This window comes from Syzygium oleosum, unplaced genomic scaffold, assembly GCF_021117445.2.
Source record: "Syzygium oleosum isolate NSW1041296 unplaced genomic scaffold, Sole_v2.1 Sole_v2.46, whole genome shotgun sequence".
Taxonomy (NCBI): Eukaryota; Viridiplantae; Streptophyta; class Magnoliopsida; order Myrtales; family Myrtaceae; genus Syzygium; species Syzygium oleosum.
Genome location: NW_026607530.1, coordinates 423,843 through 495,931, shown reverse-complemented (window position 1 = coordinate 495,931; position 72,089 = coordinate 423,843). Strand labels below are relative to the sequence as shown.

General features: G+C 40.5%; 2 protein-coding genes across 2 annotated transcripts; both read right to left on the bottom strand.

Annotated features, from left to right (window-relative positions):
• Nucleotides 1-12,572: 12,572 nt before the first annotated feature.
• Nucleotides 12,573-50,497, bottom strand: LOC115665178 (receptor-like protein 15). Its single transcript, XM_056306599.1, has 6 exons — nt 50,245-50,497; nt 44,486-44,686; nt 44,252-44,370; nt 20,922-21,021; nt 15,067-15,168; nt 12,573-14,755 (listed from the first exon to the last, which is right to left on the bottom strand). The coding sequence occupies exons 1-6, from the start codon at nt 50,495-50,497 to the stop codon at nt 12,573-12,575; spliced, it is 2,958 nt and encodes a 985-aa protein (XP_056162574.1).
• An 8,494-nt stretch (nt 50,498-58,991) lies between these two features.
• LOC115665260 (receptor-like protein 13) lies at nt 58,992-61,233 on the bottom strand. The gene has a single exon (XM_030587134.2). It carries the CDS (start codon nt 61,203-61,205, stop codon nt 58,992-58,994), a length of 2,214 nt encoding a protein of 737 aa, XP_030442994.2. The 5' UTR covers nt 61,206-61,233.
• Between the last annotated feature and the right edge of the window lie 10,856 nt (nt 61,234-72,089).

Below are 72,089 nucleotides of genomic sequence, written 5' to 3'. Positions count from 1 at the left end.
TTTACCTTCGACAAAACGCTAGACTAATTACATTTTTTTTTCTCGTAAAGCACTTGGCCAATACTTCGAAAGTTGGTCAATGCAAGGATGGCTAGACCTGTCACGCCCCGAACCCTACGGCGCACGACCATCCCAACCGAGGTCGAAATTGGTGCGACGTCCCAGGAAGCGTTGCCGACCCAACCCAAATAGAGATCAAGACACATGCGGAAGCAATATAAACACCCGTACAATTAAACACCGTGACCAAGGATAGCATGAACAACAAACAACATAATAAATATACACTTGCATTAACATCAAGGAAACATATACAATATCCATTTACAGCATAAGCACCAAAAACCAAAAATTCGGGTCAACGGCCACTACTGACAAAAAGGGGTAAGTGGCCCGAGCGGTTAGTCTAAAGTCTAGCCTAAGGAAGGGCTCCGGTCAAAAAGGTACTGGCACGACCTAACTAAGGATACGGCTAAACCCTAAGGTACCCAGTCCAAGTCAGATCCCGAGGACTCGGAAGAACTGTCAGACAACTTGATCTCGGAGTCCATGGAATCCAACTCGGACTCGGCCTCCAAATCGCCCTCCTCTGGCTCGCTCTCCGGCTCAAGGTCTTGCTCCATCGGCTCCAGCTCGCTATCCGACTCCATAGGCTCCGGATCAGAATCCCAGTCCACTGGCTCCTCGTCCATCGGGTCAGGCTCGTCAACCTCCCAGATAACAGGCCGACGGGCAGAACTAGAACCCCCCTCGAACGTGTACTCGGGGCTCGTCAGGTCTCCATCGTCACACTGGGGATCTACATCACCTAGCCCGTTGAACGGGACATCAAAAGTCCTAAGGGGTCCGAAGGTCCCGGTGTAGTCCCTAAAGCACCAAGCTATATACTCGTTGGCCTGAAAGTGCTGCTCACCCACGTCGACCCACACTATGGTGAAATGCCTAATATACGTATCCCCGTTCCCTACGGGGTACTCGATCACATCTCGGTCTATCCGGGATGGGATCCCAAAACGGATGGGCACTTCGGACATCGTCGGGGCCGGGGGTCTGAAAATATGGGTTTTAACAACCGTGAGAACAAATCTCAGCGAGTAAAGCCCCTAAACCTAAACTAGGCTAACATGCACCTCTTGACAGGCAAACAATTACACGAACAAATCAAAATCATTTGACCTAGGCCCTCGGGCCCAGATCGAGCACACCAATGACCATGCAGGTTAGGCATATAATAATCACGATAATGGCACATACGCGAACATACATGGCCACACGTACGCCATGAACATGCTCATGCTCCTTGATGTCGGCAACACACACGGTTCACCGATACGCACATACTTGCACACTTGCCAATGCATTCTTGCATACATATGCCATCAATATGCCATGCTCATGATCCGGCTCAATAATGCACATTTGCACACTGTCAATTTCTCATTTAAAGTTCGACCCGCGTAAAATGCATCAGGTCTGACCCGCGTAAAACGCATCAGGTCTATCAATATCCAACACTTCCTGGCCCGCGTAAAACGTATCAGGCCCAGTGTCTCTAGCCCACGTAAAACGCATCAGGCGCAACACCGATCTCCATATACGAACTGAACCCACGTAAAACGCATCAGGTTGGCCGTCTTCAGGCAATCCGGGCATCGTCCGGCGTAAAACGCATCAGGACGGGTTCAATACTCCGCGTAACACGCATCAGGGCTTATAGTGATCACACGTACACACACCAATTTTATCTAAACCCCGCGTCAAACGCATCAGGGCGATTAGGTGATCACATGCTCATGTCAGGCACGCATACTCGCACAATTCTCGTATCAAGCCAATGCTCAACATGCGAAATGCGTGGTCATGCAATCCAGCACTCGGGCAATAACACGATGTACAATGAGCATCCAATTCCAATAATGGCACACAAACGAATCATGCCAAGTCATGCTCAAACAAATGCCACGACGTGCTCAAATAACACCTTAGCATGCTCGAAGAATCATTCGATCCAAATCAGCCACCACATGCCCAATTAACATATTAACATGCCCATTTTAAGCAATTCAATGCAATTTGGCTTCGGCACACAATCGGCACATAATTTATGCAATTAGCACAACACAAACTCGCAAACTCGAGGCCCGCCATTCTACTCCATACACGGCCACAATATGCACGCGACATGGCATCATGAAGTTGATAACAACCGAGCACAATTCAACCACCAATCGGTCAATCCAAGCACCTTCGACAATTGCGCGATTAAGCCCTAATTTATTCAAACTTAGTCCAATTTAATCCCAATATGGACAGCCACAAATCAGCGCATCTAGGTCTCCAATCCGCTTCCAAATCAACATAATAATTCACTAAAATCACCACAACACCAGCCGCTATTATCAGCCCAATAATTACCCCTAGAATTACACTAATTAACCACTAAAATGCCCTAAACCTATCTAGAAATGCTTAGTAGCCTAATTAGGGTTTATGGTTAATTACTCACTTAGGCTCCTAAGCTCCAAACAAAGCTGAACAGGTGGGGGAAACTGGCGGCTCGAGCTGGTCTCATGGCGGCGGACGGTGGCTCCCGCGGCTGCGGCGATCGGCGGTTCACGGCCAAGGGGCTGATCGGCGGCTGAGGAAGGAGAGAATGGGTGGTCGAGGGAGTGAGGGTGAATGGTGATGGTGCAAGGCAGGGCGAGGAGCGGCCCCGGCGTGGCGTGCGGCGGCGGTGCTCCTCCGGCGGCGGCGGCGGCGCTCATGCCAAACAAGGAAAATGGAGAGGGAGAGAGTTGGCGTGGGAGAGGGTGGAGAGGGGAGTGACCGGCTTGACGAGGAAGAAATGAAGGGAAGAGAGAGAGAATGAGAGAGTGTATAGGCTTGAGAGTGAGTGGGGTGGTTGACCATATTTCCAAAAATTCCCATCATGCCCTTATTCCAATGGCTAGGATTAAGTCTTGCTAAAATGTCTAGTGGTAGATTGGTCCACTAATTTTAACAATAATAGAGGCTGAACAAGACTAATCTAAATCCCAAAATTCGGAATTAATACCTAGGGCCTAGGGGCAAAACGGTAATTTTTCGGTCCTGGATCAAATTTTCAATTTTCGACTCTACCGATCCCAAATATCATTGGCCACACTTATACAACGTTGTCCTCGCAAAAATAGTCGCGTACGTCCACGAAATTCGACATCGAAGTCCGGACTTAATTCCACGATCGATTTTGCTCATATGCAATTTTAGCGTCTCTCACTAACGGGCGGCTGTTTAGGGGTTACGCGTATCGACTTAGAATTACTCGAGCCGTGACGATCTCGATCTCCCAGAGAACACGAGGATTTATCACTAGTTCCGGGGGTCGCGATCGTTCGGAATAAGTTCGGGATCGTTCGCCACGCGTACTCTCGATCGTGCGGAATCACCCGCAATCCGATCGTACGTCGTTAGCCAAACTAAATCCGTCACCTTCCTTGGACCGGCTCACATAGGCACAAAATATTCCCTCGTCGTTTCTCAGAATCGGACTCAATTCACTGTAACATTCCGAATTTTGGCCAAATTTGGGATTTATAAGACGTGTAATTCGTCAATGCGCTTATAATAGAATCTCACCCGGGAACTGATCACTCTCGGGTTCTTGTTTTTTTTTAAATAGAGATTTTGTTAGAATCGCACTCGATCGAATTTGGCCTTTATTTAGACCTCAAACTTGGCAGTCGATTTTCAAGAGTTTCGGGACGAATTTAATTGGACGGTGTCGATATTATTGTGGCCAGCGTCGGTATTGTCAGGAATATGTGAAAAGTGGATTTTTGATCGGGTGCGGATTTGGACTGGTAGACCTCCCTCGTAGTGTGTTTTGAGTTATTTTATTTTGGCCAATTGCCCTATAATATTAATTAGGATTTTTGAGAGCCGTTAGATCGTTTTTGGATTTGAAATCGAACTGTTGGATCGCGCTCGAGTGCACGTTGACTTTTTGATCTCTCTCTCCTATGCGCCGCGTCACCTCCCCCCCCCGCGCACGTCTGCTCCCTCCTCTTCCCCATGCAAACCTTCTCTCTCCCTTTCTTCTTTTCTCTTCTTCCTTGTTCCTTCCCGCCGTGTACAGTCTGCTTCGCCCCCGCTCCTGCTCGCCCGGCCGCCTGCCCGAACCGCCTGACCCGTGGCCCAGCGCCGCCGTCGCCCGGCCAGCTCGGCCACCGTCCGCCGGCCGCCGCCCCGACCGTCCTCTTCTCCTCCTTCGTGCGCGCAGACGAGAACTCGCCGCCGCTTGCCCCGTCGCGCCCGTGCCATTCAGCCAGCGCTGACCGTCGCCGCCGCCGTCGCCGCCTTGCAGCCACGCCGCCGCTGCCCGTCAACCGCCGCCCCCGACCGGCTGTCCTCTCCCCTCCCCCTGTTCGCACGAGCCGTGAGCTCGCCCCCGTGACCGCCGCATGCCCAGCCGTCCCTGTCGTTGCCGCTCGCCGGCCCGCTCCGCCGTCCAGCTCGCCGCCGTGCTGCCCCGTCGCCGCCGGTCCGCCACCTCCCTCGGCCCCAGCCTCTCTCTCTCTCTCTCTCTCTCTCTCCCCTCGCCCTCCACCCCAGGTGACCTTTCCCCCTCTTCAGCTCGCCGCCGCTCGCCGTCGTCCCAGTCGCGATCGCCGCCGCGCAGCGTCCACCGCAGCTGCCGCTGCCGCCGGCCACCGCCACGCGCCTAGCGCCCTTGCCAGGCCAGCCCGGCCAAGCCCGTGCCCGCGCCCGTGCCCGCGCCCGCGCCCGTTCCCCTTGCCCGCGCCCGCGCCCGTGCCCGCTCCCGTGCCCGCGCTCGCGCCCACGCCCGTGCCCGCGCCCGTGCCGTGCCGGCGCCCGTGCCCGTGCCCCTTGCCCGCTCACGTGCCCGCGCCCACGCCCGTGCCCGCGCCCGTCGCCGTGCCCAGCCATGATCGAGAATTTTGCCCGTGGCCGACTGCCGTGCCCGCGCGTGTGCCTAGTCCGCACTGTTCACCCGGGCCATTCTAGGCCCGAGCCGACTTTTCCCGGGCCAAACTTAGGTAAGTGACTTCCTAAACCCTACCTAGTATTTTGGGTACTTTATTGACTTGTCTCGGGTTTAGAACGGCTAGGGCGTGTTTTAATTTAATTATATTATGTTATAATTGTGCTATTTGAATTGGATTAAATATTATGCTTGATTTGGGTAATAATGCGTGGCCGACTTGAACGTCGGGTTTGTGGATTGAGGTGGCGAATTGTGAATTGGACTGAGTTGTGAACATGGGTTGTTTGATGTAATTGGCGTGAAATTGATTGAATTGAATGGCGTGTGCTTGCCTGTCGATTTTAAGCCCGGATCGATCGGAGGGCTACGGACTTGGGACGTGTTGACAGCGGTCCGTGTGAAGGCAAGAATGGCCGATGTGCCAATTGGATGCGGGCTTGAGACGTGTTGACGGTGGCCCGTTAAAGGTGTGTTGGACCGGAACGTGTTTACGTCGGTCATTGGAATTGCTCGAATAGTGTGGCTTGGGACGTGTTGACGGCGGCCACTGGAATTGATTGAATGGTATGGCTTGGGACGTGTTGACGGCGGCCATTGGAATTGATCGAATTGTGTGGCTTGTGTGCCTGTGAGACCGGACTTGAGACGTGTTGACGGTGGTCCGTGAGAGGAAAGTTGGTTGGACACGTGTGTGCGATGTGACTGATTGGATTGGCTAAATGTACGTGTGGTTGCTCGGTTGGATTGATTGAATGCGAGTGGGAATGTGTGTACCGAGTGATTGTTATATGGTGGCGAACTATTCTTGCATTATCATGTTTGGACTAATATGCAGGATTGGCCCGTGATTCGAGGCGAGGTAAGCTTGTCGTGTGAAACTGGTTGTGTTGTCTGGTGACTCGCATGTTAGACTTGTCTGGGTACGCATTAGCCTAGGTGGGGTATACGGTGTTGCTTATTGAGACTCGTTCTCACGGTTATTATATAACCATTTTCAGATCCCCGCCCTTGAGCATGGCGCCACCTAGGCGTTTTGGGGTCCCCATGCATATGGTGCATGAGGACAATGAGTACTCGGGTCTGAACCCGGGTGAGGCTTATATTAGGCATCGCACTTATGTTTGGGTAGATGTGGGACGAGATGAGCTGGAGCGCCACGTCTACTTGGCTTGGACCCATAGGGTAGGGTTGGTGAACTCAGGGCCAATCCGAGGTTTTGAAGGGTTGCGGCATGCCAATGCGGATGCGGTCAATTGGGAGCCCTGGGACAGGTTTGCTCCCGACGGCAAGGTGTCAGACCCCGATAGTCCGCCGGTGAACCCCGGTCTAGTACCGGCACCCGTTCCTGAGCCTTAGCCCGAGCCCGAGGAGGAGCCCGAGCCCGAAGAGGAGCCCGAGCCCGAGCCCGATGAGGAGTCCATGGCGGTTGAGCAGGGAGAGGAGGAGGAGAACCCGATCGAGATCGACTCGGACTCAGAGTCAGAAACCTCAGGGTCCGATTCGGATTGGGCACCGTAGGGGTGTTTAGGAGTAGGGCCAGGAACCCTTTTTGGTAGAGTCTCGTTTTGTACTGTCAGTAGTCTACCCAGCCACCTGTTCCTTTTTGATGACGAAGGTGGATTTAACCCTAGCGGCCTAATGTATGAATATTGTGAATTCAAGTTAATGCTATGTGTTTATTAAATTGCGTTTGTTCTATCCGTTTGTCATATTTTTATTGTCTGGGTTGTTTTATTTCGCTTCCGCTTGCGTAGTTCGTTTGGGTCGGCGACGCGTCTTGGGACGTCGCGTTCATTACGACCGTCGAAGGGGGTGTCGCGAGCCCGTTGGGGTTCGAGGCGTGACATTCACGGTTGAGTTCTTGGGTCCACATACCGTTTTTCCTACTTAGCCATTCCCTATTGGTCAGTATCCCGAGAATGATCAGTTCTGGGCGAGACTTACTAAAACGAAATGAGAAATACATATCCATTTCATTGATCACGAAAGTGGGCCGAATTCAGGACGTTACAGGACCCTTGTCCTTATGTGGATTTGAAAAATGGATTGGAATTTTCTAAACTATTGAGTAACTTTATCTGGAACTTTAAATATATATTTACCTCTTGATAATATTAGACAACCTAAATTCTTTGAAAATTAGAGCAATGTCTGGACCCTTGCCCTTACACGGATTTGAGAAAAAGATTGGAATTTTCTAAAGTCCAGAGTAACTTCATCTAGTAACGTTAACGATCAGGCCAAATGCTCCAGTCATTTGAGGAAATTGGTACAAAACACCATAAAATATTAGAACACACACATAAGTGGCTACATTAGGGTGCGCATGGAATGCATTCCGGAATAAAAATTCTGTTCCGGAATGCATTCCGGAACAGAATGGCGTTTGTTAAAAAATTTCCGAAATGCATTCTGGAGCAATTTTTGCATTCTGGAATAAAAATGCGTTTGTTAAAAATACTTGATTCCAGAATGCATTCTTGATTCCGGAATGCATTTTTGATTCCAGAATGAGTTTTTGGCAAGAAAAAGAGAAGCTACTTTTTATAGCTTTTTGATTCCGGAATGCATTCTCCTTATTTTCTCATAATTTTTTTTTCAAAAAATGCATAAAAATTGAAAAATTCTAGAAAAAATCATAAAAATTTCCAGAAAATAAAAAAAGTCAGATTTCGGGAAAATATGAAATTTGGTGAATTTTTTTTAAAAAAATAAAAAAAAATCAAAAATTTCAAAACTTCACAGAATAGCTTAAAATACCCGTGGCCACCCACTTTGAGTGAAATTTTAAATTTTTGAGGTGCAAAAAAAAAGAAAAATAATAATAAAATAAAAATTTTCAAAATTTCACAAAATGGCTTAAAATACATGTGGCCACCCACTTTGAGTGAAATTTAAATTTTTTGAGGTGCACAAAAAATAATAAAAAATTTCAAAACTTCACAGAAGGGCTTAGAATACCTGTGGCCACCCAATTTGAGTGAAATTTAAATTTTTTGAGGTGCCCAAAAAAAAAATTCAAAACTTCACAAAATGGCTTAGAATACATGTGGCCACCCAATTTGAGTGAAATTTAAATTTTTTTAGGTGCCCAAAAAAATTTTAAAAAATCAAAAATTTCAAAACTTTACAGAATGGCTTATAATACCTGTGGCCACCCACTTTGAGTAAAATTTAAATTTTTTTAGGTGCAAAAAAAATCAACAAATCAAAACAGATTTTTGTTCCAGAAATCAATTTCTGGAGTAGAATTAGTCAGGTTTTACCAAACAGATTTCTCCTTCAGAAATCAATTTCTGGCAAGAATTCCAGAAATCAATTTCTGGCAAGAATTTGATTTCTGGAGCAGAATGGTTACCATTCGCACCCTTAGCCTCGGGCATCCCCAAATTCAAGGTCGCTCCTGGCCAGGGACGTCACATCTAAGGTTGAGGCCTCACCCCACTAGCTACTTCGCCGGAGAGAGAGAGAGAGAGAGAGAGAGAGAGAGAGAGAGAGAGAGAGAGAGAGGGGGGGGGGTAGCGATCGTTGCCTAAACTATCGGGAGTAGTGGGTCGCGGGGTTCAAATAGAGTTTGCGGCGATGGCAGGGCTACGATAGCAAAGGAGGCCACTAGCAACGGTGACATAAACCGAGAAGAGAGAGATAGTTACGTGTGGTGTGGATCTATATTGTGCAATTTGTTTGAGATGCAAGGAGAGCCTAAACTCCCAGTAGGGGCCTATGCGCGCAATTGTTTGAATTGTAGGGACGACGGCTTTCACAGTTTCGTTTCTTATTTTAAGGTGTCGGTGTCCGCATGCCCAACTCCCCCAAGTTGGAGAATAGTTTTTCTTTCCTTACCTCAAAGAATACGCCACGTTTAACGTCCTAGAGTTTAGACGAAACCTTTTAAAGTCTTGCCGAGGACCAAAAGAAAGTGAAGAAGGCAAGAAGTGGAAAGGGAAAAAGAATAAAAAAAAAAAAGGAAGATAAGAAAGGACAAAAAAAAGGGAAAAGGAGAATAATTTAGACTGTCGAATGACATCTTAAGAGGAAAGTTTTAAAATAGATATTTACCTACTAATAATATTAGAGAATCTTAATTTTTTTAAAATTAGAAAATCTCAATTCTCCAACAGTGCAGGGTTTTTGTGTGCGGGGTTTTTGTGTTCGGCTACTCTTTGTAAATTGGGTTGAAAAGTTAAATCAATCCTTACTTTACCAAAAAAAAAAAAAAATCTCCAACAGTGGTTTCGCGACCATCTGGAGATGAACTTCAAGGAGGATTTATCATATTGCTAATCCTCTTGCGAGGTAGCATTAATGATTCGCACATGCTCTCTCAAATCCTACCAACCGTAACTCGGTCTCTCATTTATTATCAATCAAAAGAAATTATAGTTGTCACTAATTTACTTTAGGCCAATTAGGAGTCGAGTAAGACAAGAGAGGCCATCTTACTTCTACAAACTTGAGATTTCGGGTTCAGTAACTTGGTTATGCTAGTTTATTTAACATTGATGTTCCTAAAAAAATTACTAAAATTGATTCATGTAATATATAAAGAGGCCATTGTTAATTCACTGTAAGTGTACAATCATGTATCAAAAGAAGGTTGGAGCCATTCAAAATGAAAGTTTTTTTTTTTTGGGTGAGAGAGTTTTTATGTTGTGCATTAACTAATTACTTAATTATAAGTGTTGACTAATCAGAAATAAATAAAATGAAATCTCTAAATATCAAAGTGAAAATAACATGCTCTTATTTTATTGGGTTTTAGTGTTACTATCCTCACCCACGCATACCCGAACTGAAATCATCCCAAGATGATCGGAACTTCACCCCACAAGACATCAAATAAGATACGTGGAAATTGTCGGTGCCATTCAAAACTTGTATGCCGTATCAACTCTAGTTTGTGCAAGAGCACGTCTCTAGCAATTTGAAGAGTTCATCCGCTTGAGAAGAAAATTTGGCGTGGACCCGTGACAATGACTCTTCAGCTCATATTATTCAATATAGTCGGATAGAGAAGAGTATTGCTTATTGTTAAAATAAAAAGTAATCGAAGTTAGAGCATCGTTACTCTTGTTTCTCCTCTCTCGGACAATCCGTTAAACACTTTCTGAGCAGAATTAGTAAACCTCAATAGTGCGCGGAAAATCGAAGTGACCGCCTCGAACACCATTCGGTAGGCCCTCAGAATCCGTCACCCATATACATTGTTCAGCCTCGCCTTCGCCTTTCTTCAATGGAGCTAAATCTGGCACAATCTTCGGAATTCTGGACTATAAATTCCAAACACGGAGAAGTGAGCCGAAGCAGTCGCCATGACGGTTAGAGGCCCAGCAGTCGCCATGACGGTTACAGGCCCATGCTGCACGCAGATATGGCACTTCTGATTATCCGGAGTGGTCTTGATTGATCTAAGGGCCTCAAGGCCCTCAACCGGATCTTCAGAACAAAATCGCCAATGACAGCTCTTCGCCTTCTCCATCCGAGAACGATGAGAGATGAGGTGGATCTCACAAAAACGCAATCGATTCCCGCGTGCTGCTTCTTTGCATCTATTCCCCTCGCTCAGCTCCCTCAGCGCGCGCGCATAACGTTCGTTTGAATGTTCATAGAGCCAGAGACAGAGGGCCTCAATTCTTAATGGATTAGACTCGTAATAGAGGCCTGGTGCTTGATGGGCCACAGAGATCTGATGGGCTTGGTTGAGAACGAACTTAAATGGATGGGCTTGGTTCGACTTTTTGGCAAAACTTCTAGGCTACGTTTGATTGACCGGATAAAAGCCAAGATAGGATATGTTTTATCATATCCTGTGTTTGGTGGTAGTCCAGAATAGGATAAGGTCGGATATAAACCGAATATAGCCCGGATAAAAAAATCCGAGTTGAAGAGTGAGATAGACCCGGATAGGATTTCTAATACCTATTTTTCCGGAAATCCTACACTCCACTCGTTGTCATCTTCATCCCTACACCTTGTGCGCTTTCACCAAAACAATTTCTCGGCTTTTTTTCCTTCACTGACTCCTCCAAACCTGTGAATAGCAAAAAATAAAAATAAAAATTATCCTATCCGACTTTAAATCCGTAGTCCATCAAACAGTAGACATGATATGAAGAAATTCAAGGATTTCTTATCCTATCCTATCCAGTCCTATCCTGTTTAGAAATCCGAACGATCAAACGCAGCCCTAGGGTCAACACTAATGAGTAGCGCAAACAAGCCTTCAAAAGTGTTGCCAGAAAGAGATATATATTCTAGCGACTTGAGGTTATGGAAGAGCGAGGGGGACTTGCCCCATTGAAGTTGTTAGCTTGAAGATCAAGTACACGAAGTGAGGTCATCAAATGCCAAATGTACTTCTTTGGACGTAAAAGTCGGCGGTGAATATGTTTTTCCCCTCCAACAAAATTTCACGACTGTTTGGAGTTCTTTTTTTTGACGGAAATGATTGTTTGGAGTTTCAAAAGTGAGGTTATTTTATCATCGAAGGAGATAAGTTCACGGATACTTTTGTCCCTTCACAAAAAGTTCGCACTTTTGTCAAATTCTTTTGAAAAGTGAATGTATAAGTTAATTTTTGGCGTAAGTGCATTAAAAGTCATAAAACGTATTGCGAAAGTACAATTGAGTTCTAAAACCTTAAAAAAGTACAATTGAGTCATAAAATAGTCAAATTAGTCCAATCAAGTTTTTTCATTGATTATACTTTTTGAAAGTTTTATGACTCGGTTATACTTTCTTAACAAATTTTAGGATTTCATTACACTTTTTCAAAATTTTAGGACCTGATTGCACTTTCATGACAAGTTTTAGGACTTGATTGCACTTTTTTCAAAATCTTATGACTTAATTGTACTTTCGTGATAAGTTTTGAGACTTTCAGTACATTTATCTCTTAACTTTTTAATTTTTGCTTTTTTGTATTTGGCAGCATTAAACTACGTTTTCATTTTAATGTTTTCTTCTCCTCCCAATATAGCCATAACAGCTTGGGCTTCCAAGAGCCCCCTAACACGGCTACTTCCGCTACTACGCTCTCTCTCTCTCTCTCTCTCTCTCTCTCTCTCTCTCTCTCTCTCTCTCTCTCTCTCTCTCTCTCTCAGTGTGTGTAGGTTGAGACAACCTATGCGTGCGCACGGAGCACAAGATCTCCATCAATTTGCCGGCGCACATATATCTGTGGTCGTGTGAGGTTGGCGGCCTCCGTGCGAACGATTTGATGGAGTTGCGATCTCCATAGCCAACCGAGGGGTGCAGCAGTGAACACAAAGTGGGGCTCATTACGGCGGCCCTCCATTGCTTTTATGGTGGTGCGGTATAGCCGGCTGTGATAAAATTATGTAACATTTACTTGAATTTGTGAATCCGGATTCGTTTCTTTTGTGAACTAAACTATCCTTTCTCAGTTCACGACCAAGTCAACTCTCCTAATATTCAAATATGCATGACAAAGAATACAATAGGAGCACTCTGGGAGTCAAGTGTGTTCACAATGCATAAGGCTCAAACGCTTACAATCCTATCAAACAAGGTCATCTACTGTTTCCTCATATTTTTTCATTATCAAATGCTTATAAGACAATCTTTACTGAGGAAATGATGGGACCAGCTTATGAACAAACTTGAACAGCACATACTGATGGTATGAGTTTAGGTAGAGAAAGACCACCACCCCAAGGAATGCCACCACATACGATCCTGTGAAACTCCACAAGAAGGCATCACTCCAGGAGTCATCCTCCCAGCTACGATCCAAAGATGGCAGTGTCTTGGGGTCTTGATTTGAGCTATCACAGCTTGCTAATGGCGGTCCACAAAGAAGAGGGTTACCTTCATAACTTTCTTCACGAAAAGTTCCAAATTGATTTATTTGATCTGGTGTCCTGCCTGAAAAGTTGTTGTAAGCCACACTAAAATCTGATAGCATGCAGAGCTCTATCAATTGCGGAGGGATCGGACCGGTTAGGCTGTTGTAGGAAAGGTCCAAACTCTCAATATTCTTTAAATTCGAAAATGTATCTGGAATCAATCCCGTCAAATGGTTGTGAGACAGGTTCAAAACAAGAATTTCACTCAAGTAACCGATTTCTAAAGGGATAGACCCATTCAAATTATTGTTCGAGAGATCTATGCCAGACATCAAATAGAGGATGTTGCCCTCATAAGATTCCAGCCTACTCTTGGAGATGAACTTCACTTCTTCAAGTTCATCTGTCCAAACAACTCGAAAACCATTGCCATATTTTAGTGTCGTAGTGAATTTGCTCTTATACAAGTATGGCAGCCAATCGTCTACTATGACAAATGTAGTATCAAATGTGCTTCTAGGCATCCCATGATTTCCAAATGTCAACTCTTTCAAACAAGATGGAATTTTTCCAAAAAGATAATTATATGAGAGATCCACTATGGTCATGTCTTGCAGCTGACATATTTGTGGAGGGATTGAGCCTTCAAAATTGTTATCTTTGAGAAGAAGAACCCTCAAGTTTGACAGCAAACTAATCCAACTGGGAATCTCACCTGATAGTGCATTATTCCTTAGGTCCAATGTGACAATTGACGAAGCTCTGGAGAGGAACTCAGGAAAAGGCCCTGCAAGCCCTATGCCTTGCAGATGCAAGAACCTCATAGATGTAACATTAGCACAGGGGCTTATAGTTGGGCCTAGACTGTTACCTGAAAGGTCTAGGAAACTGAGATGACCTAATTTGCAAAAGCCCAATGGCAAAGGACTTCCTAGTGAGTTATTTGACAGCACAAGAGAATTTAAATCTTGAAAAGCACCAATCCAATCGGGGATCCCTCCCGACAGCAAATTGTTACTAACATCCAAAATCCTTAAGCCGGAGCTATTCAGTAGACCGGGTGATAAGTCCCCATTGAATTCATTGTTATCCAGATACAAACATTTCAGACTAGTCAAGTTGGTAATTCCCGGTAGGATTCGGCCGTGCAAGTTGTTGATTGACAATTTCAGTATGCTCAAGGATATACAGCCTGTGGTTAGTGCATCTGGCAGCTCTCCTCTAAAGCTATTAGTCGACAAATCTAAGGTTCTTAACATCTTCATGTTGCCCACTGAAGGAGGTATTCTACCTCTCATTAAGTTCCTTGACAGATTCAGATACTGCAAATTTGGAAGAGTGGAACCAATATGAGACGGAAGCACTCCTTCAATAAGATTGTCAGACACGTCAAGCCATCCCAGGTCAACAAGATTTGGATTAGATGGCAAATGGAAAGCACCAGAGAAGTAGTTGTGTGCAAGTTTCAATTCCATTAGATTCTTATTGTTCACTAACAGCCAATATGGAAAACCTCCGGTCAGTCCATCGTCCTGGAGTTCAACAACTCTCAGCTCATGCTGTTGTTTCAGAAAGCTAAGAATTACACCACTTGCATCTTGATTGATTGCTGAGTTTGATAAGCAAAATACCCTCATTTGGAAAGAGGGAGACCACATTTTGTATTCTGTAACAACTTCCAAGCGATTCTTGTTGCTGACGAGATCGAATACTTGAAGTTTAGAGTTGTTAGCAAGTGAAGCAAGTGAAAACGAGCCTTCAAAAGCATTGCCAGAAAGAGATATATATTCTGGTGACTTGAGGTTATGGAAGAGTGACGGTGGAATTGCCCCATTGAAGTTGTTAACTTGAAGATCAAGTACACGAAGTGAGGTCATATCGCATAGACATGGGGGAAGAGGACCCCCAAGGCAACTATGGCTAAGATCCAACTCTTCAAGGTTCCTTAATCCACATAAACCTGCTTTGGTATATATATCAGCCATAAGTTTCATTGCTAGTGAAACATTTTCATCAAAAAAAGATTTTCTTTGAGAAGGGTTGGCCCCCAATGTTTTAGATTAACCAGCAGAAGGCACGTACCACACAGGACTTGACAATTTATTTATTTGAAATCCCATTTCCATGTAGTGGTATGTAGAATTAGTTTTGAGTATGTAATAATATTGTAGCTTTATGCCGTTTATTATCTTCGTTTAGTAATAAATTGAGCCTCATTTCCTACATTGTAAGATATCCGCCAAGACCGATGCAATTTATTTCATGAAGTACCTTTGAGCAACTTCGAGGAATCTATTCTGATGTCTGTAGTGGCTGTAAAGGCATCATTTGACAAATTATTGAAGGAAACATCCAACACCTCCAGCTTCGAATCTGTCACGCACGAGAACTCAAAATTTAGAGCAAATGTAATAGAAAGACACAGGCATAACAAGACATCATGCTTTGCATGCACTACAAAAAAACAAGAGTTTTCCAACGAAATTTCCAACGAAAAATTCGGCAAAATTCGTTGGAAAACGAATTTCCAACGAAATTTGCGACGAAAAAAAATTCGTTGGTAATTAGTCGTCGCAAATTTTTCCAACAAAAAATTTAAATTTTCGTTGGTAATTTGCAACGAAATTTTTTCGTTGGAAAAATTTCGTTGGAAAATTCGTTGGAAAAATTCGTGGGAAACATTCGTTGGAAAGTTCGTTGGAAAATTCGTTGGTAATAATTCGTTGGAAAAAACGTGGCAAAATTCGTTGGTAATTTCCAACGAAATTAGCGACGAAAAAAAATTTGAATTTTCGTTGATAATTTCAGACGAAAATTAATTCGTGGCAAAATTCGTCGCTAAAAATCGTTGGAAAAATTCGTTGCAAAATATTCGTTGCAAAAATCGTCGGAAATCCGCAAAATTTTCCAACAAAAAAATACAATTCTCGTTGGTAATTTCCGACGAAAAACAAGTTCGTTGGAAATCCCGAATTTTTCCGACAAACAATTTTTTTTTTAATTTCCAACGAAAAAAAAATTCGTTGGAAATCGCGAATTTTTGCGATAAATAATTTTCGGTGATAATTTCCAACGAAAAAAAAAATTCGTTGGAAATCCCGCATTTTTCCGACAAACAATTTTCGTTGGTAATTTTCGACGAAAAAAAAATTCGTTGGAAATCCCTCCTATTTCCGACAAACAATTTTCGTTGTTAATTTCCAACCAAAAAAAAAATTCGTTGGAAATCCCCAATTTTTCCGACAAAAAAATTTCGTTGGTAATTTCTGACGAAAAAAAAATTCGTTGGAAATCCCTCATATTTCTGACAAGAAATTACAATTTTCGTTTTTAATTTCCAACGAAAAAAAATATTCGTTGGAAAACCCGAATTTTTCCGACAAACTATTTTCGTTGGTAATTTCTGACGAAAAAAAATTCGTTGGAAATCCCGAATATTTCCGACAAACAATTTTCGTTGTTAATTTCCCACGAAAAAAAAATTCGTTGGAAATCCCCAATTTTTCCGACAAAAAATTTTCGTTGGTAATTTCCGACGAAAAAAAAATTCGTTGGAAATCCCTCATATTTCCGACAAGAAAATTGCAATTTTCATTTTTAATTTCCAACGACATAAAAATTCGTTGGAAATCCCTCATATTTCCGACAAGAAATTACAATTTTCGATTTTAATTTCCAACGAAAAAAAAATTTCGTTGGAAATCCCGCATTTTTCCGACAAACAATTTTCGTTGGTAATTTCCGAAAAAAAAAAATTCGTTGGAAATCCCGAATATTTCCGATAAGAAATTACAATTTTCGTTTTTCATTTCCAACGAAAAAAAAATTCGTTGGAAATCGCGAATTTTCCGATAAGAAATTACAATTTTTGTTTTTAATTTCCAACGAAAAAAAAATTCGTTGGAAATCGCGAATTTTCCGACAAGAAATTACAATTTTCGTTTTTAATTTCCAACGAAAAAAAAATTCGTTGGAAATCCCGCATTTTTCCGACAAACAATTTTCGTTGGTAATTTCCGACGAAAAAAAAATTCGTTGGAAATCCCGAATATTTCCGATAAGAAATTACAATTTTCGTTTTTAATTTCCAACGAAAAAAAATTCGTTGGAAATCCCGAATTTTTCCGACAAACAATATTCGTTGGTAGTTTCCGACGAAAAAGAAATTCGTTGGAAATTTCGAATATTTCCCACACGAAATTACAATTTTCGTTTTGAATTTCCAACGAAAAACAAATTCGTTGGAAATCGCGAACTTTTCCGACAAACAATTTTCGTTGGTAATTTCCGACGAAAAAAAAATTCGTTGGAAATCGGGAATTTTTCTCACAAACAATTTTCGTGTTAATTTCCAACAAAAAAAAAATTCGTTGGAAATCTCGAATTTTTCCGACAAACAATTTTCGTTGGTAATTTCCGACAAAAACAAAATTCGTTGGAAATCCCGAATATTTCCCACAATAAATTACAATTTTCGTTGTTAATTTCCGACGGAAAAAAAATTCGTTGGAAATGTGGGATTTTTCCGACAAAAATTTTTCGTTGTTAATTTCCAACGAAAAAAAAATTCGTTGGAAATCGCAATTTTTTCCGACAAAAAATAGCAAGTCTCGTTGGTAATTTTCGACGAAAATTTAATTCGTTGGAAAAATAATACATAAATTCATCCTTATTCGTTGCAAAAAATCGTGGGAAATCCCTGAAATTTTCATCCAAAAAATTACAATTTTCGTTGGTAATTTCCAACGAAAACAACATTTGTGGGAAAATACGTTGCAAAATTTGACGCTAATTATTCGATGCAAAAATCGTTGGAAATTCGATTTTTTTCCATAAAAAAAATTCAATTTTCGTTGGTAATTTGCAACGAAAGCTATTCGTGACAAAATTCGTCGCTAAGTTTGCGACGAATTTTGTTTAGCGACAATTTCGATTTTAAATCTAATTATTATCAATATTAAATTTTTTTTGGTAAGAAAGCAATATTAATTTCTACAATGCATAAGTTGCAAAGTCTCATATGATGATATTCGATTTTCAATCTTATAATACGAAGAAGCAGCTAAGCACTAATGAACATCAGGTAATACATTCAAAACATTGAAAGAACGCGGGACAACCATAAAATATTGATAGCTTTGGTACTCGAGAATGAACTAGAAAGGACTAACAATAAAATTATCAGCATCATCATCATCACCATCACCATTCGCCGCATCATTTTGTGGCTCAGCATTATGCCATTCATCAATTGGATTAATATGAGGTAGAGGAGGAACCTCATTGCGATCGATGTCGAGATGTCGCATGACAATTTGCATTTGTTGTTGCATCACCCTTATTTGTTCGTCCTTCTGTCCAAGTAAATACTTCATTTCTTCGTCCCTTCCGTACAAGCAACCGCTTCGAGTTGGCTCAATTCTTGGGTTATATGCTCCTCATGTCTTGTCCTCCTTGAAACAGCTGCATTGGAGGATGAAGTTGCACCAACCTTCGATTTGTACATCCTTGACAAGGATCCCATCCCAAATATTTTTCCTCCTTTCATCCCACCCGCTGCCTCCACCCATAATGCCATATCACAACCGATGGCTCGGACACAGCACGACCATCACCACCATCACCACCACCATCACCACCATCACCACCACCACCACCACCATCACCACCAGCAGTGCTCATTAAAAGTTTATCATATTTTTCCTATATTAACATTATAGATGGAAATAAAATAAATTCATATATATTACCATAAATATTAAAAACATTCATGATTTTCATTCTAGTTTCCTTTAAGTCCGAACTATAACCTTACATACCTTAATAGCTTTTGCTCGAGCGCCAGTCCATGTCTTATCTTTTTTTTGGAATGTGCGTTCAAATGTAGCTGTAAAAGTGGGTTCCGTCCCCAATTCATCTGCCTACAAAATATAAACATAAATGACTAATCATTACATTAAATGCACTGACATGTATAAACAGACTTACCATTATTCTTTTATGCTCCCCGATGCTGATAGAGCCCCCAACATATGTGGCAGACGCAGACCCGTCACTAGAACTAGAAGCTCAATTCTTCTTGTTCTGTTCACACCTTAGCTTATACTTCTCAGTTTCTCAAGTTCTTGTAATTTCCGTCCAATTGTCAGTTGTAAAAAAGGTCGGCTTTTCATTTTTTCTCTTTGCTCTATTTATCACATATCGCATGTAATCACCGATTTTCTTCTTGAAAATTCTTTTAACCTCATCCTCTTCCATTTCATCCCACGTGAACTTACGCTACAATCAATAGAAAAACAACTGAAAATTATCCACCAGGGTCACATGTCACATATCCATTACAATGTACCAGACAATTCATGACAAAATTCATTATTGACCATCAGTATGCTACACCGAACTTAGTTTGTGAAGAAAGACAACACTAACCTTAAACTCATTCCACCACAAAGTCTTTACTTCTGCGGGGAGCGCTGCTAAAAGTAATAAACTGGCCCATCCAACAGTTATTGACTATTTTATTCAGTTCCCTCACAACATGCGTAGAATCCGTGAATCTGAAAACATGTTATAACAATACGGACAATGAGACAATGAAGCATATGGATAATTCGCAACATGAACAATTTTATTTACATCGATAATTTATATATACGTAAAAAAATGAAGTACTTACGAATCTCCACATGGGCATATAATGAATCGGGTATCTTCTTCATCATTCGAGTGTTGCACTGAAGAAGAAAGTGGAACCGAAGGAGATCGAATCGGAGATGGAACTGAAGTAAATTCAGTTCGCATGTCCCGAGGTTCTACCCTAATATGTTGTTGAGGGTCGAAGGATGGGCCAATGTGTTCGTGTTGTCCATGAACATGTTGTGGTTGAGGGTTACATAAAAGGGCAGGGGAAGAGGACAGGGTCGGGGACGAGGACGAGCCAGCGGAAGGGGCTAATCTTCTTTGCGAACCCGAACCACGCAGGAGACCTCCACGTTTAAACTGACAAGTAGGAAGGTTAGACAAATATATTTAAAAATATGAACATATATTAGGGACTGAAAATGACATTAGCCATTTTGCTTACCATTTTGTTTAATAGAGCAATAAATAAACTCGACAAAATGAAACAAACCGACTATCGCCTCTGATAAATAGCAATCTTTGGTCCACGTTGAAACAACCTATTAAAATTTGGACCACATCAGATTCCACGAAAAATAAAATGAAGCATATTAAATGTGCAGAACGAATTACAACAAGTATCAACTCTGATGCCACATTTATGCAAATTTATGCCCCAAATATGTTATTTCGCACAGCTCTAGTACATACCTAAAAAAAAGATCACAAATTACGTTCAATAAGTAAATTTGCCACAAATGCAACACATTAATTTGTTCCCTCTATAAGCATCGTTTTACCAAATTTTATATGTTAACACAAAAATCATTAAAAAAAACGACAACCGTGTCGAAATCATGGCCGCGAGCCCCCCTCTGGCAAGGTCGCCCGCCACCCCCCTCCGACGACCGCCCCCCGCACGGCCAGCTGGCCGGCGACCCCCCTCCGGGCAAGCCGGTCGGCGACCCCCCACGGCCTGGCCGGCAACCCCCCCACACGGCCAACCGCCGGCGAACCCCCTCACGGCCGGCGAACCCTCCCCCCCCGGCGCGCCGGGCATGGCCACCCCCTCCCCACCCCCCACGGCCACTGGCCAGCGAACCCCCCTCACGGCCACGGTGGCAGGCGACCCTCCTCCCCTACGCCCGGTGGCCGGCGAACCCCCCCTCACGGTCGCCACGCGGCGACCCCCCACGGCCACTCGGGCGTGAACCCCCCCTCACGGTCAGCTCGCGGCGACTCCCTCACCCGCGGCCAGCTCGCGGCTGACCCCCACCTGGCCCGGTCGCCCGCGACCCCCCACCCACGGCTGCTCGGCCACAATGATTACCCCCTCCGGCCCCCTCGGTGCGACCCACGGCCTCCAGGCCATACTCGGCGGCCACCCCCCACCAGCCAACTCCGCCGCGACCCCCTCCCCTGGCCATGTCCGCCGCGACCCCCGCCACCCCGTCACGGCCGCGTCACCATTTTATTCAAACAATATATAGTTTAGAGTTACCTACCAGGCTGGGCGGAGTCGACGACGACGTGGACGATGAAGGCGGCGACGGCGAGGAGGACGGCGACGAGGACGGCTCTGAGGAGATTCGTGGAGATATTGTTCTTGCAACAAAAGTGGAGTCTCAGCGAAAATAGACTAAGTGCAAAATTTCCAACGAATTTTAAATTCGTGGGAAATTTCCAACGAATGTAAAATTCGTGGGAAATTTCCCACGAATTTTTTCAATTCGTTGCAAATTTTCACGAATTTTTGGAAATTTCCCACTAATTTGAATTTCGTGGGAAATTTCCAAAAATTGTACCCGTTCGCGGGAAAATTGGTGGAAAATTTCCAACGAATTTGTAATTCGTTGGAAATTCGTACGATTTTAAATTATTTCGATGTAATTCGAGGCAAATTTCCAACGAATTTTAATTCGTTGGAAATGTCCCACGAAATTTCCAACGAAATTGAAGTTAGTGGGAAATTTCCGAAAATTTGAAATTCGTGAGAAAATTCGTGGGAAATTTCCCACGAATTTCAATTTTGTGGGAAATTTCCAACGACTTTGGACGTCGTTGGAAATTTCCTACGGTTTCTCCCACAAATTTCATATTCGTGGCAAAATATTTGCTTATATATTTTTTTGTGGGAAAATTATTTTGAGATTTCCAACGAATTGTAAATTCGTGGGGAATTTTTCCAACGAATTTATAATTCGTTGGAACGTTTTCCCACGAATTTATAATTCGTTGGAAATTTTTCCAACAAAATGGAAATTGGTTGGAAATCTTTCCAACGAAATCCAAATTTGTTGGAAATGTTTCCAACGAAATGGGATGTCGTTGGAAATTTTTCCAACGAAAAGCAAATTCGTTGGAAATTCCAACGAATTTCGATTTCGTTGGAAACGGTTCCAACGAATGAAAATTCGTTGGAAATTGTTCCAACGAATAAAAATTCGTTTGAAATGTTTCCAACGAAATTAAAATTCGTTGGAAATTTTTCCAACGAAATACAATGTCGTTGGAAAACATTTCCAACGAAATTCAATTTCGTTGGAAATGTTTTCCAACGAAATTGAATTTCGTTGGAAACATTTCCAACGAATTTGGATTTCGTTGGAAATTTTTCCAACGAAATGCAAAGTCGTTGGAAATGTTCCCAACGAAATGCAATGTCGTTGGAAAACATTTCCAACGACATTGCATTTCGTTGAGAACATTTCCAACGAATTTGCATTTCGTTGGAAATGTTCCCAACGAAATGCAATGTCGTTGGAAAACATTTCCAACGAATTTGCATTTCGTTGGAAATGTTTCCAACGACATTGCATTCCGTTGGAAATTTTTCCAACGAAATGCAAATGCGTTGGAAATTTTTCCAACGAAATGCAAATTCGTTGCAAAATTCTAATATTTTTCCCTACTATTTTAATTCTGTGGCGAAATCTAAGGCTAATTAGTCATGATTCTAATTATAACAACAACGACGACAACAACAATAACAAAAATTTATGAGAAAAAAAAACACATGTCGCAATAATAATAATAATTGCACATAAATAGTGAAAAGTAACAAAAATCATATTCTTCATCTTCATCTTCATCTTCACTTTCATCTGCAGCTTCGTCTTCGTCTTCATCTTCGTCTTCATCTACTTCATGCGCATCATCTTCATCATCTGTCTCATAATCAAGTTCTGTACCAACTTCAAAATTTGATTTGCGAATTTCAGTTTGATCCACATCGATCATCGCTCCACATGGATCTCGTAAAGTTGGAATGGTATATTCATCAGTTTCAATCGTGTGACGAACTTTCTCTTGTTGATATGCTATGTCCTTCCAGTGTTCCTCGATTTTTTTCCGTGCTTTGATTTTACATACAGCCCACCAATCGGCTTTGTCACGTTTCAAACTAGGATATGATGCATAATATACTTGAATTGCTTGTTGTGCTAAGACAAATGGTTCATATTTCATATATCTTTTCTTGTGATTTATTTCAACCAAATTAAACTTCGTATGCACATTCATTCCTTTGACGGGGTCGAACCGTATGCACTTAAATAACACAACCCGCAAAATTAATGGTCTATGGTACTCTATCTCTACGATTTCATCCAACAACCCATAAAAATCATCTTTCGAACTGCCACCATTGGATGACTAAACACACACACCACTATTCATTGTGGCTTTTCCCATTCCATATGTTCGAGTGTGAAAATTGTACCCGTTTATGAAATATGCTGGCCAAGTTCGTACTCTGGACTTTGGACCCCACGCCAGATGATATAGCAATCCTTGCTCTTTCGCATGATCATGATTACTGTGAACCTAAGGTCACATACGTAATGTCAATAATATATATTTTAATATATGATGTATAAAAAATTCGAATAACTTGCATTTCGTCCACATACAACTTACATATGTTGTGAACCATATTGCAAATTGTTCCTGGCACAAACGGTCAAACTCATTCGGTGGTAGTCCAAACATTGAATTTTAGAAAATCCTATTAACAAATACCATTTATATATTAGCAAATGTTTGACACACAATACATATACTTACAAATGTACACTTACTTGAAGTATGGCTCAACTTCTGGACAGTTCAGTAAAATATATGTATGGGCTGCCTGCTTTTCTTCACCTGTTAAGTGCCGAAACTTACTTGCGCCGCTTGGTCGACCCAAATAATTGAAAATAGAGAATGATTTGCAATTGGGATCAATGGGGCCCTCATCATTTCTTCCTGCTCTCCGCCTCTTGCACTGCACGTGCGGCTCAAAATAGTATGATGCCAATGTTGTCACTTCTTCCACAATATATGCATTACAAATTGAAGCTTCGACACATGCCTTATTCTTTACTTTTTTCTTCAAATGATATAAGAACCTAGTTGCAATACAAAAAAATTTATCGGAACATAATATACAATGAAGTAATTTAAAATTTATTTAACAAAAAACTTACCTCTCAAATGGATACATCCATCGAAATTGGACGAGACCTGCAACTTTGGCCTCATAAGGCAAGTGAACTAAGAGATGCTCCATTGAATCAAAGAACGATGGAGGAAATATCCTTTCTAAGTTGCAAAGAATAATTGGAATATCTCTCTCTAGTTTCTCCATGTGTGATGCTTTCAACGCTGTTGAGCAAATATCGTGCAGGAAATTACTTAACTCTGTAATGGCGCCCCAAACAAAGTTTGGTAAAAGTTCCTTGAAGGCTATTGGAATTAGTCTTTCCATAAATACGTGACAATCATGACTCTTCAGACCTATCAACTTGCATTCATTCAAATCAACGCATCTCCCTAGATTCGAAGCATATCCATCAGGAAATCGCACCGATTTCAACCATTGACAAACGACCCGTCTCTGCTCCTTGTCTAATGTATAAACTGCTTTTGGTTTTGGTCCCTTGCTGCTTGCATCCACATCTAGTGTTGGCCGATCGCAAATATCCCTCATATCTTTTCTTGCGTTCAAGTTGTCTTTTATTTTTCCAGTGACATCCATCACAGTATTTATGACATTATCGAAAACGTTCTTCTCTATGTGCATGACGTCAAGATTATGATGAATAAGATGGGCCTTCCAATATGGTAGATCCCAAAATATACTGCACTTAGTCCATTTATGTGTACTTCCGTACCCAATAGTTGTGCCGTGAGGGTTTTCAACAACCGTTGGAAACTCCTGCACTCGCTCCCAAATTTGATCACCGGTCAACCTCAATGGTGGATGTGTTCTTTCGATCCTATTCTTGATAAACTCTTTTTTATTCCTTCTGAATGTATGCTTTAGCGGCAAAAATTGCATATGACAGTCAAAATAGCTGGCCTTCTTACCGTGCTTTAATCTGAATGACTTCGATATCTCCATACATATCGGACATCCTAAGATCCCAGCTGTACTCCATCCAGATAACATTCCATAAGCTGGAAAGTCATTTATCGTCCAAAGAAGAGCAGCCTTCATTACAAATGTTTGATCGGTAGAAACGTCATACGTAGGGACACCTTCATTCCATAGCCGTTGTAACTCTTCAATCAATGGTTGCATATAAACATCTATCAACTTTTTCGGATTTTGCGGGCCAATCACGATCAATGTCAAAAACATATAAGATGTCTTCATGCATATACCGGATGGAAGATTGTACGGAGTTAAGATAACTGGCCAACATGAATAACTTTTTCCTGATTTCCCAAATGGGGCAAAACCATCAACACAGACCTAACTCCGATGTTTCGAGGCTCTATCGCAAACTCGGGATATGTTCTATCAAAATGTTTCCATGCCTCTCGCATCCGAAGGATGACACATTAGATCATCTTCTGTTTCATGATTTGCATGCCAAGTCATATGTTCAGCAGTGGCTTGAGACGCATAAAGCCTTTGCAACCTAGGGATTAAGGGCAAATAGAACATTTGTTTACATGGTCTACGCTTCTGATTACGACCTTGCCGCCTGTTAATCTTGTACCTAGGTTGGCTGCAGAATTTGCAAGATTCTGCATTTTCATCATCTCTCCAATATAACATACAATCCATACTACATACATCAATCCTTACAACTGGAAGACCTAAATTATCCACTAGCTTTTTCATATCGTAAAAGTCACTTGGCATGATGTTATCACGATGCATTGTTTCCCTCATTACTTCAACAAAAGAGTTGAAGCAATCCACAGACACATTATGCTCTGCCTTGATATTTAACAATCTTGCCGTCACTGATACCTTCGTGTGATTGTCACAACCTGCCCATAAAGGTTCATCTGCTGTTTTCAACTCTTCCCATAACCGATTAGATTGAAAAGTTCCATCACACACATTCTCATCAAAACCTGTAACTCCTGCCTCTTCCAATTGTAATACATGACTAGTTCCCACTTGTTCAAGTGTAGGAGTTAAACTAGTACCTGCATGATTCGATTCTGGAAAAAAATTATGGCCTGCTTCATCAAACACCATCCCCTGATATGGATTCAATTGGTCATAATAGCTACATTCTTCCCTAACAAACAATTGGTCGCTTCTTCGATATCCGTCATCAGATATAAATGGTTCACCATGGCAAGTCCAATTATAATAGTTCGGAATAAACCCAAATCTACAAAGATGTTCTCTAACTATGTCAATGTCTTGAAATTTTCCATTACTGCACTTTCTACATGGACACCTTAACTTATTTCCATCCATGAACTCATATTTATTACTAGCAAAGTCCAAAAATAGTTCCACCCCGATTCGAAACTCATCGGTCAATCCTTGACGTCCAGGTAGGTTTTTATTATACATCCAACCCCTGTCTCTTTGCATTGTGTCTGTATAAAAATAAAAAAATTCTCGTACAATATTAAAAATATCATATCTATTGTTTAATATTGTTAATTAAAACCATAAAATTCTAACAATTACAATTTTCTTTTTTACGAAATAATTACTTTCAACTTAAAAAAAATGAAAAAATTACCATGTCAAGAAAACTTACCAAGTATTTGACTGAAACCTTTATAGTAGAAAGTGGTCTATTTGATGAGAATTGCAACGTTCACTTGGATTGCGAGACTTTCAAATGGACACATACCTGAAATAAAAACAAATGACTTAAAATTAATTTTTTAATTATCTTTTATTTTTTTCTCTTTTTTTTCTTTTTCTTTTTTTTGTCCTTTCTTCTTGGTCGGTCGCCGGTCCGGCGACCGGCAAGCTCGCCTGGGCAAGTTCTGGGCGACCTCGAGCTCGCCGGCGGCGAGGCTGGCCCTGGCCGGAACCGGCGAGGGCCGAGCTTGCCATGGCCGGCGAGCTCGCCCAGGAACTCGCCCGGATCTCGGGTGAGCTCGAGCTCGCCGGCCATGGCGAGCTCGGCCGGCCTCGCCGGTGCCGGCGAGGACCCGGCCAAGCCGCGGGCGAGCTCGAGCTCGCCGGGCCATGGCGAGCCTCGGCCTCGCTGATGCCGGCCAGGGCCGCCAAGCCGCCGGCGAGCTTGAGGTCGCCCGGATCTCGCCGAGGTCTAGGCGAGCCGGAGCTCGCCGGCAATGGCGAGCTCGGCCCTCGCCGATCTGGCGAGGGCCGCCCAAGCCGCCGGCGAGCTCGAGGTCGCCCGGATCTCGCCGAGGTGCGGGCGAGCCGGGAGCTCGCCGGCCATGGCGAGCTCGGCCCTCGCCGGTGCCGGCGAGGGCCAGCCAAGCCGCCGCGAGCTCGGCCCTCGCCGGTGCACGGCGAGGCCGCCAAGCCGCCGGCGAGCTCGAGCTCGCCATCGCTGGCGAGGCCCAAATCTCGCCCACATCCGGGCGAGCTCGAGCTCGCCGGCCATGGCGAGATCGGCCCTCGCCGGTGCCGGCGAGGGCCGCCTCGTCGGCCGGGGGCCGAGCTCGCCATGGCCGGCGAGCTTGGCCGGCGAGGCTAGCCCGCCTGTGCGTCGACGAGGTTGACCGACGGCCATGGCCAGGCCACCGGACCTCGCCCCATGGCCGGTGATCGGCCAAAACAGTGAGGAAAGGAAAAAAAAATTTTGATAACACCAACAAATACAAATCCAGCGATGAATAATTTTGCGACGAACCGTTTTCGTCGCCAATTATTCATGAAATTAGCCACGACACTTACCGGCGAAAAAGCTTTACCGAGATTGATTTGCGCGTGCACCGATAAGTAATTCGAGAGAAATTAAAGAGAGAGACGGAGAGAGAACAGCGAGGGGATAAGAGGAATCAGTCGACAGAGAGAAATTAGGGGTCGGGACAGATATCAAAAACATCATTTTTCGTATTGCAAATTTGCCACGAATAAAATTCGTCGGAAATTTCCGACGAAAATTTTTTCGTCGCAAAAATTCGTTGGAAATTTGCGACAAAAAAATTTTCGTTGGAAATTTGCAACGAAATGTCCCACGAAAAATAAAATCGTCGGAAATTTCCGACGAAAAGTATTTCGTCGGAAAATTTCGTTGGAAAATTTCCGACGAAAAGTGCTTCGTCGGAAATTTGCGACGAAATATTTTTCGTCGGAAATTTGCGACGAAATATTTTTCGTCGGAAAATTTCGTCGGAAATTTCCGACGAAGAATTTTTCGTCGCAAATTTCCGACGTATTTATTTTTCGTTGCAAATTTCCAACGAAAATTTTTTCGTCGGAAATTTTCGTCGGAAAAACCCAGTTTTTTTGTAGTGATGTACCTTCAACGTGTTCGAGGGACGAATTTGAGGCCTTCTATGAAAATAGCCAATACAAGGATGGGAATCGTTTTAATGCATTGCCAGATAGATATAACTCCAGCAGTTTCTTCAGGCGCAGTGTGCCCTTGACATCTGATCAATGGAAATTTCTTGAATCAATCACATTAGTTGTTTGCCCATGTATCGCACGGGCACTAAGTTTATTTGTTTCTCAAGTCGTATTTTTAGGTTCAGTTCAATTTTGATTGGGGCAATATACATGTAAATGAAGACTATTGAATAATCTTTGCAGAATTCCTTTCTTTAAAAAGGGAAAAAAATCATTACTATAATAGAATCTTTCTTAATATCCATTTATTGTAAATTCAAAATTTTATAAATCCAATACTATCATTTTCAACAATCTTTTCTTCAACTTTAGATAAATTGGAAAGGGCGGAATATTTATTTTCTGAATAAAATTGTGCATGTTTGGTATGTTCAATTAATTTGTCAATGAAAAAGAACGGTAGCTTACTATTTTGTTCACATAAATTTTGCTTCTTCGTTTGAAACCCGTTGAAATAGTATGTTACAGTAAATGAGAAGAAATTAACTGGTTCGAGTCCTTTCTGGTTGATTATACCAAAGCACAACCCTTTAGAAAAAAGTCAATATAAAAAGAGAAATTACGAAAAAGAAATTGCATGACTTCCAAAACAACATTTTTTTTTTAAGTTTTATAGAAAATTTACTTCATTCAAGACACTTCTATTTGTCAATATTATACTATACATCATCATCTATCAGTCGTTCGATGGCACTAGTTGATAAAAAAAATGTACAATTGATTATTTTACCTTACAGTCAATCAGATTACCATACCTTACGAATATTCCTTCAAATTTTATGTTGTGTGCGTGTGTGCGTGTGTAGAGAGAGAGAGAGATCGACCTTTAAGATAATTCCCACTCAAATCCAACACTTGAAGCTCCTCGAGAGGAAGGAATAAGGAGGCGTGAATAGCCCAAGGCACTTCCAAGTTCCAATCTCGTTTGTGGTTCAGAAATAGTCGAGTCACCAGCAAAGTGGTATCGTCGCACCTAACACCATCCCAACTGCAGCAGTCGCCGTTGCCGTTGTGCCACGACGGGAGAGAAGACCCATTCGGGTAGTTGAAGGCGGCCTTGATCTTGAGCAGTGCATTCCTCTCTCTCTCCAAACACCCCATGCTCAACGCCACCCAAGTCCACATGCACATTCCTAGGAATGAAAGACACTTCATGTTTTATTTATGGAAAGGTTTGTAATCTCTGCCTCATTTTTTGCAGTCTCTCCAGCTCGTGAGAGCGTCGGCTATTTATATTCATTTTAAAAGAGCGAGTTGCTCGGGATAATCCAGTGAGCTTCCAGAGCGTTGACCAACGTTTGTGATTGTTAAACAATTTAGGAGCATATGAGGAAGTGATTTTAAAAGAAAGCTGACGACACATCATGGCTAGAAGACCAAGCCAACACAAAGATTGCCGTCCGCCTCCTATTCATGGTAAAAGAACGAGTCGCTCAGGACAATCTCGAGAGCTTGGAAGCGTTGACCAACGATTAAGAATGTAAACAATTTTAAGAGCATATGAGGAAGTGAATGAAAAAGAAAGCAGACACATCATGGCCAGGAGACCAAGTCAACACGAAGATTGTCGTCTTTTGTATATAGGATCTTTCGTCTCTTCACCATCTCCACAGAGCACTTTCGAGTGAAAATGCTCTCTTGACCTTCCCCACAAGGCACTTGACTGAAAGGGTTCGGTGATTCTATATACCTATCACAAAGTAGGCACCATACGAAAATTTCTTATGACAGTCCTCGGGGTTGGTGCAGTTTGTTGAGGGGCCAAAGAATTTTCAACTCAAAAACCGTAGGTCATTAGTTTAAATTCAACTAGTTACATGCAACCTACTCCAGATGAGGGCCACTCTTAAGGTCAAAGATTTAGATTTAATCGGTTCATAGAGTTTGCATGGTATTCAAGACCTTCAGGTAGCCGAACCTTTGATCTCACACCCCTAGATTATAAAAACAAAAGAATCTTTGTTGTGATCTTCATGTCCTATATCAGACAGGAGAGGTCCCGTTAAGTGATTCATAAATAATAATAAAAAAAAACTCAACCCAAATTGTGACCACTTGATTACTTAATTCGCGGATTGACTCACGAGGAGATCTCATTTAGTACATATGTGATCCTAGGATAGCCTGATCTAACGATGATGGAGACTGATCATTAGGGAGAAAGGGTTATGTAACACATCATGTCACTCATCAGATAAGAGAAGTCTTGTAAATTGATTTGTAAGTGTTTTAATCTTCCAAATGATTACTACTTGAATAGTTGCTTTTGGAGCTTGCCGGCGTAGTTCAAGGGCATGCAATTACTGTGTAACCTGTTAATTGTTAGTATGGTCATTCTATATATAGAAATAATCAGTTAAAGATGTTCAATAATTTTATTAATTTTTCTCAATCAATTATATCGAAATAGAACGGACAAACCAATAACGCAAAATATCTCCAACCTGTATATCTATAAGTGAAACTCATCGGTTGGATTCATGTTATATTTTTTCAACAAATGTATGTTATGTTGGATGTTTAAGCCTCCTGCTTCATCAAGTAAGGACCCATATATTATTAGAGCAAGACGTTTTGGTCACTTGCGATAAAAGCCGTCAATAGCTTTATTTTTTTTATAGGCAAAAGGACACTATAAGTGCCATAACTTGTGTACGACGCTCACTTTGGTGCCATAACTTTTTTTCGGATCACTTTGGTGCCAAGTCGGAGGAAAAACGATCACTTAAGTGTCATAACTTTTTTTTGGATCACTTCAGTGCTAAAATTTTTGAAAAACGATCACTTAAGTGCTAAAATTTTTGAAAAACGATCATTTAAGTGCTAAAATTTTTTAAAAACGATCACTTAAGTGCCAATCTCCGGCGAGACTCCGGCGAGCCACGTCAGCTTCAGAAATTAATAAAAAAAATGCCACGTCAGATTTCCGGCGAAAAATTGTGTACGGCACTGAAGTTGGCACTTAAGTGATCATTTTTCAAAAATTTTAGCACTTAAGTGATCGTTTTTCAAAAATTTTAGCACTAAAGTGATCCAAAAAAAAGTTATGGTACTAAAATGAGCGCCGTACACAAGTTATGGCACTTGTAGTGTTCTTTTGCCTTTTTTTATACGAATGTCCATTATAGCTTGACCAAGATTTCTCCCTAAAAAAAGTAGACCGTAAGACCTTGACTTAATCTATGTTTCTTTAATTCGAAAGCAACGTGAGGATGATGGAAAAGAAAGCCGGCACAATAACTCAATTTCTTCTTCCATCTCGATCTATCTTGGAGGAGATTTTGCCTCTTTCCTCCCCACAAAACGCTAGACTAAACACTTTTTATTTCTTGGTAAAGCACTTGGCCGATACTCTGAAAATTGGTCGATGCAAGGACGGTTGGACCCCGTCCTCACAAGTATTGGAGAAATGGATTGAAATATCCAAGTGATTTTAGGAAATTTAACCAAAACACCATAAAATACCTTAACATACATCTGCGTGTAGTTTGAAGAGACTCTAGCAACGATAGCGAAGGAGGGCCACTAGCTATGGTGGCTCAAACCGAGAAGAGAGAGAGGAAGAGAGTTGCATGCGGTGTGGATCTGCGTGTATTTTGAAGAGACTCTCATTGTCTTTCATTAATTCATTTTTCTATTGTCTTATTCAATGGCTATCACATATGTTCAATCTAATTTTTTTTTTGGTAAAGATATGTTCAATCTAATTCGTCTCTCCTAATTCTCTAAATTATCTTTCAACTTTAGGTCTAGTCCCAATCTTACTCTAAATATTTTCTATCTAAAAAAATTTATCAACTTTCACTCTAGTCTCAAATCTATCCTCATTAACCCTCCGTCCAAAAATCGCCGTTTGTCGTCTGACACGGCATTTCCATGTCAACAATAAATCTACCTTGGCTAGCTACGTGGAATAACTCTCCGAAAAACGATGCCGTTTCTTGCTCTGAAAATTGGGGGGAAATTGGAAGCAATTAGGTTAATCAAACGAATTACATCTTTGGTAATCAATAGGGTCACCACAATACATCTTCCATGTTCACTTCCAATGTATTACACCACATAATACACATGAAACATTGTTCCAGAAATTCGCTCTTTACCGGCACAACTTGGCAAAGATACCAAGGGGCACAAAGTGAACGTTAATAGAACGAATTACAGTGGAAGCCAATCTCTTACTGGCTGTTCATGGGATAAGGATGCCTCTGGCGGAGTGCCGAGGCTTGTTCCACTTGGCACAATCTCCCAGCAACTGACCTACAAAACATAAAACGACAATTTCCAAAGGGCCAAAAAGGAGGCACCAACATCGTCACTTATAACATACTCTTAATGATAGGTAACATACAAACTCACTTGATTATGTTGAATATAGAATAATAAGAACTCCAAATGAAATTGAAAAACAGCGCATCTACAGTACAGTATTCTTAACCCACTCAAAATCTACTTCTGGTAACACAAAAATGAGCATACAACAATCAAATTCCCATTCCTAAATGACACGTAGCTTTTAACTAGAATCATTTAGGAAACAAGAATAGCAAAAAGTGAAAAACACACGATCAATGGAGGCGTACCTCATCAGAAAGTTAATTTAGCAATAAAAAAAATAAAGAGACAAATACCCGATTGTCTCGAGGGTTGTTCGTAGTTTCCGCCACAGGCTACCCTCTCGTCTGAGTGATCAAGCGCGAGCCTCTGTGAGAGTGTGAGTTAGGAAGAGATCGAGAGCCTTGGAGTCCACTTCTCAGCCAATTCAAGGACGAATTTCTCCTATCCGCGATCAATTCCTTCGGGCGAAAGGAATATCTAACAAAGAGCCTCATTCGCAGCTGCTAAAGAAGAGGGGCTGACACGTGGAGGATGGAGGAGCTCGCCGGCACCAACTTTGCGGTGTCAAGAGCGAATTTGATTGAAAGGGAATGATAGAGATTTAGGGGAGTTGAAGAAATTGTTCACCCTCTCTCCGAACCCTAATTGAAGAAGTGAGCCCTAATTGCTTTTAGTTTCCCCCCGATTCTCAGAGCAAGAAAAGACATCGTTTTTGGAGAGTTTTATCTTGAAATGGATTTATTTCTGACGTGAAAATGTCATGTCAAATGACTAAAGATAATTTTCGACGGAGGATTAACAGACAGATTTGGACAAAGTAAAAATTGCTTATCTTTTTAGACAGAAAAAAATTCGGGATAAAATTGAGATTTTACCTAAAGTTAGATATTTTTAGGAATCAAGGCAAAGCAAATGAAAGTGATCTTGTAGCTGCTCCAAGAAAAGTGCTGACGGCAAGTAACTACCACCGAAATAAAACAAATAATTGACAAATAAATAGATACTAACAAAATAACTATTATTATTCTGACAAAATTGACCCCAACAGATTGTGAAAAAGAGCCGGCATAAATACTGATCAAACCAATGCCAATTTTTTTCTATCTTTGATACGTCAGATACAAGATTTTTTGCCTCTTTACATCTCACAAAGCGCCAGAGTAAATACTTATTTTTCAGGGTAGAGCACCAGACGGAGTATTATATTCCAAGTCTGGACCCTTGTCCTTACGGCAATTGAAATGAATGGCAAAGTTTATCAAACACTGACCAAAGATCCACCACTCTTGGATACTGTCTTGTGTCATTGGGAAAGCTGACAAATATTACCAGAGCTTCTTTGATTCTAGTATACTTTCCCATTTTCGGAGTTTGACATAATCCAAGAGAACAATCAAAATGTTTTCATTGTCAATATAGTATTATATAATGTACTTAAAAGTCCACGAAGGAACCGTTTTAGGAAGAAAGGAACCTCTCAGATTGTCTGATTTCCACCTTCAGCTAAGCTTTATTCCAGAAGTTATGCTGCCTACTCTTAAAGAAGAATCAGATACGTATTGGCAAAGTTAGTTACAGCCGATCTGGCCTCTCAAAATTGGCCACTTCTATGGTACTTGGGTGTACCATACTACAATACGACATGCCATTGAAGTCAAGTACAAAAATGAAAGGAACAGGTCGTAACCAAGTGTAAAGAGTCATGAAAAAAGGAGGCGATAAGGTATACTAGTGTACCTTAGAAATATCCAAGGAAAATCAGAGAAGCACTTGTCAATCCGTGATAACAGAGTTCAACCGTGGTTGTTTTTTATGATTATTGTACTGTGACCACAATGATCTTTCCTTCAGCTCACAACCAAAAGAAAATCTGACGATACACATATCCAAATTTATAGGAAAAGATAGACAATATGACGATCCAATGGTTCAACATGCATACTTGGGACTCAAGATGTTTAAAATGCTTACAAGCACAAGGTCTGTTTAGAAAACTATGGGATATGCTAACAAACAAAACCGAAGCCTAAGTTGAGATAATAGAGTTTTAAGTAGATAAAAGCAACAACCCCGTCCTTACCAAAAAAAAAAAGCAACAACCCCGACGAATGCCACTGCGTTTGATCCTTTTAAATTCCAGAAGAAGTCAGCTTTCTAGGAGTCATCCACTCTGCCTACGTCAATAGTTGATAGTGTCCTTGTACCAGGATTTGAGCTATTACAACTATTTTAGGAAAATTACCCAATCACTCGTACACCTATTATACGGATGTCAATTCAATCCTAAACTTTTTAATTTTGCCAATTATTTATAAACTTTTGCGCAAAATTCCCATATAGTCATTTCGATCAATTGTCACGGGAAATCACTGATGTGGAGATCCAATTATCGTCGATGTCCTACGTGATATTCATGGCTTGTTACCATACCGAGCAATGGGCCAATTTCATTAGATGACCTTTTTGGCAACTGGAAATCAAAACTGCCCTTCAAAACTTCACTTTCTTATGTTGCTGTAGCGCTACTGCAGGTGCCGCAGATGGATAACCCGAGTTCGTGACATTAAGTGCAGGCACATAAAATTAAACTAAGAAAATTTGTATCATAGGATTTTACAAGGGAAGTGCTTGCCATTTTCATAGCTGCTGAATTTCAGGAGAAGTAGCCTGATAGTCGAGACAGCCTTGCTCACACAGCAAGTGCAACATCAAGATGGATAACCAAGGTCATCTACAATTAGATAAAACTATGGATCAAAGTATTAATAGAAATTTCCTTTCTTTTCAAAAGAAATTAAAGATCCAATGCACTAGAAAACCTCTCTCTATTCTTGGTAGTACAACATGGATTCAGTCCACCGTCAATGGATGCTCGTTTTTCCACGCAAGTAGCTCTGTTTGTGTTAAGAAGTTCACAAATGGTGGACCATATAATAACCTATTGCAAAATGCTCTGACAGTGGATTGCTGTTAAGATTTTCTGAACGAAATCATAGTGGTAAATAGCTTTTACAGTGAAGAGTAGATGACTGGGTGTCAGATTGAATTTGAAACATCATCTTAAGCAAGCGAGATAGTTGTTCAGTTAGTGCTCTGCCCATTCACTTTTACCATTTTGTCCTACTCTCTCCCTTCGGCAGACGGGATTGACCCATTTTTTCTATAAATTATGATATGAAGATTGGATGGTTTTTGTCTATTTATTCATGTAGTTTGGATAAAGGGCTAGTTATTTGGTTTGTTAAAAAAAAAAAAGGAGAAGTCGGTGGAAGATTGGGACGAGCTGAGGGAGTAGTTAATGGAATGTGATTTACAAAGTTTGATGCATGGGAAGAGGCTTTGGCCTTAGTTTGTTCTACGCTCTGTACTAACACAAGAAGACCTATTTATATAGACCTCTTCCACCGACAATTCTTTCATTGTTTAGATATTTCGTGATTTTCATTAAGGTACTGGTTCGAATTTACAACATCATCCTCAATTAGCAAATATGTCTTATTATAAATTGTTTTAGTATGATTTACATTATCCTGAAAAATATAAGTAAAGAAATGGAGTTTTGTCTGGAAAATAAAAATTAGGAACCTTGATCTTTTTGATCAATTCTAGCAAAAAAAATTTTGATTTTCAAAGTATTGTCATCACATAACATGAATAGTGTTGAAAATTTCAAAGTTTTCATTATTTGATTGCTTAACAAATACCCAATATAACTCACTAATAAAAAATCTCAAATCTTAATCTTAGAAAAGATAAAGAAGAGATACAAAGGAGACGCTGATATTGGCCCAAGAAAGGCCTTCATGATTTCTTCATCTTCTTCTCCGTTCAGCCTATCAACAAAACCTTGGCCCCTCTGAGTTCTCCACAGAATGGAAAAAGCCTCAGCGAGATAGAGTGAAGGAAGAGCGGAAGAAGACCAACAAATTCAGCAGAAATCGATAAAGAAGCGACCAGCAAAAGAGTGTCGCGACCCTCCCAAAGGAGAAGACGGGTTTAGAGGTAATATCAAAGGTGGACCAATGACCCTTAATCGACATAAATTGTTACCTCGCGCGACGCTGGGATTTTCATTTTGATCGATTAAGCCTATGAGAAATCTATATGAGGAGCTGCCGCTAGCCTTTTGGGGGTCGACTAGAAGCCAAGTGAGATACGAAAGAATATCTCAATTCCTGCGTAACCAGAGATCTGAGGCTAGCAACTTGATTGCACCACTCATTCAAACTAAAGCACTTTTGGTACCTAAACCTGATTGTTTATCAATTAAGCATTGCATGCGCTCTTTTTATTCAGTTATAAGTCCTAAAGTTCTCGTCCGCTAAGTATCCACACAATTTTTTTATGTTTATGATGATCAGTATGTGACCTAACCATTTTAACTAAGAAAATGAATCACAAAACAAAATGATATAAAAGCTATCACAACAAACACATTGAGAATAGAAGTAAAGAGCAAGTAAAAGGTGAAGTACGGTAAAGTAACCCATAGATTGTCGGGCAAAACATGGCTCATTCTTAAGCCCCAGCTAGGACAGCACTCCCCGTGAGTTAACTTCCTAAAATCGAATTCAGTTGAATGAAAGGTTAGTTCTAAATTCTAGTCTTTAAAGAGAATCTGTCGCTAGAAAATCACTAATGAAATCTAAGAGGAAAATCATACATATGAATTAATTTCTAAATGCAATGATATCTAATCCTATACTATAGAAATTAAACTATAAAAAAAATTCTAAGTCTAATCTAGACTGGACTATCACTACCGAATGAAATATAAAAGTGAACATGAAATGAACTCCCAAACTATACTAGATAACACGAAATGAAGCCTACCCTACTAAAATGAAATGAATTATCAATTAAACCCCTATATCAAGTCAATCCCCTCTAAAATCAAATCCTCATCGAAAAGTTCCATGAATTTCAGCACACATTAACCAAGAAATTGATGCACAATCTTGTTAAAAATGGCCAAAAATCATACATGCATTACCTCTAATCATGAGCAAATAAAGAAATGATCAAACTAAGTTCAGATCTCCCAAAATTACATCCAATTATTACCGTCCAGCAACATTCAGAATTGTTACAGAGTAATCAAGCTCAAAACTTTCAATCATTTTGTAAGGGATTGACATGAAATTGATGTAATGTCTTCACACAAATGTATTTGAACTTGTGCCATCAGACTAAGGGCAAAATAGAATGAAATCATCATTGGATGAGAAATACAATCACGGTCAGCATGCATTTGGTTCAATTCCAGCATATTTTCAACAAAATTTAGCAAGATTCCAGCATGTTTTGACAAAATTCAACTTGTTTCAGCAAGACTCCAGTATATTCAAGTGACTTTCAACAATTCCTAACAAATTACAGCAACTCCAAGTAAACATTAGTCAATTCTAGCAAGCTACAATAAACTTCCAGCAACATCTCAACAAAATTCAGCAAATTCTAACACGTTCCAGCAAAAAATCAAGGCCCAATTCGTAGAATTTTATGATCCAAGAATTAATCACACAACCACTTTAGGACCAAATAATGGAATCGTAAAATAAGCTTCCATTAATGCGGAAAGCTATGGTCTCAGTGAGCACACATCACAAGCAATTGGAAAGAATAAAGACGACTGAGTGCCAAACGAAATCACAAGATGACAAAACTATCTCATGTATTAGCTAGTCTTCTTTGGCCACATATAGCGCATATACATTGCCCAATAGGTATCAGAACATAGATCAATTTCAGTTTAAACTGAGCAACCCACGGCCTTTAAACAAATACATGGATGGCACAAATTGCAAGCTTCCAATACATACACTTCCAAAAGAAATGCGAAGAGAGAAAAATAATCTTCTCGATTTCAAAGTCCGCCAAATCAGAAGGTACAACTGAGATAAAAATACGTTGATGACAATATGAGGCCAAATCGTTATACATACCTCCTGAGTAATACCGTTCCAGCCATCTTGATTGTGAACAGAGGAAGGTCCGATGAAGGCAACCAGTATTATCAAAGGCAATCACGACCGCATCTCCTTTGCTTCTACCCTCATTGCCGGAGCTATTACCGAAAAACCCTCTTCTGTCTTTTGGTGATGATGAGTGTCTCGGGGTGACGACTCAACAAAGGTCCGACGAAGCAATAAAATGAGAGGCAAAGCAAAAAAAAAAACAGAGATCAAGAGACGAGTCTGGAATGAATAGAGACCAATAACAGAGTTTAATCGGAGAAGAGACGACCTGATGATTTGGTGGCGATGATGGCGCGAGCTCGAGATCACTCAGCAACTTCCAGACAGCGAGCACAACCTCGCTACAGCAGTGATTCTAATGGCCAGCAACAGGACAGAATAACGGATAGAGTCGCGACATATTTGTGTGAAGCGACGAGAGAGAGATTTAGGTGATGAGGAACCAGCGGCTAAGGGCCCGTTTGGTAACGTGCCAAACAGTAAAAATTTCTGTTCTTTTGTTCCCAGAAATAGTTTGGGAACAGAAATGCGTTTGGTAAACTTTTTATTCCCGGGCACATTTTTGCAAAAATTTGTGCCCAGAAACAGTTTTGGAAGAGAAACAAGAAGTAAAAAAAAGTTAATTCTTGTTTCTCGGCACAATTTTGAGACCCAGTTTTTTTCTTCTTTTTCTTTTTTTTGTTTTCTTCTTTTTGTGTTGCTCTTCTTGGGCTGTAGCCGGTCGCCGGTGGAGGCGAGGGTCCCCCTTGCCGGCGAGGGCGAGGGCTGGACCCTCGCCGCCTGGGCGAGGCGGCTCGCCGTCGGTCATGGCGAGGTCGGCCTCGCCCAGATCGAGCGAGGTCGAGCCTCGCCGTGGGTCGCGACGGCGAGGTAGGCCTCGCCCGGATCCGGCGAGGCCGAGCCTCGCCGTCGCAACCCACGGCGGGCCGACTCACCGTGGGTCGCGACGGCGAGGCTCGGCCTTGCTAGATCCGGGCGAGGCCGACCTCACCGTCGCGACCCACGGCGAGGCTCGGCCTCGCCCGATCTGGCGAGGCCGACCTCGCCGTGGGTCGCGACGGCGGGCGGCGGCCGGGCGGCAGCGAGGGCCGCGACGCCCGGCCGTGGCCTCGCCGTCGCGACCCACGGGCGAGGTCGGCCTCGCCCGATCCGGGCGAGGCCGACCTCGCCGTGGGTCGCGACGGCGAGCAGCGGCCGAGGCGGCGGCGAGGGCTGCGACGCCACGGCTTTGTGGCCGGCCGCCGGCGCCGGCGACCGGCCATGGCCAAAGAAGGAAGGATAGAAAGAAAAAAAAAAAGAAAAAAAATATTAAACAATTTAAAATATTATTAATAAAAAGAAATTTTGTGTAGTTACCAAACGTATTTCTGTTCTTTTCTATCCCAGGAATAGAAATTTTGGACAGTTACCAAACGCCTTCAAATGCTTAGAAATTATTTCCGGGCACAGAATAAAAAAGAACCATTTCTGAGTAGAAATAGTTCCCCGGCATAAAAATATTGTCATGCGCACCCTAAGGGTGCTCTCTTCTTGTCATTCGGTCATTTCATCGAACACTTCCTAAGCAGTATCCGTATATTCATTAGACGCGATAGCAGCTTTGATCCTGATTCCCAGAGCTCGACGCGAGAACGGGTTTTTCGGCTTGATTTGGGCTAAGAAGTTGAAGAGCTCAACCGGTGGAGAGAAAATTCGAAAGTGAACTCAACAGTCAGTTCGTTTCCAAGACCAGGTGAACCAGTCCCCGATTCCAGAAACTAGGAACCAGCCCCTCTAGTCTAGTTCCTACCGGACCACTCAGAAACCGATCAACCCTAATGACAAAAGGCCAAAAATTCCTTATATATTCCTCTCTTAGAAAATGATGAAATAACCCTCCTTCAAAATGACAAAAATGTCCTTATTATTGCTATTATAAACACATTCAAGAGAAAAGTGAAATTCGGTTATGGGCCTAGGGAAACAAAATTATGTCACACTAAGGATGCGTTTATTTCATGGAAAATGTAGCGTTTTCGGAAAATATTTTTCGGGAAATCATTTTCTAGGAAAATGGTTAGCTTTCTTTGTTTGGTGATAGGTGATCGAAAAAATTTTCTGATGTATGGATCTCATTTGGAAAATGATTTCAAAATGCGTTTGTTTCACCAACCCACGCTTGTGGCCTGTTGCCGCCGAGGTCGGCGACCGGCGGAGGGAGGAAGAAGGAAAGAGAAAAAGAAAGAAAAGAAAAAGGAAAAGAAAAAAACAAAAAACAAAATAGTAACAAATTCAAGATGATTAATCTCTGAAAGTGTTTTCACCTTCTTATATTAGGGAATTCACTTTCCTAATTTTATACATATATATTTTCTTTGACCGTAAAGTATTTTCGATTGACTTATCATTTTCGACGACCAAACGAGTGAAAGTCTGGAAAACGGATTTCCGGAAAATACTTTACCTCAAACAAAAGCACTCTAACTGTGAGATAGAGAGAATTTTCTAGAGTTTTTAATTTATATTATTTCTTTTTTTTTATTATTTTTTAAACGTGTGCTGTTGACGAAATTCAGATGTGAACAAAGAGGAGAAGGAGATAGAGAAGGGAAAAAGACTGATGGCACTGGGGAGACCATGGGCCATCGATTTCACCAACAATTATATACTTCTCATGCCACTCACACTACTTGAACGTCCAGCTACTGCGGATAGACTACGTCGGCATTACAGTCATGATCATCACCTCATTCTTCCCCCCAGTCAACTATATTTTCCAGCACGAGCTGCAATGGCAACTAATCTACTTTGGCGGAATAACTGTGATGGGGATGGTCACCGTCGGGACACTGGCTGCCCCTTTCTATTCTTTTGGGAAATTCTAGGCGTTTCGGGTGATGCTCTTCAAGTTCATGGGGTTTTTTGGTATTGTACATGTGATCCATGCCCATATTGTGAATTGGAGCAATTCCTGGCGCCCGATCACACTTGCATATAAATTATACTTAATGTTCTTAACAACTTAAGCATTTTCTAAGAGTCGCCACTAACCAATTTGAGATTGGGCAGAAATCAATCCAAATGTGGGAGTGTCATCTCAAATTCTATGTAACCAGAGATTCTAGCTCAAGGACTTGATTACGCTAATATTTCTATTAACGTCATTTCTGTGCTAGTAACTTGAAATGTTGTTATCTAGAGGGTCATGCAATCATGATTACCAATTATGATCCTAAGGTGTCAAAGCCACTAGGTGTTCATGCAAATGTTGTTAAGGGGTTCGTTATGATCCTGACCTAAACCTAACCATTCTAGAAATGAAAAAACAACCAATTTATTGAAGTGCGGTGCAGTAAAAAAACACTCAGGTATCCAAATGACTTTGAAGTAAATGCAGATATGAAAACTCAATATTCATTGGGCAAAGAATATGCATAGCCATGTCATAAGCCCTCGAACATGATCTCCCATGAGCTAATTTGAATCAAGTTCAATTTCCTACCTAAAAGATTAATCTACTAAGACTGAACTGAATCAAATGTGTCCACTAAAACCCCTAAACTAAAGGGATGCTATCCAATTGAAATTAAGCTAAATTTCATACTAAAAAACTAATAACCTAATCAAGGCCTATTTTAAAACTATTTTCTAATTTTTTTTAATCTTCAGAATATTTCTAATTCTCAATTTTTAATTAATTTTTTTTTACTTTTTTGTATTATTATTTTAATTCCGGAGATGGGACTCGGGCTGGGCTGTTGAGCCCAGTCCGAATAAGGACAGAGCTTGGACCATGCGGGTCCAGGTCAAAGAAGAAGTGAAAGGCCTAATAAACGAAATGGGCTTACTTGCTCAAGTCCAATTCAATTCCAACCAGAATCAAGCCGGAATTTTCTAAAGCCGAAGCAAACCCAAATTTATGGAAAACAAACATGCTCATAAGTGTTCAAAGTAGTCCAGGATCAGAATAGACTATACGCTAACTTGGTTTTGGCATTTTAACAAACATATGGTGGGACATTTCCCAATGGTGTTTAGATACTCAAACCAACTTAGCAACTGACTCTCGGATTAAAGCCAACGTGCAAACGAGCTAAGTATCGTCAGTTTAACATCAAGCTTATGTTGGAATCAAAAGGAATAATGACAACTTTGGAAATTTAAAGCAAGTGCACACAAGTTGAAAGGAGAAATTGTTCTTAGAATACTTTATTATGACATTTTATACAACACTCACCCTCTGGTCCTTATACAATAGGAGAACACTTACGATATATTTAATGTTAAAGATAAATATTTCACACACTTATTACCTAACGACAAAATGTCAACATACATTAAATGAGCCATGGAGGCTTGAGCACTCCTTCTGACAACATTAAAAGAAGCAACGAAAAAGTCCACAAAGATGAAAGATAAGAAGTCCACAAATAATAAATGCGTGAATGAAACAAGCGTAGAAATACGTGGAAAACTCTTCAATGACATCTGTCTTCATTAAATGCTTGGAGCATTTGTCTTCGTTCTTCGTCATGCCCCTGCAAACATTTAATAAGATCTTCACAGAAAGATTTGCCTTCTTGTTCACTCTTGTTGATTTCTTTCTGTCTTCACGGAGGATTATCAACACAATAATCAATTTTATTCATACTTTAACAGCCTCTCTTAAATTGATTTTGAAAATCAATAAAATCGAGCATTTCCTTTAATTTTTTAAATGAATCTGTCTTCAATGATTTCGTTAAAATATTTGTAATTTAATCTTTTGATTCGCAGAAATTAAGCTCAATCTCACCATCTTTGACTCGTTCACGAATATAGTGATACTTAATGTTGATGTGTTTGCTCCTCCCATGAAAAACTTAATTCTTGGCTAATGCAATAGCCGACTTATTGTCACACATCATTTTGGTAGGACCTGTTTGTTCATGATTCAATTCACAGAGCATCTTACGAAGCCATATCACCTGACATGTCACCGAGGCGAACGCCATATATTCTGCTTCGGCCGTCGAGAGTGCAACAACTTGTTGTTTTTTAAAGGACCAAGAAATTACTCCTGATCCAAGAAAAAAAACATATCCAGAAGTACTCTTTCGAGTCTCGGTATCACCTACCTAATCACTGTTTGTGTACCTCACTAGACTGAAATTGTCAATATAAGAATATAAAATTCCATGATCACGAGTTCCACTGACATATTGCAAATTCTTTTGCTGCCTGCAAATGTGATTGATACGGTTTTTTTATGGACCTGCTGATAATTCCTATTCCATGGATAATATCTGGCCTAATAGATGCCAAATATCTCAAATTGCCAACAATGCTTTTTAAATAAGTGGGATTACCAATTCATCGGTTCCTTCTTTCTTCAGCTCCAGCCGTTCTACTACAGGAGTCTGAATTGATTTGAGCGATTCCATTTTCAATCGCTTCAAATATCATTAGCATATTTCTGTTGTGAAATAAATATGCCATCATTTTCTTGCTTCACTTCAATGCCAAGAAAATAGGACATCAATCCCAAATTTGTCATCTCAAATTGGCTAGTCATAGCCTCCCCGAATTCAGCAAACATCTTTTCACAGCTCCCTATAAATATCAAGTCATCAACGTAAAGGCATGCAATTATTATGTCACCATTAGTATCTGACTTAATATACAATGTATGCTTATATGGGCACTTTTGAAAACCATGCTCTAACAGGTATGTGTCGATCCGTGTGTACCAAGCACGAGATACCTGTTTTAGCCCATACAATGCCTTCTTCAGCTTGTAAACTTGATTTTCATGCCCTTTCTTCTCATAACCCTGTGGTTGCTCCACATAGACTTCCTCTTCAAGGACACCATTGAGAAATGCTAATTTTCACATCCATTTGATGAATCCTCCAACAGTTTTGAGCTACAAGTGCTAAGATCATCCGAATGGTATCCATTCGGGTCACTGGTACAAATACTTCAAAATAATCAATACCTGGCTTTTGCTTGTAGCTCTTAACAACCAGTTTGGCTTTGTAACGATCCACCTGACTGTTGGGTTGGTACTTCATCTTGTACACCCACTTAACACCAATGGGCTTCCTATCATGAGGTAAAGAAGTTAGCACCCATATGTCATTCTTCTCAATGGAGTATATTTCTTCATCCATTGCTTGGATCCACTTCTCAACAACAACTGCTTCATCATAGGATATAGAGTTGCATTCATCAAATAAACAAAAGTTTACCATAGTTTCATCAATGATTCCGTCACTATCACTATCATTGTCTCTTGTGACAACATAATCCCCGAATTTTGCTATAGTCTCTCACAATTGCTGTGAACGACATAATGGTGGTTCTAAAGTTGTTGGTGATGAAGATGCGCCACCGGTCGAAGATGATGGAGACAAAGTACCACCAATCGAAGATAATGAAGGTTTTTCTGCATCTCTCTTCAATGGTTCATCTTCAATGATAATGCTTTTTTGGTCAACCTTTTGGTCTTGGTCCCAGGCTTCATTTCTAAAAACTGGACATCCCTGCTGATGATCACCTTTTCAATGATTGGATTATACAACTTATAACCTTTAGTTGTGTCATTGTAGCCAATGAAGATGCACTTCTCGCTTTTATCATCCAACTTCCTCCTCCGTTCATCTGGTATATGGGGATATGCTATACACCCAAATACTCGTAGAAATGAAACATCTGGCTTATTGCCGCTCCAAGCCTCTTATGGGGTTCTTCCATGAACACTTTTTGTTGGACACTTGTTTAGCACAAATACAGCACACGCAACTCCTTTTGCCCAAAACTTCTTGGGTAAATTTTTAGCTTTTAACATACTTCTTGCCATTTCAAAAATTGTTCTATTTTTTCTTTCTGCTACACCATTTTGCCGAGGAGTATAACTGGTAATCAACTGACGTTTCACTTCATAAAGTTTACAATATTTGTCAAATTCATTTGAGGTAAATTATCCCCCTCTATCTGATCTCAACGTCTTCAAATTAAAGCCACTATGCTTTTCAATATAGACTTTAAATTCTTTAAATTTGCCAAAAGCTTCAGATTTTTCTCTCAGAAAATATACCCAGCTTTTCTAGTAAAATCATCCACAAAAATTAATATGTACATTTATTTCCTCGAATGATTCAACCTTAATAGGGCCACATATGTCAGTATGTATCAACTCCAATGGTTGTATTACTCTTATGGCCTTACCAACTGGAAAAGTTTCTCGATGTTGTTTTCCAACAAGGCATCCTTCGCATGGACGATTTGAACAGTCAATCAAAGGCATGTCAGTCACCATCTTTTTATGAACCAATAATTTTAGTCCACGAAAATTTAGATGCTCAAATCGAAGATGCCACAACTAATTGTCGTCTTTCATCATCGCTTGAAACTCAAGAGATTCTTCGTCTGAAGAGTCATGGGAAACATTCGGTTCTTCATCATTTGCATCATCGTGATCAACTTATTGTCGACACCTCTGATGGTGCAAACTCCATTTTAAATATGAACCTTGTGGCCTTTTTCGGAAAGTTGCCCAACACTTATCAAATTCCAAAAAAGTCATGGCACAAAGTAAATATCTGCAATAGTAACATTAGTACCATCTTTTGACTTGATAGTGATGTTACATTTACCTATCATGGGAATTTTTTATTTATTCCCGAAATTGACTTTGCCACGACTCGTTTTGTCCAACTGCGAGAAAACTCCTTCCGGCCGGACATATGATTGCTGCAACCAATATCCAAGTACCATATATTGGTGTCTACGGTGCTTGAGTCATCCTTCTTGCATGCTAGCACCATGTATTCTTCAGCATCGGTACATTGCCTTTGCTTGGCATTCGGATTTGTAATGGCCGAATTTCTGGCACTTAAAACACTTGACTTTTGATTTGTCACGTGTTTTATATTTTCCGGTGAAATTCAAATTTCCACCTCTACCTTGGCCTCCTCCGCAACCTCAACTGCCTAGATAGCCACCTCGACTTGATGGAGCAACCCGACTTTGCAATGCTTGCTTGGAATTTGAACCAATGGACTTTTGATTCATTCTTTGCTCATGCAAGCACAATGAACCCATCAACTGCTCCAACGTTAGGGTTGACACATCTTGCCCTTCCTTGATCACTGTGACAACGTAGTCAAATCTTTCGATCAAAGACCTCAAGTTTTTTTCCATGACTCGTACATCTTGGAGTTCTTCACCATTAACTCTCAATTGCACGCAATCAAAATATGCGGAGACTGATTGAGAGTCGTCCATGCGTAAAGACTCAAAATCATCTCGAAGTGTTTGAAGTCAAACCCATTGAACACGATCATCGCCTTTGTAGGATTTTTACAAAATATCCCACGCTTCTTTCGCGGTCTCCGCACTCGATATTTTTTCAAATATCGTTTCATCCACGGATTGAAAGATCGCATATAATGCTTTCTGATCTTTCTTCTGAGACTCCACCAAAGAATCTTTCTCCTCCTTTCTTAAAGCCTCGAATGCTTCAACATTGGTTACTTCGGTGGAGCCATTTTCTACCGGATTCTACAAATCTTACGATTTGAAGAGAACCTTCATGTGGACGGACCAGTTATTGAAATTCTTTCCATTCAACTTTGAAAGTTCCAATTGAACGAAATTAATGGATGCCATCTCTAGCTTTGATAACAAATGTTGGAACCAAAAGGAATAATGACAACTTTGAAAATTAAGAGCGAGTGCCCAAATTGGAAGAAGAAATTGTTATTAGAATACTTTCTGATGACTTCTTATACAACACCCACCCTCCGGTCTTTATATAATAGGAGAACACCTACGATATATTTAATGCTAAAAACAAACATCTCACACGCTCGTTACCTAACGATAAAATGTCAGCATACATTAAATGAGCCATGGACCCGTGAGCACTCCTTCTGTCAACAATAAACGAAGCAATGAAAAAGTCCACAAAGCTAAAATATAAGAAGTCCACAAACAATAAATGCGTGGATGAAACAAGCGTATAAATATATGGAAAACTATTCAATGACCTTTGTCTTCATTGAATGCTTGGAGCATTTGTCTTCATTCTTCGTCATGCCCTTGCAAGCATTTAATGAGATCTTCATAGAGAGATCTGCTTTCTTGTTCACCTTCGAAACTCTGTTGGGTATGGATATAGCGAGGAAACAGATTAATCTGTTTCCGATATAAAAGCAACAAGATTCAATCCATAAAATGTGGATTCGTACCTTGTCAAAATAGGCCTCTGATAGTAGCCGATGAACATGTGGGCTTGAGGTAGCTAGGAGCTTTGTCACCAACGAGGGTACCGACCGGCGATGGAGCGTAAGGTTTGCTAGACTACTATACCAAAAGGCAAGGCTGAACAGGAGAGTCACCAGCGTAGCTTTCGGGGCCGATCTGCAGCAAGGAGCGACGGTGAACGATGTTGGGGGACACCGTCGGGAATAAACTTTTCAAAGCTTTTCTTTTCTCAAAATCCCATTCTTTCCGGCCTAATACCTTAAAAAACCTCAAACTTTAGCTCTTGTCCCAATTCTAACTTTTGTCTAAAAAAAAACCTTAAACTTTAAGTCCTGTCCAAATTATACCCTAAACTTTTTTGTCCCATAAAAAACCTAAAACTTTAGGAAAAGTCCCAATTCTACCCTAAACTTTTTTTCTCTAAAAAAATCCTCAATTTTAGGTCAAGAATGAATTTTACCATAATTTTTTTTGTCTTATAACAGATCACCAACTTTTACTAGATCACCAATTTTTACTTGAATCTCAAATCTGCTCTCCATTAAATCTCCGTCAAAATTGCCCTTTGGATTTTGCGCTCGTCGATCTCTCGTGCTTGGGAATATTTCATTTCTCGTGGTCGGACAGCTCACGCATGAGACGCTCGAACAGCTCGTGCTTGAGAGTTTTTCATCTCTTGGTTGTTAATAAGAAATGTTGAACGGAGGGTTAATGGGGGCAGATTTATGACTCAAGTAAAAATTTGTGGTTTTGTATGAGATTATAAAAATTTTAGGGTAAAATTGGGACTAGACGGTAAAATCGAGACAGACTTAAAAGTTATGGGTTTTTCATAGGACAAAAAAATTTTAGAGTGGAATTGAGACATAACCTAAGGTTGAGGGTTTTTTATGTGATAAAAAAAAGTATGATAGAATTGAGACTAAATCTAAAATTGAAGGTTTTTTATAAAATAAAAGGTAATATTGAGATAAAAGTTAAAGTTGGAGATTTTTCGGGATATTACGCACATTCTCTCCCCGTTATGCTGTCTCCTCGTCTCTCCGAATCCCGTGTGAGCTTGTAGAGGTGACGAAGTATTGCAGGCGCAATGATGTAAGATCATTGCGGATGGAGGAAAGCCAACGAAGAATAGAGAGATTTTGATGAACGTGTGTTCCCTCCCTAGAGAATTCGTCAGCACCCTTTTTTTAAGAATCCAAGAGCTCGTGAACGTAAAAAAGATGTCCTATTTCTCGTCCTTTTGTGCCACCTCCTTTGTGACATTTCGATTTTCGACCCATTTTTAAGATTTATAAAATATGTAATTCGTCAGTTTGCTTATAGTATAATCTCGCTCGGGAAACTGATCACTCTCGGTTATTATTTTTAAATTAGAGATTTCGCTAGAATCACACTTGATCGATTTTGACCGTTATTTAAAGCCTAAATTTTGATGTCGAATTTTTTGGAATTTCGGGACGAATTTAATTGGACGGTGTCGATATTATTGTGGCCAGCCTCGAGATTGCCTGGAATATGTAAAAAGTGAATTTTTGATCGGGTGTAAATTTGGATTAATAGATCTCCCTCGTAGTGTGTTTTTATTAATATCTTTTGATCCTTTTTCTTAATTTATAATTAGGATTTTCGTGAACCGTTGGATCGATTTTGGATTTGAATGTGGATCATTAGATTAGCACTTGAGTGTTTAACTTTTGTGTGTGTGTCTCCTTTCTCCTCCGCCGCGCCTGCGCGCACGTCTCCTGTCCCCTCTCTCTCTCTCTCTCTCCTTCCCCATGCAACGTCCCCTCCGCGCACGTTCCCCTTGCCACCTCTCTCTCCTCCTTTTCTTCTTTCCTTCTTTTCTTCTTCTCTCGGTTTTTCTTTCTTCCGCCCGATTGTGGATCGTATACGCTTGCTCACTCGCCCGACCACGCTTACCCTGGCCCATCGCTCATGCGGACCGTCCGCCCGCGCGCGCGCCCTCTGACCACCGCGCCATCACCGCCGTGACCCCCCCTCTCCCTTCCCATCCCCTGTTTTCTTCGCCCCGACTCCTCCCCTGTTCTGCCTCGCCCGCGACCGCCCCCACGCCGCCGTTCCGGCCGCCAACGCCCCCACTGGCTCGCCGCCACCATCCTAGCTCCCTCTCCCCCCCCAAGCCGCCGTCGCCCCTGCTGCTCCGGCAACGACGCGTCTACCTTCCCCTGTTTCGGCCGAGCCTCATGCCCCATTTCCTTGCCGCACAGCTGCGCTCGCCTGACTTCAGTTGCCGCTGGCGTGCCGTCTTTCGTCCCTGACCAGGAGCTGTCTCCGTCGCCCCTCCTCTTCCTTTTCTTCCCCACTGTTCGCGCGGCCTCCCGGGTCGCGCGGAGCCGAGGCCGACCAGATCCGCCGCTCGCCGTCCGTCCAACCTCCGACGCCACCGCCGCTTTTGCCGTCCGCCCTTGACGGCTCCGTCGCGCCGTCGCCGCTCCTGCCCACTGCCATTGTTCCACGGAGTACCTCGATTCTTGCCGTTTTGCCTCTCGCTCGTCCTTTTTGGCCCACCCGTCGCCCCCATTCCGTCCGCCGTCATTGTCCGGCCCGCGGCCGTCCGCCGTCCAGGCCCGCCACGGGCCGTTCTTTGTTCCGGCGAGGTCCCCGCCACTCGCCGGTGCAGCCGCTTCTCACCACCGTGAACCCAACCGCTCGCCCTTGCTGCTGCTGAGTCGCCGCCACCGCTGTCCCGGCGATCCTCCCTGTGGCCCAGCCCCATTTTCTTGCTCAAGTCGAGGTAATCGACTTCCTAATCCCGACTTAGGATGATGGGTAATGCTAGACTTGTTTAGGGGTTCGTGTGTTCGTGTGTGGGCTGAATATAGGGGATATAGTGGCTGTCATGGGCTGTTCGCCGTGGTTTTGGTGGCCGTTGAGCGCGATTGGGTGGCTGAGTTATGGGCTGGTTCGGGGCGAGTGGAGGGGCCGAAGTATGGGCTGAATCGCGATGGTTTATGGCTGAATTTTGTGGTTGGATTAGAGGTCGTTAGTGCTGGAATTTATGCCGAGATCGTCGGTCGTTCGTGCGTGATTTAATGGTGTTAGTGCTGGAATTTATGCCGAGATCGTCGGTCGTTCGTGCGTGATTTAATGGTCGTTTGACGGTAATTCGTGTTGATGATTCGTGATGGGGATAATGCGCCTATTGTGAGTTGAGGCTTAGTGTGATTGTATGAGGGGCCATTGAGGCTAGAATATTAATTTAGTGTGTGATTGTTCCGTGTGGTCCAAATGCTTGAATTGTGTTCATATGTGGTGAATTAATGATTGGTTGTGATCGCTCTATAGTGATCGTAGGTGTTTGTTGAAATGCAACGTGAATTGGTAGAACCGTGGCCTTTTTGGCTTGAGCATGGCGAATTGTGTTGTGGTTGTTTGGAATGGTTGTGTGATATTTAATTCAGTGAAAGACGTGAAATTGATTAAATTAAGTGGCGTGTATGTTTGCTTGAAAAGCCCGGATTGATCGGAAAGCCCGGATTGATCGGAGGGCTACCAACCTGAGGCGTGGTTACGCGGGTGTGGCGAGAAAGGCAAGAAAAGACCTGAGACGTGTTTACGCTGGTCATTGGAAAGAAAGTTGGGCCTGAGGCGTGTTTACGCGGGCAGTGAGAATGAGCCTGAGGCGTGTTTACGCGGGCTGTGAGATTGGACCTGAGGTGTGTTTACGCGGGTGTGATTGGGCCTGAGGCGTGTTTACGCGGGCAGTGAGAATGAGCCTGATGCGTGTTTACGCGGGCTGTGAGATTGGACCTGAGGCGCGTCAGGCCCAATCACACGACTCGCGTTGACGCGAGTTGTGGATAGTTGGTTGGACACGTGTGCGTAATGTGAGTGTTTGGATTGGCTGGATGAATATGTGGATGTTTGGTTGAATTGGTTGAATGTACGTGCGGATGTTTCGTTGGATTGGTTGAGTGCAAGTGTGGATGGCGCTCGAGCGATTGTGTTATATTCTCGGGATATTATTGAATTACCATAATTTGACTAATGTGCAGAGATGGCGTGTGATTTTGAGGCAAGGTAAGTACATTATGTGAAATTTGTTATTGCATGTTTGGACTCGTCTGGGTACGCATTGGCTTATGTGGGGTTTAGGGGTCTGCTTATTGAGATTTATCTCATTCCCGGTGTTAAACATTTTCAGGTTTTGAGTGACGAACAGTCGTCACGTGCGGGTCAGAGGCCGGGGGTGGTATTGGACATTGATGCTTCATCCTTGTTTGGATGCCCATTGTTAATAGTGAAGTTAGGTTACCCAACCATCGCCCCCTTTTGATGATCGTGGTTTGAAGTTAGTAGCCAAGGGTTGATGTTGTGTATTGTGAATGCTGTAGGTAATTGCCAAGCTTGTTATGCGTATATTGATTTGTGCAAATACTATCCTTTGGTCATTATTTATTGTCTGGGTTATTTCTATTTCGCTTCCGCTTGTCTTTATCGTTGGTTGTTTCGTTTGGGTCGACGACGTGTCCTGCGACGTCGCGTTCAATACGGCCATCGAAGGGATGTCGCAAGCCCGTCGGGGTTCGGGGCGTGACATCCTTCCTTGCCAAAAATAAATGGATTAATACCACGAAAAATCACAAACTGATATATCTGTGATAAGTTTACCCTAAACTTTTTTTTACCACAAAAAACCCTAAACTAATATACTTGTGACAACTTTACCCCCGAACTAATTTTTTGACCACAAAAAACTCCAAACTAGTATACCTGTGACAAATTTACCCTCTATTAGTTTCTGTTAAATTTTACTGTTAAATTGTTAAGTTTAATGATACGTGGTAATTGACAGGTGTATCAGTTTTGGGTTTTACCCTTCTGTTTGTCACAAGTTTACTAATTTGTGATTTTTTGTGATATTAATCCAATTTCACAGGCACTAACAGAGGGTAAATTTATCATAAATATACCAGCTTGAAATTTTTAGTGGTCAAAAAATTGGTTTAGGGGTAAAATTATCACAGGTATACTAGTGTGGGGTTTTGGTAGTCAAAAAATTAGTTCAAAGTAAAATTATCACAAGTATACCAGTTTAGGATTTTTGGTGATCAAAAAAATAGTTTGGGATAAATTTGTCACAGGTGTACCAGTTTGGGGTTTTTGGTGGTCAAAAAAATAGTTTGGGGTAAATTTGTCATAAGTGTACCAGTTTGAGGTTTTTCGTGGTATTAATCCAAAATAGAATAACCTAAAATTTATTCAGGTTTCAAGCCTACAATGTTGAGGATTTGGGTCATTAAGGACGTGCCATGTGGCATGGGAATTTCAGCTCTAGAGAGAAAGGCACGGTTCAGGGTCAAATTGGGCTGAGCTTTATTTGGCCTGGCCTAATGGGCCGGGTCAATTTCGGTCAAACTGGATTGAACAGAGTCTTTGAAATCTCTCATAATTAACAAAATTTCCCGAGATACCGGTTGGGAAAATTCAGATGTCAATAGGGTTTGTTGATATTATGTTGTTAGTGTGTGTACACCCCAAATCAAAGAGCCTAAAGAAGAGATAGCACTCCATGTCAGAGGGGATGCCTCCATTTATAAAGAAGTGGAATGCTCATTGTATTAGTTATATTTTTATCATTTTCCATGGATGATTTGATTTTTACAATGTGATCATATGCGGGTGATAATCTTTTATGTTTTCATCTTATCATGAGTTGTATGTAACATTGATGCTCCATAATTTTAGTTCTTCTAATATTACTTTTCCTTTTTTTGCTAAAGAGTACTCCACCACCACCACCATGAGAATAGTTTGTTAACTGCAATATTGTCCTATGTATGACAGAAAAAAACTAGAGCAGGAGGATGGTGAATTATTTTGTACTTTGGGTGGTGAATTTTAAGAAGAATAAACTGATACAACATATAGAACTACTAAGAGTCTACCTAATATGGGAAAAATTGTTAAATAAGTGCTAAACTTATTGTACGGTGGCCAATTTAGTCCCAAATCTTCAAATGTGCTAATTTAGTCTTAATTTTTTTGATCATTTGCCAATTTAGTCCTAAATCTTTTGATGACTCATCAATTTAGTCATTTTGGCCAATTTTAGCTGGAAATCGTTGACGTGGACGCCGGATGGCCACTGGCCATCCTATGTGGTGTGGCTGGCGTTGACGTGGACAAATTTTATAATTTTTAATTTTTTCCTTTCCTTTATTGACCACAGGCTAGAGGGGCAGGAAAGGTAAAAAGAAAGAAAGGAAAAAAGAGAAAAAAGAATTTTTTTAAAAAATGCAAAATTTGTCAATGCTAGTGATTTCTAGCCAAAATTGGCTGAAAGGATCAAATTGGCAAGTTGTCAAAATATTTTATGACTAAATTGACAAATCATCATAAGGTTGAGGATTAAATTGGTACAATTAAAATGTATAGGACTTAATTGTTAAGTTGTCAAAAGGTTTAAGACTCAATTGACACAATTAAAAGGTTAAGGACTGAATTGACCGTCGTACAATATGTTTAAGACTTTTTAGACAATTATCCCTCCTAATAGGGCTTGGAAAAAGGAAACACAAGCAAGCAAATAGAAATGGTAGATGCGGAAGTTGCTCTAGCCCTTTTGCAATCAATGCATCTATCAAAGCTCCAGGATAAATTAAAAAGGTATGAAGTAAGCGCGGATTGTTTGGTGGCTTGGATATAATTATTCTATCCGGTATTTGGCCATTCTATAGAGTTTAGTTACAATATTTAATCATCATATCCTAAACACCATATTAGTCTTAAAACTTATTTTTAAAAATTTAAGTTTATATCTTATGTACATAATCATGCTAATAAGCATTAAAAGAGGGAGAATTACCAAAACAATTCTAAATCTATTGCAATTGTACCAATTCAGTACTAAACCTTTTTTTTGCCAATTCAGTTCTAAACCTTTTGCATTTGTGCCAATTCAGTCTATCCGGCCAATTTTGACTGGCGAGAGTTGACGTGGACACCGGCCCACGCTAGCCATTCATCCAACACTAACGTGACAATTTTTTAAATATTTTTTTCAAATATTTTATTTTTTGTTTTTTTTCCTTTTTTCTCTCTTTATTTTTTTTTCTTTCCTTCTTCCCTTGGCCGATCGTTGGACCAGCCAGATGCTAGGGCCGGCAAGCTTGTCCTCGCTGGCCACTATCGAGGTCGAGCTCGCCCAGCCATGGCGAGGCTCATCGTCGCTGGAGTCAGCCCTAGGCCTGACCGGCTAGGGGAGGAAGTAAAGAAAAAAACAAAGACAGATAAAAGAAAAAAGGAAAAAATATATATATTTAAAAACATTGCCAATCAATATTGGTCGGCATCCACATCAGCGATGGTTGGCCAAAATTGGCCGAATGGACTAAATTGACACAAATACAAAAGATTCAAAACTGAATTGGCAAAAAAAAAAAGGTTTACGAACGAATTGATACAATTGCAATTGGTTTAATTGGTAATTTTCCCCATTAAAAGAATATAAAAAATCAAAGCTCCGTAAAACTTTTTTTATTATATAATCATTCAAATGGTTATTTGATATAAAATATAAACTAGTACTCACATATTGCTCAACAATATCTCTTCCAAGTGCCAATTCATATATGAGATGAACTTCATGTCTTCGGGTTCATCCGTCCAAGCAACTTGAAAACCATCACCATATTCAAATGTCGTAGTGAATTTGCTCCTATACGAGCATGGCAGCCAATCTTCTTCTATTTCAAAACGCAGTATCAAATGTGCTTCTAGGCATCCTATAACTTGTGAATGTCAAATTCTTTCAAACAAGATGAAATTTCTTTAGAAAGATAATTATACCAGAGATCCACAGTGGTCATATTTGGAGGTGACATATTTGTGGCGGGATTGAACCTTCAAAAAAAAATTATTTCCTTTCAGAAGAAATATATAATAAAAAATTAAATGAAAAATAAATAAAATAATCAGAAAAAGGCTCCAATACTGTCATAATTGAAAGGGCCTTTTGTAAATCGGGTAGCCCAGACCTGATCCACAAGAGCAGCCCAGGCCATACCAAGTCACTCCAATTCTCTCGGGGTTATGCAGCTTCTCGTGGTGCTTCCCTCCCCATCGCCCTCAGGCCACCGATAGCCCACCGCCGATCGTCCATCGCCGGCCACCAGACGCACGCAGTCATCACAGAGAGCACGTACGCAAAGGACAGAGCACGGGCACAAGGGGAGCTCGGGGGAGAAAATTCTCTCTCAGAGAATCGGTTTCCGGATGATTCTCCATCTTCATTCCCTCTCGGTAGCGTCACTCACAACCACCGGCAGCCGCCTGATCGCCACCAGTTACGCCGCCGTGAAGAGGCTCCGTTCGCTCCGTTTTCAAAATCATCGCTGCTGCCGAAGTATTCAATCTAGGTCTATTCCTCCCTTTGACGGTTCTAGGTCCCGACGTTTCTGTCCATTACGATCTCTTTCCTTCAGGCGATCATCAATCTCGTCCAGAGACGGCTCTGGCAACGTATCCATCGTCTATGCTCTGTTTTGGCTTCAGCTGAGCATGTTTCACTGCATGATCGTTTATTGCCTGTCCTCCGATTCGTCGATTTTGTCTCTGATAATGTTTAAATGAACACCTCACTTTATACTCCTCACCCATGGTTTGTTGAATGTTCTGTCCCGAGCACTTCGAATTTCATGTTCATCAGGTGTTCGATGTTTTGCCCAACTGACTTCCAGTATTGATTTGCTTCTGTTATCAGTCAATCTGAGAGTATTCTAGTGCGATTTTCATGGTTATTATTTGACGCATCGATCCTAAGATATGATTCCTGATTTCTTGCTTGCTGGTCGAGAACCATCACGCATGAGGCCAGTCCAATCTCGGTCATTCTCTATATTGGCATCAAGCTTTGAACATCTGCTTGCTCCTGTACATGTTGACATTTTGCCTCTCGCCTCGAATTCATGTACACCGGATTTGTTTTGCAAGGGAGAGAAGGTGAATGCGAATGGGAGCACTCGAGAGAGTTTGGATTTGGATTTTCTGGTTCGTTAGTTCTGAAAGATGATATATCGTTAATTAACCAGCTTCGTTCGAGTTCTCTACTGTTTTTTGGTGGTGGACGCATAAAAGGTACACTTATAATCGGATTTGGCTTTTCTGGTTCGTTGTTCTGAAAATCATGCAGCAGGCCTTCTGTATTTTCGTTTTTGAGTTTCGCTTGGCGATTATCTTTTATAAGGTAGTTTTTCTTTAGCTAGAATAAGATTTTGACTTGGACTTCGGAACTTGCTCACGGGTTCATATCCCGGAGCTCAAATGACAAAGTTATGTATATTATTTGCTCGACGCATATCATGTTCATTTACTGTGCTTTATATTTTGTCGTTCTTTATGTGTTTGAGTAATATAAGGTTTTAAGTTTAGCTAGCGGAATTTTTAACCCCGGGCTCATAACAAGTCCATGTATGTTTTTTCGCATTTTGCTTTCATAATCTGTTCTTTTGTGCTTTATCTCGTTTGGCATGTGTCTTTTATTATGATTGGTTTGTTATGATTATTGACTCGTATGATTGATTGAAAAATGCTTTCGCCAATAACCATCATAAGACATTTAAATAGAACATACCTAGCGACTTAAAACGAAAAGACCGCGTAATTCACGTTTTTTGCATTAAAATGAGTTAGGTACCAAAATAACGCTAATTAAATGTTAGTATAATCAAGTCACCGAACTTGGATTTTTCTAGCTTTTTTCCTATTTGGCTCAAATAGGCTAGTGAGGACTCCAAATTAGATAAGATCTCATCGTTTAATCAAAACTGAATCATCCAACGTCGTGCACCGTAAGATTTTGGAGAACTCTTAGGCTGCGTTTGGTCGACCGGATAAAAGCCAGGATATGATATGTTTTATCCTATCCTGTATTTGGTTGTGGTCCAGGATAGGATAAGGTCGGATATAAACCGGATATAGCCCGGATAAAAAAATCCGAAGGAAGTGAGATAGACCTGGATAGGATTTCTAATGCCTATTTTTTCAGAAACCGTACGCTCCACTCGCCATCACCTTCATCCCCACACCTTGTGCGCTTTCACCAAAAAAATTTCTTGGCTTTTTTTCCTTCACCGACTCCTCCGGACCCGTGAATAGCAAAAAAAAAAAAATTATCCTATCCGACTTTAAATCCGTAGTCCACCAAACAGTGGATAGGATATGAACAAATCCCAAGATTCTTATCCTATCTTATCCAGTCCTATCTTGTTTAATAAAAATTTCATATCTATATAAATAAATACATTTAGTATTTATATTTATTATATATTTTAGGTATATTAGTGTAGTTTACTATTTAATAAAAATTTATTAGAAAATGATGGAAGGGGAAAAAAGAAATAAAAAAAGGAAAGAATTATAAAAGAGAGGGAAAAATAATAAAAAAGAAGCAAATAAAAATTAAATGGATAAGAGTGTCATGAGAGATTTTTATTATCTCCGTTTGTGCAATTTTTAGGTTCATTTATACCGATATGACATTCATTGAAAATACGTACATCGTAAGATATGAAAATACCCAACTTTATTACAGTAATTCACTAAATAGTAGATAGGATATAACAAATTCCTTGAATTTCATATCCTGTCTTATTTAGTCCTACACTAATTAAAAATCTAGACAATCAAACGCAGTCTCGTTGAACGAGAGCAAGCACCTCGAATAGAGGGACTGCTCGTTCCCGTTGGACATATCACTAAACCCGCTCCCCTCAAGGGAGCCATGAGGGAGGATTGCGACAAGTTCTTCATCAAGTAAATCACAAAGGTGGGGCTCAAGTTGAAGACCAGTGGTTCAGCAATTGGGATATTGCTGTCATCCTAGCTACAATCCATGCCTTTATCCTCAAATTGGAGAAATTTGCAGTGCCCAATACTTTATGTTAGTAGGATTCTTGAAACAGTAAAACCTGGTTGGTTTGGTGTTGCCGGTTGTAGCCATCAGATAATTCACATTTGGTGTAACATTTACAAAAATTTGTGAATGCTGGATTGATTTTGGTTGTAAATAAACTATCGTTTCTGAATTCTCAACCAGATCAAATCTCCTAATATTCAAATTAGCATGACAAGGAATACAATACAAACACTATAGGAGTCAAGCATTCAAAATGCATAATCGAGACTCAAAATGCTTACAATCCTATTAAACAAAAGTTCTCCACCGTTCATCGTATTATTTCATCACAAAATGCTTAGAAGAACATTATCTATTGGGGAAATGATGGGATAAACTTATGAACGAGCCCGAACAGCACGTACCAATAGTGCGAGTTTAGATGGAGAAAAAGAATCACCCCAAAGAATGCCACTACATATGATCCTGCAAAACTCCACAAGAAGGCTTCTCTCCAGGAATCGTCCTCCCTGGTATAATTAAAAGATGGCAGTGTCCCCCGTTTCTGATTTGAGCCATGACAACTTGTTAATGGTGGTCCACAAAGAAGAGGATTACCTTCATAACTTGCTTCCCCAAAAGTTCCAAATTGATTTTTTTGATCTGGTGTCTTGCCTGATAAGTTATTGTGAGCCACACTAAAATCTGACAGCGCGTAAAGCTCTATTAGTTGTGGAGGGATGGGACCGGTTAAGTTGTTGTAGGAGAGGTCCAAGCTCTCTACATTCTTCAAATTGGAAAAATTTTCCGGGATCGGTCCCGTCAAATGATTGTGTGACAGGTTCAATGAGAGAAGTTCACTCAAGTAGCCAACTTCTGAAGGAATATACCCTGTCAAATTGTTCCGCGAGAGATCCATTCCCGACATGAGTTTTAGAATATTGCCCATATAAGATTCCAACCTTCTCTTTGTCATGAAGTTCACTTCTTCTAATCCATTCGTATAAGTATATGTGTCATATTCTTTTCGAAGATACAATAAACGGTAATTGACCTTGTAGTGTGATTCCCATGCCTCTTCCCAGCTTACCATGTAAGAAGATCTGGACATAGGATTCCCAAAGCTTCCGAACGTCAAATCGTTCAAACAAGAACGAATATTTCCAGAAAGATTATTATTGGAGAGATCTAATATGCTCATATTTTTCAATAGACATAGATCCAAAGGGATTGAACCTTCAAAATTGTTTCCTTGCAATAGAAGAACCTTCAACTTGTGAAGCGAACCGATCCAGCTGGGGATCTCACCTGACAGTGCATTGTGTCTAAGATCCAATGTGACCATATTTGAAGCTCTAGAAAGAAACTTAGGAAACTGCCCAGCAAGCGTGTCATTAGTTAAATGCAAGAACCTCAAAGTAAGTGTAAAATTGACACAGGGGGGTATATTTGGCCCAAGGTTGTTACTTGAAAGGTCCAAATAATCGAAATACAGTAACTTGCAAAAGCTCAATGGTAAAGGACCTTCGAATAAATTACTCGACAAGATAAGCGCATGACTACTAATATCTCCAATCCAATTGGGAAGTGTTCCAGATAGGAAATTATGACTTGCATCCAAAATGATCAAGGAGGAGCTATTTAATATATCAGGCGATATGTCTCCTGTGAAAAGATTATTATCCAGATGCAAATATCTCAAGTTTGTCAAGTTAGTATACCTTGGTAGCATTTGGCCTTGCAAATTGTTGTTGGACAGTTTCAATGTAGAAAGTAATGCACAACCTTTAGCCAGTGTCTCCGGTATTTCTCCTGTGAAGCCGTTATTCGACAAATCCAATGCATCCAGTTTTTTCATATTGCCAATTGAGGGAGGGATTCTACCTTGCAATAAGTTGTTTGATAGGTTCAAATATCTCAAATCCGGGAGGATAGAACCAATTCGAGATGGAAGCTCTCCTTCAATAATATTAGCAGACACATCGAACCACCACATGCTGAGAAGATTCAAATTGGAAGGCAAATGAAATGGACCTGACAAATTATTGCCTGTGAGTTCGAACTGTTTTAGAAATACATTGTTGTCCAATAGCCAATTTGGAAAATTTCCTGTCATTCCATTGTGGTTGAGTTGAACACCTCTCAGGTCATGCTGTTCTTTTAGAAAGCTGGGAATTAGGCCATTTGCGTCTTTGTTGATCACACAGTTTGATAAACCAAACATCTTCAGTTGAAATGAAGGAAACCAAGTGGGCTCCTCTGTATTTACTTCCAATCGTTTATGGTTGTCGATGAGGCGGAATACCTCAAGGTTAGAATTATTAGCCAGGGAAGCAAGAAAAAGTAAGCCTTCAAAAGCATTTCCAGAGAGCTCAATATATTCAAGTGACTTGAGATTATAGAAGAGAGATGATGGAATGGCCTCGCTAAAATTGTTATCGTGAACATCAAGCACACGGAGCGAGGTCATATTGCACAAGCATGAAGGAAGAGGACCCCAAAATCCATTACGACTAATATCTAACTCTTCAAGTTTCCTCAATCTGCATAAGCCTGTTAAAGTGGACATTGTAACTATGAGGATCATCACTAAATTGTACTTACACTCGAGATCATAGTTAATGTCGAGAATGGAGGATAGAAAGAGGCTATCTATATAGGGTAATACCACAAAAAATTGTAATTTGGTAAACCCGTGTCACATTTAAGCAAAACTAATTTTTGTGTCATAAAAAATCCAAAACCGGTACACTCCTGTCACAATTATACCCATGCCACATTTACCTTAAATTGTGTTAAAACCAGAATTTTTTAGGGGTAAATGTGGTACAGTGCCCTAGTTTGGGGTGAACGTGGCATTGATATATTAGTTTAGAGATTTTTGTGACATAAAAATTAGTTTAGGATAAATGTTAAGCGAGTATACTAGTTTGGGGTAAATGTGGCACTATACCGGTTTATGAGGTTTTGTGACAAAAAAATTAATTTGGGGTAAAATGTGACATGAGCGTACTAGTTTGGGGTTTTTTGTGGTAATAACCTATCTATATATTATTCAACTCTTTCACAATTAAAGGTATCATGTTATACAATTTTTTGTAATTATCCTTTATATTTCATAATTCATATACATGCACTATCATGTTAAATAGAGCCCTTTGAAATCAACTTTTTCTTCAATAAACTGTTTGTATTAATAGATAGTTCATTATTAATTTGATGATTTCATCTGTATGTGAAATATGTGTTATCAATCTTATTTAGATCATTTTAAATCATTTGTTTGTTATATATGGGCTATAAAGTCAGGTTATATTTTATGAATCTTTTAATATTATTTATTTATTTAATATAGAAAAAGTGCTTTATCAAACCGGTATCCATACTTAATTCAACTTGGTTTGTTCTTATCCACTTAAGATTATAGGAAGAATACCAAATATAAGTGTTTGTTTTTACCAGGTGTAATGTTCTAACCAAAAGAGTCATCGATAATCATGCGCTTACTGTAATTCATTTATGATATTTGGCTAAATGGGTAATAAAACCCTCACAACGTATATCATTTTCATTCTATAGACTTTTTATAATAATAGGTAGTCTTTTCTATTAATTTGGCAACAGTTGATTTTTTATTTTTTAATATTCATATGTGCGTGTGGAAAATTAATAGTAATATAAACTTGCATATGTGCGTATGTGTGTGTGTGTACATATCTGAATAAAATATTTTAAAATTTAAATCTTATTGTGGAATATCGTGTTTAATTTTTAGCTAATTTAAAATTTTCACTTAATTTGGTATCAAACAATTTCAAATATATTGATAATGACATAGTTCATGAGCATTAGTTTGTTGTGCTACAACTTTTTCATTTTATCTCACAATTCAAATAAAATTTTAAATAATTGATAAAGAGTTATGCTCTCTAGCTCATACTTTAATTTAATTAAGTAATATAAAGGTTGAAGATGGAAGCTTTTTGTATAGGGTGCAGATATTTTCATGGACAAATGGCTGGATTTGTTTAAACTAAACAAAATGTACTCGTTTCATCAAATGAAAGGGATGCATACTAGAATCAGACATCAACATTGTTGTGTATATTTTCAACATAAATCTTGTCCATTCTTTTCGAATGAAGAACTTTAATGGTGCAAGGAGATACAGTAAATTGAGTCCGTTAAAGGAAAACGGCATTTTGGTCCCTCAGAGGAAAGGGCTGTGTTCCCAGCTTTCCTTATTATCTTCATCCTCCTTTCTTTGATACGATTTTGCATAGATCACTAAGTTTGCTTTTGTTTATCTATTTGTCTATTGATCGATGCATCCAATAGATTGGAAGACAGAACTTGAGCCAAAATATTGGAAGCAAAATTCACAAATACTGAAAAAATGCCATAGAATTTAATTAACTTTGTTCTCGGCTTAGTATTATCAATGGAAAAGTCTTTTGAAATTTAATTTTTTGCTATATTTCCACAACTTATGAAACATTTTCTTCCCCTCATCAGTCTTTCAACTCCTGATTTATGATATTTTACTAAATAAATAAATATTAGAATTTAGTAAACGTGAGCTCCTCTTTTATTTCACATCTACTCCGATTGGCATAATTTAAGAAATCATACCTACATCATCTTCTTCCAGAAACATAGCACTTTTAGTTGATTTAAACAAATATTGAGAAAATATGACATTTATTGGTAGCAATACATGGAAAAACATAATTTAAAAACATTTTTTCAAAAGAAAATGGTGTCTTTAATTTTTTTACGTTGTAGTATTCATGTACCAATTAGTTATTCTTTTGAGTTTTGAGAAAGGCACTTCTGTTCCCGCCTAACCCTATTAAACTCCCACGAGGAGCTAGTAGCCATTTACGAAATAATCTCTGGTTATCATATTTTGCATGCATTTAAGAGAATGGTTAGATGCACCAGATGATGGATTCAAGGATCACTCTATGTCAAAACAAGTAATATACGTAGTAAGTCAAACCCGACCATTAAATAGGACAATCGTTTCCCCTAGCTAAAATATACTAAACATATCAAGACAAATGTGGCACTACTATTGATGAATCGTATACATAGTGATGGTAGTGATAATGTTGAAGAAACTGGATTTGCATATATGCTTTTAATATATGAATGAGCGCATGGAAAATCCATTGCAAAACTTGATATCAGTGTAATATACTAATCGGGAATTTGAGACAAGTTCAATAGGAAGAAATATAAAATCATAACTGGGTAAAAGATGAAAATTGTCATACTAAAAGAATAATTTCATAAATTATTCGTTCTAAGTGGATATTTTTAAGGAAAAAAAATTAATTTTGGATATTTTCCTATCAAGACAATCAAACAAAATTTTACAACAAATGAAAAATCAAAGATTTGTGAAATGCATGAATTCTACTAATGACACATGCAGAAGTTTGACCACCATTTGAATCTAATCCGTAAACTTAAGATATTGTTTGATTTTGATTCCAGATTAACTTTTACATATAATTGTAATTCTTGGACAAATTTTGAACTCGTACAGTATATTGTTATTTTGGACTATTTGTATCTTTTTAGCAATAACTCCTTGTATCTGTTATGGCATCACACTATTGTTCAGATTGATCGAGAAAAAAAGTTATGTAAAAGTAAAAGCATGGGGACTAAACTTCAATCTTCAAAGAGCAGGGACTAAATTGAAACTGATCCAACTTTTAAGGATGCCACAATCATGACATACATTTACTTATGGCTTTCATAGGCATTTAACTAAATCCTTCCAACTTCAAGCATAGGTCAAACAGCTATATGTGCTTTTGTGATTAGCACTTATCTAAATATAAGTCCATGGCGCTTAGTAATTTAAAGAATTTGTGCGGCCAAAATATGATCTCTGGAGGACATCGAATATAGTGCAGTCATGCCTTTTATGTTCAAGACTATCTCACCTTATCTTATTTTGAAGAGGTGATAACTGAAAGCATTTTCAGAGAATTACCTTCCAAAAACTTTGAAGCATTCAATCCACAACCATTGATGTATAAGGCCTTAAGAGATGTCATCCTTGTAATGTCCGCAAGGGAATCATTGGCTAATTTGTTATTCGAAAGATCCAGCACCTCCAGATTCACACCTGTGATTGACACTTGTGATTGACATAAGGTTTTCAAAATTGAACCATATAATATGAAGGCATGGTTTTATATCTTACAAGTACCTTCAAGCTGGATGGAAGACAAATTTTGGGCCTCCACTGAAGTTTGCTTGTCCCATGAGGGGACTCGTTCCAAATAATTAGAAGATAGATATAGCCTCTTCAATCGCCGGTGTAGAGTTTCATTTAAATCGATTATGGAAAGATCCATGCATACCCAATAGTTAATAAATTATCTACAGATATCAAATTTCCAACCATCTTCAATTTTTTGAGAATAACTATATGCTTGTGATGAGGAGCTTTATTGGTAATGCATATATGTAATGCATATATGAACATGGACAGTAAAGCTCAAAATGGAGTTGCATCGAGAACTCTTGAGATAGCAGGTGTTGGTGCAATAATCGACTTAAATGGTGCTTCCATTGAGGTAGAACCTACGGAGCCAATTTGTAACGACCTGGGTCCCACTCGCAAGATATTGTCCGCTTTGGACACTAAGTCCTCACGGTTTTGTTCCTCCGAGGGCAGCCCATACTACCCCCAGAAAAGGCCTCTTGCAAGTTAAGGCTTCCCAAGCCCTTATAAACTAGCCTAGGACTCCCCCCCTAGGCGATGTGGGACAAGAGACATGCCCCCTTTCCATCCTATAAGCCTGCCAGGATACGCTCCTTGTCCAGGCCCTCTGGCCCCGGCGACCACTCCCCGCCCTCGTCGGACCGGGTCATTACATTCTCCCCCCCTTTGGGCACAACGTCCCCGCTGTGGCCCCACACGCGGTCGGGAGTCGGCTCTGATACCATTTGTAACGACCTGGATCCCACTCGCAAGATATTGTCCGCTTTGGACACTAAGTCCTCACGGTTTTGTTCCTCCGAGGGCAGCCCATACTACCCCCAGAAAAGGCCTCTTGCAAGTTAAGGCTTCCCAAGCCCTTATAAACTAGCCCAGGACTCCCCCCTTAGGCGATGTGGGACAAGAGACATGCCCCCCTTGCCATCCTAGAAGCCTGTCAGGAGCCGCTCCTTGTCCAGGCCCTCTGGCCCCGGCGACCACTCCCCGCCCTCGTCGGACCGGGTCGTTACACAATTGATGTAGTTGCCGCTAGATATGAGTTCAATCTTTTGACAAGTGTGGATGAATATTGCTTTTGCTTTATCTGTGATAGATGAGATTGAATATGGAAATTCTTGTAGAATAGATAAAAGTGCAAGTAGAATTGATGTTCTGATAAGCTTCCTGGTAATGGAGAAAATCAAGTGCAGCTTATACTTGGAAGACATCGGTAGCGGTCAAGGAGCCCATAAAGAATGTGGGAGAGTAGCAGAAAATTTTTCAGGTATTAGCGAAAAGTCTAGGTAATAGCAAAGCGATTGTAATATGGCAGACATTGAGCCTAGGTGAAAATTTGTTAAAATATGGCAGACATTGGGCTTGCTTGCGCGAGGTCACTACCTCATGCAAAACAGCGGCCCAGCCTCGAGCAACCCCAGATTTGGGGTTGCGGCTTTCTTCATGGCCCCATTTGGCCACACGCCCGGAGAGAGAGAGAGAGAGAGAGAGAGAGAGAGAGAGAGAGAGTCGGGCGGGCGACGGCAGCTTAAGGGTCGCAGAGCTCGTGTGATGGTAGAAGATACATACATAGAGGGGGTGGGGAGAAGGGAGGGACGGAGGGAGTCTGTTCAGGGTGAGTCTTTTGCGTTATAACGTCACCACCAACAATAATGCTGGAAAAGTAAGAGAAATTGAAGTAGTATACTCGACATAAGCGAAGCAAGATGGGGAAAAAGAGGACATTCTGAAGCCGAAGAGATGGCGAAGCAGCATGTCAAGAACTTAGGATGTATGGTCGATGCAATGGACGACAAAGAGAAAGCGGAGCTCGAGGAAGTGCACAAGAGGCGGGTGGTGGAAACCATAAAGGTTTGACCCAAAAAAAAAGAAACCATAAAGGTGCTAGCCTGACAAAACAATGCCGGTGGAAGCTGTCTTGAATTTGCCATTCCTGGACAAGGCGTTCTCGGAGTTTGGGAAGAAGCTTTCCGGCGACATCCCGTGGATCAATTCTCTTGCGGTGGCATCTAAAGATGAAAGGATCATCCAGGTGACGGAGGACAAGATGACCCAGAAATTGGCTGCAAGATGATAACAACTCCATCTTGAGAACGGATAAAGAGATTGGGGAGCTCTCCGAAGACATCAATGAATTCCAGAGTAGATTAGAAAGAATTAATGGCAGATGCGGACGGTGATAGAGACCTCTACTCTAGGTCAACACCCTCGCCTCCGACTTCCGCTAGAGCCATCGCGGCACAATCGAGCCTCACATTCTAGATCTGAGGTCAACCGAGCTCTAGATCTGAGATCTAAGGCTCGACTTGATCTGAGGTCAAAAGGGGCCAGCAACAGCCGCAATTGAGGTTTTTAGGTCGACAGCAACCGTTGAACCCTGGCGGGGGAGTTGCCATAATGACGGGAAAGTGGAAGAGAGAGGTGGGGGTTGGGTGCAAGGAGGGCTCTGGGGTGGCCTTGTCGAGCTTAGAGGCCAAGTGCTAGGTCGCCGACATCGTGTGGCTCGAACAGAGGCAGGGCTTCATCAACCAAGTTAGGCGGGCAAGCAACGGTAGGTGGCGATGACGACACATCGCCTAGTGGTGATGAAAATTTGAAAAGCTGATTGGGGAGAGAGTGCTTGTTTACTCATTTGGGAGTACTTCATCCCCTATGCTTCGATTATGCTTCGATTCTATTTTCTTCTTCTCAAATTTGGATACATTCAAGAGAAGCGCAACGAAGTGAAAAGAATGAGAGAGAGAATCTGAGACACAGAGAGCGTGGAAAAATTGGGCCCCACTTTAATCATTTATGTGTGTATATAATCTGTAAACAAGTTGGATCCATCAAGGATAATATGATCCATCCACCATTATAAGGAGTGTATTAGCAAAAAAGGGAGCAGAAAAAACACTACTTTTTAATCTCATCTCAATTATATTACTTGATTTATAATGAAATTTCTTGCTGCTCTTCTTAAGTATATGTATTGATCATAAATCTAATCAATCGCCTTATGTGTGAGTTTCCCTATCTAAATAGACTAAAGGTTGACCTGGAAAGCATTGAAGGGTATTCTGATTTTCTTGCATGTCTGGATGCGTGGTTAGAGCGGCTTGGGATTTTGGAACCATGCATCCAGATAAATATAGATGTCGGAAGATGTAACCAAAGTAGAAAATAAGAAATGCAAATAATTATAAGAGAAAAGAAGAAAAAGGAAATAAAGGAAATAAGCTATAATATTATTTGGATACTAGAGAAAGGAATGATCAGGAGAGAGAATAAAATAAATGATGATTGTCACTGTACTTTTATGTATATATAATTTGATGTATTTGTAATACATCAAAGGTAAATGTGAGAAAGCAAAAACAATTGTTTGATAAAAGTATTAGTCCCCTCAATCCCTCCAAATCCCTTTATATGAGGGATTTAAAAAACACATAGCTACACATACAATTCCACTTGATATGATCTAATCTTTTTTTTTCCGGTCCGTTTCTTTCCCTCTGTCCTACCATTACACTCCCTTTAAGATCCTTTCTCATCCCTCTAAATTAATCCCCTCTGCCAATCTACTTTTCGTGATTTTTTATTTTTTGCAAACCTTATGGCACTCGTAATTTGACTTTTATTTATCATAAAACACTCAAAACCTTTACAAAAATGTAATTATTAATATGTAGAATGATAAACTTGATTTTCTTTTTCTTATTTTGAATCGTGAGAGAAAGTCACAAGCTCCTCAATATTAAGTAGATTTTGGTCCACTTCCAAACAAGTGCAAAATTGTTGGAGTGAAAAATTCTAGCAAGTCCACCCCTTTTATGATAAAGAAAAGTCGGAATTTGATAAATAATTGCTTATAGAGCTAATTCTAATTTCGTTCTTCGTACTTATCATCGCCATGGAAATGAGTCTCGTAATTAATTCATGATATGTGCAATCAACTATTTTAAGAATTGCATCATTTGTGCAATCATGTGTTTGTCATTAATTCACTTAATTCACTTTTATAGTTTATAGCACCATAGTCTGACATTTTTTCGTTGTCCAAAAGCAAACTATTACTTAGAAACATAATTGAAAGAAGAAAAATGAAACAAATAACAGAGAGAGAGAGATTCACCTGAGAGTTCAAACACGGTGAGTAAACGATTATTTTGAACATATTTAGAGAAAAGGAAAAAACAAACAAATTACTGTGAGAGAGAGAGATTCACCTAAGAGAGAATGCTGACTTAAATCCAACACTTGAAGTTCCTCCAGAGGAAGGAATAAAGAGGCATCAATAACCAAACCACGAGACCCTTCTCTTTTCCGGCCCAACCCTTCCCAATAACTTTCGGACCGGGTAGACCATTCTTTCTGGCTCGACCCTTCCCAATTACTTTCGGACTGTTCCCAGTACGACACTCTCCATTTCCAACGGCGTGATCCGCCCAGATATAGTCCAGTCACTCGCAAAGTGGTGTTATCGCACTCCACGCTTTTCCAGCGACAACAGTCACTATCGTTGTTGCGCCACGAGAGAATAGAAGACCCATTGGGGGGGGAGAGGGCGGCGTCAATGTCAAGCAGTGCATTCCTCTCTTCTTCCAAGCACCCCATGCTTCTTCCACTCCCCATCGATACCAGCAACACCCAAGTCCACGTACACAGTAAAAGAAACTTCATGTTTATCTATATGGTGTTTTGTGCGTTTATCTGTTTCTTCTGCTTCACCTTGTGCAAACTTACGAGGGTCATCTCCTTCATTTATATGTGCAGAGTCGTTCCCCTTTGAGTGATGATCACGGTTGGGCCAACTCCACGAAACAACCGTGGGCAAAGTCGAGTCTGCTAGGGACAATTCCCCGGAACACGTGATTATCGCCGGTGACTTGACCCGGGACTTCTCCAAAAGAGAAAGATAAGATTATAAAATGAATATTACAAAATGATAAAAATGATTGTTAGCAAATCAAAAAAGATAAAAAGTTACCATTTGATTTCACCAAATTAAGCTATAAAAGAAAAACATGTGCCTTAATATCGCGTCACAAAAAGAAAAAAAAAAGCCGAGATAGATGATGTTGTTAATTTTCAGCAAGTGTTATTTTTCTAAGAACTATTGAATAAATGGGTACTTACTTGGACTTATTGAAGGGAAAAAAAAAGGCAATTTCCATGAATTTGATAAAGCGATCAAGACAATGCAGATCAACATTCGGTAAATCTCATAATTAATTATAGCATCAATAAACCCAAAATAAATTAATTATCATTGTATAGACTAATATAAAAGAATATAGTCTTAAATTTGGGCAACGCTCGAATACTTGTTAGTATTTGATGAAAATCTTTTTAAACATCGTGTCACGACATAAGGTGGATTTAATCTTGAGCGAGGCGTCTTTCTTCCAAGCACCCCGTCAGTTTCCACTTCCCCCCAATATGGACACCTCCCAAGTCCACTTTTTTTTTATAATATTTTGTGGATTATGAGACACTATTATATGAGTTTAGTGTGTGTATATATAAATATATATAAATTGAATCTGGACTGCTAAAGATAATGCATTCCATGAGATCGGATGGCCCAGATACAATTTAACATGTGTATTGGGTTCACAAAATACTTGCTCATGATATGTGGGTAATACGTTTCCATGATTACCACGATTGTACCGACTCCACAAAACAACCATGGGCAAAGTCAAGTCTGCCGGGGGCCAATTCCACGAAACACGTGATTATCGTCGTCAACTTGACCCACAACTTCTCCAAAAGAGAAAGATCGAGATTATAAAATGAGAAAAAATTATTATTAGCAAATCAACCAAAAAAACGTGCCCAGGAATTACTTCGCAAAAAGAGAGAGAAATAGCTAAGGTTTGATGTCGTTAGTTTTTGGTGCAAGTGTTGTTTTGCCAAGAAATATCAAATAAATCGGTATTTGTTTGGACTCATTGAACGAAAAATAAGGCAATTTTGATCAATTTGATAAAGCGATCGAGACAATACAGACCTACATTCGGTATAACTTATAATTACTAGAAATATCGATGAATGCAAAATTGATTAATAGTTTATAAAAAACATAGTCTTAAACACCCGGATACTTTACTAGTATTAGATAAAAATATTTTTAACCGTCGTGCCAAGACAGAAGCAAAACCATTGGGTTGCACGATATGATGGCTTTCTCCTTAGGGACTTGATCATTTTGTATGGGCATTGCTCTGGACGATGTTCAGATGGGGTCTCGATTAGTGTCATCTCTATGGCTCAAGGAAATAATTGGTGAAGTCTGCAAAATACAATTGGATTCTTTGACGTGATTTCGATTTAACAGTGATTCGTAAGTAAAATCAACCTTCCAAATTATTACTACTTGAATAGTTATTTTGGGAGTTTGCAACTTTGCTCGGCAACCCATTACTTGTTAGCATAATCGCTTGATCTATAAAAATTACCAACCAAAGATGTTGTATAACTTCATTAAATTTTTAATCAAATACATCGAAATAGAATGGACAAATCAATCACATAGAATACCCAAAACCTGTAAATCCATAAGTTGAACATACAGTTGGATTCATTATATCATGTTCTAATTTTTTTCACCAAACCTATATTTTGTTGAATGTTTGAACGCCTGCTTCATCATGTAGGGATTCTTGTATAATTTGAGCAAGTCATTTTGGTCGCTTGCAATAAAAGTTGTGAAATGCTTTACCTTTTGGATAGGGACGTCCATTATAGCTTTGACCCAAATTTCTCCCAAGTCGTCTTGGTCACCTGCTATAAAAGCTGGGAAATGCTTTACCTTTCTGACAGGGATGTTCATTATAGAGAGTAAGTGCCAAGACCTCGACTTAACTTATGCTTCTTTAATGCAAAAGCAATGTGAAGATGATGGAAAAGAGAATCTGCCCAATAACTCGATTTCTCTTTACCCCGACAAAACGCTAGACTAATTACTTCTCTTTCTCATAAAGCATTTGGCCAATACTCCAAAAATTGGGTCAATGCTAGGTCAGCTGGACCCTTGTCCTAACACGGATTTGAAAAACGAATTGGAATTTTCTTTAAGTGTGGAGTAACTTTATCCGGTAATATTAATCACCACCAGATAAAAAATTCACCAGTAATTTGAGGAAATCCATCCAAAACACCATAAAACAACTTTATAGCATATATAATTGGATATTCGTAATGTAGTAATCCAACCGTTAATAGTCACTGAATTGGAAGTTTCTT

What these genes read in the sequence shown, in the direction of transcription:
- LOC115665178 (XM_056306599.1), bottom strand. Translation starts at nt 50,497, where the DNA reads ATGGGGCTGGGCCACAGGGAGGATCGCCGGGACAGCGGTGGCGGCGAC. An exon ending in GAGCTACAAGCAAAAGCCAG is followed by an intron (nt 44,371 to 44,485) that starts GTATTGATTATT and finishes TGTGAAAATTAG; the next exon opens with CATTTCTCAATGGTGTCCTT. An exon ending in TTCCTCGAAGTTGCTCAAAG is followed by an intron (nt 14,756 to 15,066) that starts GTACTTCATGAA and finishes ATACCAAAGCAG; the next exon opens with GTTTATGTGGATTAAGGAAC.
- LOC115665260 (XM_030587134.2), bottom strand. Translation starts at nt 61,205, where the DNA reads ATGATCCTCATAGTTACAATGTCCACTTTAACAGGCTTATGCAGATTG.